Source organism: Arachis hypogaea, chromosome 9 (assembly GCF_003086295.3).
Source record: "Arachis hypogaea cultivar Tifrunner chromosome 9, arahy.Tifrunner.gnm2.J5K5, whole genome shotgun sequence".
Classification (NCBI taxonomy): Eukaryota; Viridiplantae; Streptophyta; class Magnoliopsida; order Fabales; family Fabaceae; genus Arachis; species Arachis hypogaea.
The window spans coordinates 81771932-81844020 of record NC_092044.1 but is presented as its reverse complement, the minus strand read 5'-3'; the positions used below and the strand labels follow the sequence as shown (position 1 = coordinate 81844020).

The following is a 72089-nucleotide window of genomic DNA, read 5'->3' as shown; positions in this document are numbered from 1 at the left end:
ACTGGGTCGTCCAAGTAATACCTTACGTGAGTAAGGGTCGATCCCACGGAGATTGTTGGCTTGAAGCAAGCTATGGTTACCTTGTAACTCTTAGTCAGGATATAATATCAATAATAATTCTTAGTTTGAATTGTAAAAAGAAAAAGGGCATAAATTAAATAATTGATACGCAATAAGGGAGAATATGTTGGAGTTTTGGAGATGCTTTGTCTTTTGAATCTCTGCAACATAATGCTTCCTTGCATTCAAAAGTGCAAAGTTCCTTCCATGGCAAGCTGTATGTAGGGCGTCACCATTGTCAATGGCTACTTCCCATTCTCTCAGTGAAAATGGTCCAAATGCTCTATCACAGCACGGCTAATCATCTGTTGGTTCTCGATCATGTCGGAATAGGATCCATTGGTCCTTTTGCGTTTGTCATCACGCCCAACAATCGCAAGTTTGAAGATCGTCGCAGTCATTCAATCCCATAATCCTACTCGAAATACCACAGACAAGGTTTAGACTTTCCGGATTCTCATGAATGCCGCCATCAATTCTAGCTTATACCACAAAGATTCTGATTAAGGAATCTAAGAGATACTCATTCAATCTGATGTAGAACGGAGGTGGTTGTCAGGCACACGTTCATGGATTGAGGAAGGTGATGAGTGTCACAGATCATCACCTTCTTAATGAACATCTTAGATAGGAACAAGCATGTTTGAATGGAAAACAGAAATAATTGCATTAATTCATCGAGATGCTGCAGAGCTCCTCACCCCCAACGATAGGGTTTAGAAACTCATGCTGCCAAAATGTACAAATTTCATATCTAAAAATGTCATGAAATACAAAATAAGTCTCTAAAAGTTGTTTAAATACTAAACTAGTAACCTAGGTTTACAGAAAATGAGTAAACTAAGATAATCGGTGCAGAAATCCACTTCTGGGGCCCACTTGGTGTGTGTTGGGGCTGAGACTTAAGCTTCTCACGTGCCTGGGCTGTTTCTGGCGTTGGACTCCACTTTGCAACCTATTTCTGGCGCCGAACGCCAGACTGCAACATGGAACTAGCGTTGAGTGCCAGTTTACGTCATTTATCTTCGCGCAAAGTATAGACTATTATATATTTCTGGAAAGCCCTGGATATCTACTTTCCAACCCAATTGAGAGCGCGCCAATTGGACTCCTGTAGCTCCAAAATATCCATTCCAAGTGCAGGGAGGTCAGAATCCAACATCATCAGCAGTCCTTTTTCAGCCTAAATCAGATTTTTGCTCAGCTCCCTCAATTTCAGCCAGAAAATACCTGAAATCATAGAAAAATACACAAACTCATAGTAAAGTCCAGAAATATAATTTTTGCCTAAAAACTAATAATATTCTACTAAAAACTAATTAAAACATACTAAAATCTACATGAAATTACCCCCAAAAGGCATATAAAATATCCGCTCATCACTACACACCATAGAGTCTTCCACGAGTATAGAGTCTTCAAGGAAGCCAAGCATAGGGATAGGGTCGAATATGATGTTAACACCCAGGCTCCTGTTGCGGTCATTGCACGGGCTCCCTAATGTGCTCCAAACCCTTCTTTGTGATTGACCTCTCCTCGTCGATCAGGGTATCTCCCTCTATGTGAGCTCCAGTTGCTGCACATAGGTGGTAAATGAGATGGGAGAAAGCCAGTCTTACAGAGGTGGAGGGCTTATCAGCTACTCTGTAAAACTTTTGAGGCATCACCTCACGCACCTCCACCTTATTGCCGAGCATAATACAGTGAATCATCACTACTCGCTCGATTGTAACCTCATAGCGATTACTCATATGAATAATAGAACATTGGATGAACTCCAACCATCCTCTAACTACTTGCCTAAGGTCAAGCCTGCTAAACTGGAAAGGCCGACCTTGAGCATCCCCCCTCCACTGAGCTCCAGGTACGCAGATGTCAGTAAGAACTTAGTCCAACTACTGGTAGTGTTGACCCTACGAATGAATGTGTGAGCGTCCTCTTGTGGCTCTGGCAATCACAGCGCCACACTCACACTCTCATAGCTGAAATCCATGATGTGTCCTCTGACCATGGTGTGCCAATTCTTCGGCTCCGGGTTCATGCTTCTATCATGCTTGCTCATCACCCAAGCATTAGCGTAGAACTCCCGTAGTATTAACACTCCAAACTCGGTTATGGGGTTGGCCAGAACTTTCTAACCTCTCTCAGAATTTTCTATAGGATCTCCAGGTACTCATCATTCTTTAGCTTGAAGGGGACCTTGGGAGTCACCTTCTTCTTCCTCATCACATCATAAAAATGGTCTTAATAGGTCTTGGAAAAGAATCGTGTAAAATCTCATGCCTTTGAAGTAGGGGTTTCTTCTTTCTTTTCCTTGAGGACTCTATTTTTTGGTGCCATAGGTGTAAGAGTGAAAAAACAAAAAGCGGAGCACCCAATACCAAACTTAAAAGCTTTGCTCGTTCCCAAGAAAATAGAAATATAAAATAGGAAAAGTTTTTTTAAAAGAAAATAGAAGAAGGAGATAGAGGAGTTAGGGTATAGGCTTTGACCATGTGTGAAGGAAGTGGAAAATGAAGAAAGGGAATGTGTATGGTGAAGAGTAAGTAAGAGGAGAAGAGTAGTGTGAGGTGTGGTGAAAATGGATGAAGTGAGGGTTATTTATAAGTGGGGGTGGTAAGGGGTTTCGGTTATAGTGAGGGAAGGGTGGGAAAATTGAATTTAAATATGGGTTGTTGGAAAGAGAGATGGATGTGATTGATGAGAGAGGGGATTGGGTGGAGTGAAAGGTGGGTTGAGAGAATCAAGGGAAGTGATGGATGATGGGATGGATGAATGTGGATGAAAATATGGGTGAGAGAGGAGAGAGAATGGATAAGAGTGAGTAAGTGGTGAAGTGGTTGGTGGTTGGTGTTTATCCATTGGCCAAAGAAGCTTGCAATTCAAATTCAGCATGCTATCTCCCCCCTGGGCGCTAAATGCTGGGTTGGCATTTGGCGCCACCAGAGGGATCTCCATTTTTTTCTAGCATTTAACGCCAAGAATAGGCGTTGAACGCCCTAAGGGGACCAAAAATTGGTCTTGAAATCCTCCCTCATGGACGTTAAACGTCCAACATCTTCCTCCCCCCTGGGCGCTGAACGCCAGCCTGGCATTTGGCGCCACCAGGGGGTCTCCTCCAGGGTGTGCTATTTTTCCTTCCACGCTTTTCTCTTCTTGTTCTGAGTGCTATACATGATCACAAAGGTTAGAAAAATGGGAAAAACTATGAAAATCAATATAAAATAAATTAATATAAAATCAAACTCAAATAAACTAAAAATAGAATAAAAGAAAGTAAAAGTAAACTATAGGATACATATGGTTGGGTTGTCTCCCAACAAGCGCTTCTTTGCCGTCATTAGCTTGATGGACACCTCCTTTATAGAGGGTTATAGGGGCTCAGATCTTCACCCCTCATTGTGAACTTCCTCCCTGTTCTCTCATAAATTAGTTCAACATGCTCCAGAGGCATGATTCTGTTCACCATGTGTAATATGACTGGACTTCTTGTGAAGACTACTCTCATGCCAGGTGAGAAGTCATCAGTAGGAATCTTCTTATTCCTCCAGCCTTTGGGTACTTTTTTTTGGGCCTCCTCCTTCAATGGTGGGTGGTAAATGCCCAACACCAAACTTAGGTTCGATGTCAGGAGGATCTGTATGGCATTCCACTGAATGAGAAGGCTTGAGCACTGAGCTCTGCATGCTAGTGCCACCTTTGTTTGAAAGAGGTCAAGGCTTGGGAATTTTGAATAGAAAATGGTCCTCATGCATCCTCAGGACAAGCTCTCCTTTATCTACATCAATCAAGGCTCTCCCAGTAGCTAGGAATGGCCTTCCTAGGATGATGGAGTCATCCTTTTCCTTGCCAGTATCAAGTATCACGAAGTTTGCAGGGAGGTAAAGGTCTTCAACCTTTACTAGGACATTCTCCACCAATCCATATGCCCGCTTCAGGTACTTGTCCGCCATCTCCAATGAGATCCTTGTGAGCTGCGCCTCTTGGATCCCTAGCATTTTCATCACAGAGAGAGACATCAAATTTATGCTTGATCCAAGGTCGCATAGTGCTCTCTCAAATGTGATGGTCTATATAGTGCAAGAAATCAGGAAGCTTTCGAGATCTGGCAGTTTTTGAAGTAGCTTCTTTTGCACCAGTGCACTGTACTCCTTGGTTATCACCACAGTTTCATCTCCCCTTAGGGACTTCTTCTCAGAGAATACACTTTTTAGACAGGCCATACAGGGAGGCTTCTTTTCCAATGACTCAGCAAAAAGAATATTAATCTATAACTTCTTAAAGACTTCCAAGAATTGATCAAGTTGCTCATCCTTGGTCTCTTCTTGTACATTCAGAAGGTGTTGTACTTTTGGCTCTTTTATCTTTGCTAGGGCATGTGCTAGTGTACTGCCAATCTCCTCTTGAGCCTTTTTCTCCTTTAAATCCTCAACAATATCCTTCTTTTTAGGCACGACCTCCTTGCCCATGGTGAGGACTTTTCACTCTTCCGTTGGATTGACCTCTGTGTTGCTTGGAAGAGTGTTGGGATGTCTCTCAGGTATCCTGCTGCTCAACTGACCCACTTGTATTTCCATGTTCTGAATTGAAGACTGAGTCTCTTGCATGAAGTTGTGGGTGCTCTTGAAAAGATCAGAGACTATTGTGGCTAAGTTAGAGAGGCTATGTTCTGCCTATTGTTGAACCTATTCTGATTGGTTCCACCCTGGTTATTGTTGAAGCCTTGTTTGAGGCCTCTGCTACTCTCTCCACCCAAAATTAGGATGATTCCTCCATCTTTGATTGAAAGTATTTGCATAGGGATCATTATTGGGATTTCTAGAGAAATTTTCTATGTAATTTACTTCCTCCATGGTGAGCTGAGCAATGTCACTCACGTCCCTTTGAGTGTAGCTCCCAATCATGCCATATGATACATCTTGAGTGCTGACAGCTAAAACCTGTATCCCGGTCAAGTGCTGAGAGATTATGCTTATCTGTTGGGACATGAGCTTTTTTTGAGTGAAAATAGTGTCCAATGTGTCCACCTCCATGACTCCTCTCTTTTGAGTAGTCCCAGTGTTCACAGGGTTCATCTCAGAAGTGTACACGTATTGGTTATTGGAAACCATCTCAATAAGCTCATCTGCCTATTCAGGCATCTTCTTCATGTGTAGAGAACCACCTATAGAGTGATCCAAAGATATCTTGGCTATCTCAAATAGGCCATCATAAAAGATCTGCAACCTGGTCCACTCTAAGACCATGTCTGAGGGGCATCTACTGATCATCTACTTGTATCTCTCTTATGCCTCATAAAAGGACTATCCATCTTTTTATCTGAAGGTCTGGACATCCACTCCAAGCTTACTCAGCTTTTGGGGTAGAAAAAATTTGCTCAGAAATCTAGTGACCACCTTGGCCCATGGGTCCAGGCTCTCCTTGGATAGAGAATAAAGACACAACTTTGCTCTGTACCTTATAGCAAAAGGAGAGAGCATGAGCTTATAAACTTTAGAGTTCACTCCATTCGTCTTGACCGTGTCACAGATTTGCAGAAAGCCAGATATGAATTGGTTGGGGTCCTCCTGCGGAAGTCCCTAAAACTGACAGCTCTGTTGCACCAGAGTGACCAGTTGAAGTTTAAGCTTGAAATTATTGGCCCCAATGGTAGGTAAAAATATATTTCGCCCAAAGAAGTCAGTTGTGGGTGCAGTGTATGATCCAAGCACCTTCTTGGCTTGCTCTTCAGCGTTCGAATTCTCTCCATTAGCTTCCATGGTGGACTCTTCAGCTTCCTTCTCAAAAGTTTCCTTGAGATTTTTCCCGGCTTTGTAAGCTTTGGCTTGTTGCAAATGCCGCCTCAAGGTTCTTTCAGGTTCAAAATCAAACTCGAGAAGGGTTCTTTGTCCCTGTTCCTGCTTATAAACAACAAAAAACAAGGAAAAAGTGGGAGTCTCTATGTCAGAGTATAGAGAACTCCCTATGAGATGTCCTATGTAAAAAGAGAAAATTAAAACAAAACAAGGTGAGCAATTAACAAGAAAAATTCGAAAATAAAAATGCAAGATTTAACCTAAAAATTTTCGAAAATTAGAAAGAAAAGGATTTTTAAAAAAAATTCGAAATTCCTAAAGGAAGTGAAAACACTAAAAGACACCAAACTTAAAATAAAAAATTAAAGAAAAATAAATAAGCTAAAAAGAAAATTGAAAATTAAGAAAAAGTAAACAAAATAGAAGTCAAAAATTAAAAAGAAAATAATTAAACAAAGACTAATAAAAATACCTAATCTAACTAACAAGACAACTGGTAGTTGTCAATCACAAACAATCCCCGACAACGGCGCCAAAAACTTGGTGCGCGAAATTAGAACTCGCACAACTTAACCGATAAGTGCACCGAGTCATCCAAGTAATACCTCAGGTGAGTGAGGGTCGATCTGACGAGGATTGTCGGACTGAGCAAGCAATGGTCGTCCTGTTGTACTTAGTCAAGAAAACAGTAAAAAGAGTTGTGTTGTTGTAACGCATAAAACAAATACCAAGAAAAGAAAGAAAGCAATTAAAGGTATGGTTTAAAAAAATAATGAGAAATCGATTAAGGTTTCGGAGTTGTTTACTTTTTCCGGATTAAAATGTCTTACTAACTATTTTAACAATGAATGATTCATTCTATTGCAAACCATAAGTGATTAAACCCTAATTTCTTAGCGATTTAATCTCCTCTAATCCTCATCAAATGCAACTCTCATGGCCAATCAATTCCGATTAGAGGGTTAAGTTTAGAAAACTAGTTTAACGCCACAAAAATCCTAATTACCAAAAGCTAACAGGATTTTATGTCACATATCCCAATTAGTTCATGCAATTAACAATTTAGGAGGAATTTATTTTCAAGCTATAATTCAAGCAAGATAACTCTCTCGGGAATCACAAGAACTCATGTAGAAAAGGGTCATACTCTCGTTCCACCCAGTTCATAAGATTAAGAACGAAAACAATCCTTAGAATTGAATCAAAACATTAATTAAAATAGAAGAATAATAGTTCTAATCCATAGAAATAAATAGAGCTCCTAACCTTAACCAGGAGGTTTAGTTGCTCATAATTTACAAAGAAAACAGGATTCTGAAAAAGTGCGAAATGAAGAAGATCCTAAAACTATGTGATCTTTTCCTTTAAATATGATGAGCGGATAATTTATATGCTTTTTGGCATTGTTTTTACATAGGTTTAGCATGTTTTATTCATTTTTTATTATATTTTTATTAGTTTTTATGCAAAAATCACAATTCTGGACTTTACTATGAGTTTGTGAGTTTTTTTGTAATTTCAGGTATTTTCTGGCTGAGATTGAGGGACCTGAGCAAAAATTTGATTCAGGGGCTGAGAAAGGACTGCAGATGTTGTTGGATTCTGACCTCCCTGCACTGAAACGAGTTTTCTGGAGCTACTGAGGTCCAATTGGCGCGTTCTTAATTGGGCTGGAAAGCTAACATCTTGGTCTTTCTAGCAATGTTTAATAGTCTATACTTTGCTCGAGATTTGATGGCCCAAACTGGCGTTAAAACGCCCACCAGAGACCCTTTTCTAGCGTAAAACGCTGAACTGGCACCAGAACGGGAGTTAAATGCCCAAACTGGCATCCAAGCTGGCATTTAACTCCAGAAAAAGAATATGCACGTGTAAAACTCAATGCTCAGCCCAAGCAAACACCAAGTGGGCCTTGGAAGTGGATTTCTGCACTATCTGCACTTAGTTACTTATTTTCTGTAATCCCTAGTAACTAGTTTAGTATAAATAGCACTTTTTCCTATTCTATTCATATCCTTTTTTCAGACTTTTAGGCAATTTTTCATATATAGGGAAGCTGGCCATTCGGCCATGCCTAGACCTTTTTCGCTTATGTATTTTCCAACGGTGGAGTTTCTACACCTCATAGATTAAGGTGCGGAGCTCTGCTGTTCTTCATGAATTAATGCAAGTACTATTGTTTCTCTTTCAATTCACGCTTACTTCTTCTCCAAGATATACTCTCGTACTTAATTCAGTTGAGTCAGAATGAAGGGGTGACCCGTGACAATCACCCACTATCTTTGTTACTCGTTTAGCCAAGATCCGCGTGCCTGACAACCACAAGCGGTCTACATGATATTCAATGTAGTCATTAGGCGATAGCTGGAGTATAGTCTCTTAGGTCTCTGATCCATGGATTTAACTTGCCTCTCCTGACAACAGAGCATTCGAATCCGTGATATTAGAACCTTCGTGGTATAGGCAATAACCAATTGGCAGCATTCCTGAGATCCGAAAAGTCTAAGCCTTGTCTGTGGTATTCCGAGTAGGATCTGGGACGGGATGACTGTGACGAGCTTCAAACTCACGAATGCTGGGCACAGTGACAGTGTGCAAAAGGATAGAGAGATCCTATTCTGACACAAGTGAGAACCGACAGATGATTAGCCGTGCGGTAGCTGTGCCTAGTATTTTTCATCCAAGACAAGAAATCCAACAGTTGATTAGCCGTATAGAAACTGTAGCTAGACCATTTTCACTAAAAGAACAGATGGTAGCCATTGACAACGGTGATCCACCAACATACAGATTGCCATGGAAGGGAACACGCATGATTGGATGAAGACAATAGGAAAACAGAGGTTCAGAAGCAACAAAGCATCTCCAAACGCTTATCTGAAATTTCCACCACTAAATTACATAAGTATCTTTATTTTAATTTGCATTTTATTTATCTTTCAATTATCAAAACTTATAACCAATTGAATCTGCCTGACTATAGCTTGCTTCAAGCCGGCAATCTCTGTGGGATCGACCCTTACTCGCGTAAAGTTTTATTACTTGGACGACCCAGTGCACTTGCTGTTTAGTTGTACCGGAGTTGTGAAAAGTGTGATAACAATTCCGTGCACCAAGTTTTTGGCGCCGTTGCCGGGGATTGTTCGAGTTTGGACAACTGACGGTTCATCTTGTTGCTTAGATTAGGTAACCTTCTTTCTTGTTTCAACCTTTATTTTCTTTTCAAAAAGTTTAAAATAAAATAAAATAAAATAATACGAAAATTTTTTTTAATAAAATCATAAAACCAAAAAATTGTGTTTCTTGTTTGAGTCTAGTGTCAAATTTTAAGTTTGGTGTCAACTGCATGTTTTTAATTTTTCTTAGATTTTCGAAAATTCATGCATTGTGTTGTTCTTTGATCTTCAAGTTGTTCTTGATGATTTTCCTTGTTTGATCTTTAATTTTTCTTGTTTTTCTTGTGCATTTTCGAATTGTTAGTGTCCCTAGTACAAAAGTTTTTAAGTTTGGTGTCTTGCATGTCTTTCTTTTCTTAAAAATTTTCAAAAATATGTTCTTGATGTTCATCATGATCTTCAAAGTGTTCTTGGTTTTCATCTTGACATTCAAAGTGTTCTTGCATGCATTTTTTGTTTTGATATTAAATTTTTATGTTTTGTTTCATTTTGTTATTTTTCTCTCTCCTCATTAAAAAATTCAAAAGTAAAAAACATATCTTTTCCTTATTCTTCTCATAATTTTTGAAATTTTGAGTTGACTTAGTCAAAAATTTGTAAAATTTGGTTGTTTCTTCTTAGTCAAGTCAAAATTTAAATTTAAAAACTTTATCTTTTCAAATCTTTTTCAAAATCAATTCTTTTTCATTTTTTTTATGATTTTCGAATTTCATTCTTAAAATTTTTCAAAATCTTTTTCATTTTTCTTTTAATGTTTTCAAAAATTTTAAAACTAATTTTTCAAAATCTTTTTTATTACTTTTATTTCATATTTTCAAAAATCCTTGCTAATAATTAATGTTTTGATTCAAAAATTTCAAGTTTGTTACTTTCTTGTTAAGAAAGGTTCAATCTTTGAATTCTAGAATCATATCTTTTAGTGTCTTGTTAGTCAAGTCATCAACTTTAATTTTAAAAATCAAATCTTTTTAACATCTTTTTCAATTCTTTTTCAAAATAAATTTCAATCATATTTTTTTAAATTTTAATTTCAAAATCTTTTTCTAACTTCTTATCTTTTCAAAATTTATTTTAAAATCTTTTTCAACTAACTACTTGACTTGTTTGTTTTAATTTTAAAAAGTTTACTATTTCTTATCTTTTTCAAAACCACCTAACTACTTTTCCACTTCTAATTTTCGAGAATCACTAACCACTTTTTCAAAAATCTTTTTTAATTAACTAATTATTTTAGTTTTTAATTTTCTTGTATTTCTTTTTCAAATTTTCGAAACTAACTTAGTTAATTAAATAAAAATAAAAATATTTTTCTTTTCCTCTTCTTAAAATTCGAATACACTTTCTCTCATCTCTTTCTATTTATTTTATTTATTTACTAATATTTCTCTTCTACTAATCTAATAATTCAAACCCTCTCCCTCTCTGTGTGTTCAAATTCTTCTCATTCTCTCTCTACCTCATTCTTATATTCTTCTTTTCCTCTGACACATAAAGGAATCTCTATACTGTGACATAGAGGATTTCACTACTCTCTTTGTTCTCTTCTTTTTCATATGAACAAAAACCGGGATAAAGACATTCTTATTGAAGCTGATCCTGAACTTTCTCTAATGCAGTAGAATTGCAAGTTTTATGGACTTCTATTGGAAGATCCTCATTAGTTCTTAGCTGAATTCTTGCAAATATGTGACACTGTTAAGACCAATGGGGTTGATCCCGAGGTCTACAGACTTATGCTTTTCCCCTTTGCTGTAAGAGACAGAGCTAGGATATGGTTGGACTCACAACCTAGGGAAAGCCTGAACTCTTGGGAAAAGTTGGTCAATGCTTTCTTGGCCAAATTCTTTTCACCTCAAAAGATGAGCAAGTTTAGAGTGGAAGTCCAAACCTTCAGATAGAAGGAAGGTGAATCCCTCTATGAAGCGTAGAAAAGATACAAGCAAATGATCAGAAGGTGTCCTTCTAACATGCTTCCAGAATGGAGCATCTAAGGTATATTCTATGATGGTCTGTCTGAATTGTCCAAGATGTAATTGGACCACTCTGCTGGTGGATATCTTCATCTGAAGAAAACCCCTGCAGAAGCCCAGGAACTCATTGAGATGGTTGCAAATAACCAGTTCATGTACACTTCTGAAAGAAATCCTGTGAATGATGGGATGACCCAGAAGAAAGGAGTTATTGAGATTGATACTTTGAATGCCATATTAGCTCAGAATAAAATATTGACTCAGCAAGTCAATATGATTTCTCAGAATCTGACTGGATTGCAAGCTGCATCCGGCGGAACTAAAGAAGCCTCATCTGAAGGAGAAGCTTATGACCCTGAGAATCCTACAATGGAAGAGGTGAATTACATTGGAGAATCCTATGAAAACACCTATAATCCTTCATGGAGAAATCATCCAAATTTCTCATGGAAGGATCAACAGAAGCCTCAACAAGGCTTCAATAATAACAATGGTGGGAGAAATAGGTTCGGCAATAGCAAGCCTTTTCCATCATCTTTTCAGCAATAGACAGAGAATTCTGAGCAAAGCCTCTCTGGCTTAGCAACCATAGTCTCTGATCTATCTAAAACCATGATACACCCCAATTTTGTGGTTTATTTTGTGCTTAATTTGGGAGATTTTGTCACCTTTTCTCACATTTATTCAATGAAATAGCATGGTTTTGCAATTCTCCCTTGATTTGTGCTTAAATGTGAAAACATGCTTTTTAGGCCTTAAAATAGCTAAATTTAATCCACTTTAATTTCATTCGATGCCTTGATATATTTGTTGAGTAATTTTAGGTTCATAAGGCAAGTATTGGATGGAAGAAATGAGGAAAGAAGCATGCAAAGTGGAGAATGCATGAGGAAACAAGAATTGGGAATCCATCGATGGGCGCGCACGCGTACAAGGCACGCATACGCAAAAGTGATTTTGCATAGAAACACGCACGTGTACATGACACGTCTGTGTGGAAGAAGAAATAGCCAATCGACGCGCATGCGCACATGGCGTGTACGCGCCGATTCTCGCACGTAACTCACTTAAAGGCAAAATGCTGGGGGTAATTTCTAAGCAGCCCAGGCCCAATTCCAACCTATTTCTGAGTGTATTTCATGCAGAATTGAAGCCCAAGCAAAGGGGGGGAGCAATTATTTGTAACTTAGCATCAGGTAGGTTAGTTTCTAGAGAGAAAAGCTCCCTCTTCTATCTAGAATTAGGGTTCTTAGGATATTTCCATCTTAGATCTAGGCTTAATTCCATGTTCTCATCTTATTTCTTTTATGATTTCTTGTTCCTACTACTTGATTCTCTTAGTTTTCATGTTAATTTCTCTTTTATGTTTCTTTTGTGATGATGAACTCATGTAGGATTTGATTTACATTTAATGTAATTTAATGTTTGATGTTCTTTTATTGATGATTTGAGTTGTTGATTTACTTTCCTTGCAATTGGTAGTTGGTAGATTTATTATTCTTGCATTTTTACTATGCTTTCCTGGTGCACGAAATTGTGATCATCAACAATGGCGCCAAAAACTTGGTAGCGCTCTCAAACGTGAATCACTCTTAGTCACAACTCCGCACAACTAACCAGCAAGTGCACTGGGTCGTCCAAGTAATACCTTACGTGAGTAAGGGTCGATCCCACAGAGATTGTTGGTATGAAGCAAGCTATGGTCATCTTGTAAATCTCAGTTAGGCGGATAGTAAATGTTATGGAGTTTTCGAATAATAAATAAAGCAGAAAATAAAGATAGAGTTACTCATGTAATTCAATGGTGGGAATTTCAAATAAGTGTATGGAGATGCTTATCCATGAATCGTGGATAATTTCTTGAAATTTATGTGACCGTAGTTGTTTGTTATTCTAATAGTGATACTAGTTTATTTATTTACTATGTTGAACAATAGGTATCTGACCACCACTGGCCGTGGTGTGTATGTCTGGTGGCTGGAGCGACTCTAGCCGTGGTACGATGGTTGGACCCAGAGGTTCGACCCCGGTCGTAGGATCACCGTGCATCATATGTTTGACACCAAGCCTACCAAAGAGTACTATGATTGGTGGCGAGGGGGCTTTTCGTGTGCGAGATCTATTGGGGCAGGAGGTTTTAGAGGACCCGAGGCTGGTAGAGTTGCCCCCTGACATCCAACCCATTGCCAGCCAGTTGAGAGACGATCCCACCCTCCCGAGGGGCATGCCGGATCGGAGGAGACGTGCGAGGGAGGTAAGAGAGGACACTCGATGACCAACTAGGAGGGAGAGGGGCCATAGAGAGTGTCGACCAGGTGAGCCGGTCAAGAGGGAGAGGACCACGCCTCAACGGGCTAGAAGTGATGTAGAGTTTGAGGAGGAGGCGGAGTACGACCACCAAGAGGATGACGGTGACATCCCACATCACAGTGTGGCTTCACCTACGGGACCGACTCCTCCACCTCCTCCCCCTCCCCCGGGTACAGAGCGTGGCATTCATCTGGTTCCGATGGGCAGCTGTCTCGGCAAGCTTGGGATACATCACCACCAGGTTAGTATGAGGGAGGTCCATCCGGGACCTAGTAGGAAGAGGAGCTCCTCCTTGATGAGATCCTCATTCACGATGCCTTCCAACTTCACACCGTCCTGCTCGTCACCATGGATCGGTTAGCCGAGTCATTCCGCACAGGTAGGGAGGATGGCATCGGTGATTCCCAGCACCCATTAGCTCTTGCCCAGACCTCCTCCTGGATGCCTCAGATATCATCGACTTCTGGCTCGTCATACGAGATGGGTCTTTGACCACGTAGCCAGTACGCGACACCCCCTCCCACGACTATGGTATGTACCTGACCCAGTCCTAGCCTTAGGTGACTCCATCGGCAGCTCCACATTCCCAGCCCCAGCTTCATTTACCTCAGTATGCCACAGCTCCACCGTCCGGAGGGCTCCAGCCGTATCATGCTGATATTCACCAGGATCCGGCTGCCCCGGTCGGAGATCCTCGACCATCTCGACCTCAGTGCCAGGCTCAGCCTCTACCATGTGGCACCGGGCACAGGCGCCACAAACAGGATCCCCACCAGCGATGATGATTGCGTATGTGGATTGGAGTTATTTTTATTGTATTGTACTTTAGTTGGATTAAGGTTATGTATGTACGTTTGTATTTTAGTTGGATTGTACTTTAGTTGGATTGTAATTATGTATACTGTTACTAGAACGTAAAATATTGCATTTGAAGTTAAAATATTACATATCCAAAGTTACAAGAACATAAGATATCACATTACTAAAAAAAACACCAACACATGCTAACTACGGTAAACCTAGAAGCATTATATTGTACGACCTAAGCATTTCTGTAGCGAACCTCAGTTTTAAAAATATAAATATAAATAAGTGATAATTTATTTTATAAAATTAGAGTTCCTTATTTTTAAAAAATTATTTTTATTATCAGTAATTGAACTAATTTTATAATAATTTGAATTTAATTAAATCCACATTATTATTATTATTATTATTATTATTATTATTATTATTATTATTATTATTATTATTGGATATAATTGTCATGAGTATTATATGTATTATAAATTTATATAGTTTTGCTTCTTATTATTATATATTCATTGTTGTTATTATATTCACTACGTTATTATTATTATTACTATTATTACGTTTATTATTATTATTATTACATGATTATCATTACTATTGCTAGTATTATTATTACTATTATTAATCATAAAACACGAAAACAAAAGGCGGTTTTGATATGCATTACAATTGCATATATTATTATCATTATTATGCACATATATATATATATATATATATATATATATATATATATATATATATATATATATATCCACCTTTTACTTGATGAAAAGCCATTGTATAGGTATACACATATATGGAATATCTAGTTATGATTATCATTAGCTTTATATATAATAATATCATCTGAAGAAATAAGTAACATTTACTTTATTATTATTATACTTGTGCCGCTATATATATATATATATATATATATATATATATATATATATATATACCGAGAGAGAGAAGCGTGGGAGCGTAATCCTCTTCCAACCTTTCGTTTTTAATTTTTTGCAATTCGTAACTCCAATAAAAAATCTAATTCGATAAAAGTATTCGTATCTTCTTCCTCTACATGTTGGCACCATTTTTAATCGATAAAAGTTGACGGTGACATAGCTTTTCTGTCTCTTGAGATCGGCCAGCGGAAGTGTTAGAAGGCACAGACGATTCTGTACATTTTCTTCTTCGATAGCTCGGTCAGAAAGCTTCTCTGGAGTTTTGAATATTTTGATTCCGTACGAAAGTATGGTTTTGCTTTCTCGTAGTTAATGTTTAATGTCACGTGAAAACTTAGGCTAGAAGACCTTAAAATAGGAATGAACTGAATGAATAATTGATGGATTGTGTATATGGTATAAAATGTGTGGTTTAGTTGTTGTTAATAATTTGCTGTTAGAGTTGGTGGGTTTTGGAAAAAAGACTTAATATTGGTATTTGTTTGGTTTTGAAATAATTTGTTACTGGAAGTGAATTGAATGATTGAGATATGTTTGGTTTCATAGTTGGGACCTTTAAAGGGTGGCAGAAATTCGAGTTTTAGAAGAGGTACTGCCAAAGTTTCTGTAAGAGCTGGAGTTTTCGATTTAAAGTGATATTTTAAAAAAAAGAGATTATCATGTAGCTTGTGTATTTGAGACTATTTGTTGACCCTCTGTCGCAAGATGTGACCGGGCACTTTAACTCCCCAGATTCTCCCATGGGCATGCATATATATATATATATGAATATTGAATATTATATTTGAGCTTGGAGTCGATCCATGGAATATTATTGAGCTTGGAGTTCAATTCCATGGAATACTATATTATTGAGCTTGGAGTGTGACTCCATGGAATATTATATTTGAGCTTGGAGTTTAACTCCATGGAATATTATTGAGCTTGGGGATGCGCGCACAGAGGGACTGTTGATAAACCACTATTTTATGGTTTACAATGTGTTTAATTGTGTGGTTTTATCATGGTCTTTACCCACTTATTCATATAATTAGCATGCATTTATATTTCCTTCCTAAAATTATTACATGATTGAAAACATGCTTCTTTGGTCTTAATTTAGCTAATCTTAATCCTCTCTTATTACCATTCGATGCCTTGATCTGTGTGTTAAGTGTTTCAGGCTTTAACTGTCCAATGGTTAACTATCAGGACATGTCGGGTTGGCTGTATAACCGACAGATGAGACTCATCAGCCATAGGACAGGCATACATCATATGCATTTGTTTACTTTGTTTGAGTATGCATTGTTTTAGTTTGCTTAGCTATTTAATTCTGCTTAACTGCTACTTGTTCTAGTTGCTGTAAATGCTTCTCTATCTATGTTTTCCTTGCTTGAATTGTATGTATATGTTTCTGAGAAACTCCTCTTGGCAAAGGTGTGGAGGGGGTTGTTCCACCAGTGATTTAGAGGATTTGAGGAAACAGAGCGTGAAGTATTAGGTTAAAGATAGATTCAAAACTAGAATACCTTAGACAACTTACCTAATTTCTGGTTTAGTTGAATTCTTAAGCTGAAATCTGAGTGTCGAAGTTCTAGGAATGCCTCTGGCTCTCCCGAGACCTTTTATATTAACTATGCGGGCACCTTTACCATACTGAGAACCTCCGGTTCTCATTCCATACTATGTTGTTGTTTTTCAGATGCAGGTCGAGAGGTATCTCATTAGGCGTCTGGACACCTGAAGCAAAGTGGTTACTAGGTTATTTTGTTATGCAGTGATGTATATACATGTACTTAGCTTTCTCTCCGTATAACTTATTCTTTTTGATCCTCTTAGAGGTTTATGGAGAGGCAGGATTTTGTTTATGTACATTTTGGGTTTTGGATATATATATATATATATATATATATATATATATATATATATATATATATTCTTCGGCCAGCCTTGGCTTCGCAGACTGAGTTAGGAGCTTGTTATTTTGTACCTTTGGCTTTCTATTCCTATTTTTATTATCTTACGTTTGATAGTTATAGTTTTCCTCACACGCAAGTTGTTCCGTTTTCGGAGCGTGGCGCTTTTCATTTTGCGATTTTGTTTTACCCATTTTTCAAGGCTCCTAGTCTATTATATTCTTTCTACTATCATAGGTATGTGTTATAATTTTTAGAAGTCGTAATACCTTGCCACCTCTTTTTTACGAAATTTTTGGGTGGTAGGGTGTTACAATCTCCCGTGGGCTGATTAAGACATCCCCTTCTTGAATGACCGACTTGTCTACAGAGGCCACACCACTTCTCATATCGCTCGGTCTCGTCCATATCATTTCGGAATCTGGTAGACACGGGCCTTCCAGTCGCCTTCCGACGCATGACTGGGTTAGGACGCAGCATCATCCTATGCCACTTCGCCCACATTGATTCGTTAGGGATAGATGGAAACTCCGTCTCGTACACCTTAAATATAGCTTCCTGTTCGTACACAGGATGCAATACGGGACCCACTCAATACTATCTGCGGCGCACCCGGCAAGTGCGCGGCGGCACGGATAATGGAGAGATTAGAATAAACCACAATCACACATACCGTCCGAACAAGATACATGAATTGTCATCTCGTTTACACGATAAACAAGATATGACTTAAGAATGTAAAACGGTAAATATTTTTTAAATTATTTATTTCGATAATTATTTTATTTATTGTATTTATTTAAATAAAAAATCCTGTTCTATATATATACATAAAACATGATATAAATAGTTAAATTGATTACTATCTTTTAGTCTACATGAAGCGCCATATAATATTATATCATGGTAAAAGATTATGATTTGATAAAATATTTTAATTAATAATATTTGAATTAAGTTACACCAATTCAAAAATAGCAGTTCATGTTACTTTTCCGGCTTAATCCTATAAGAAATTATCAACTTCAGCCAATATTTTCTGAAACTGTACTGTTATTTATCTTTATATTTTCTTTCAACCAATATCATCAGTTTCATTTTTTTCTCCTTTCTAACGCACTATAACTTTACCCCCATGCTATCAGTCATATACTTCCATCCCTGATTACCTTTGTTGGCCAATCATTATTAGCCACCCTAAACCTTAATACAAACTGTCATAAAATATTTTTTCTAAAAATTTAAATTAATAAAAAAATTATATATATATATATATATATATTTTAAGGGCTTTTTTTTAATTGATTTTTTGCATAATTTTTTTATTAACCTTATAACGAAGTAATTATTATTTTTTAAAATTAAAAAAATTATTAACTCTAAAAATTTATGTCACAAAAATTCTGATATTATATTATAAAATTATTTTTTTTAATAATTTAAATTAATAAAAAAATATATAAATAATTATATCTCTAATACCAATTATATATGAAATGAATTTCAAAGATTATATATATACTAACATTTACAAGAAATCAATAACAAATGCTCAGGCACCATCTACACGTCCTTATTATATAGATCACAATAGCACTCTGGTTTTATTAAGGATCCATGAAGACTAAAATTAATTAAAGATTATGATTTTTGAAATAGAATCAGAGGTGAAATCAAAAGAGGCATAAAAAATGAAAGGTTTAATTATTCTGCAGGTCCTATAGTTTCACCAAATTTTTAATTAGATCTCTATACTTTTTTTTTAAAATTGGGTTCTTATACATTTTTTTTAATTTAGTCCTTGTTAACGTTAAACGTCAAAAAAAATGTTAGTAAATTGTGAAATTACTTGTATACCCCTAGGGACCTAATTGAAAAGAAAAAAATATAGAAACTTAATTGAAAATTTGATAAAATATTAAATATTCAATGAAAGATATTCCTATAATCCCTATTTAATGATTCTACGACATGAAATATACTCATATACTCCTTTTTATTTTGTCGCTATCATTCTTTTTCTTATTTATATACAAATTGTTCCAAAAATACCTTCTCTTTATTTTTTTGACTTTCAAAATACCTTATCTTAAGAATATAAAAAAAATATTGGATAACATAAAACAGACATAATAGTAATAAATATATATAAAATTCAGTTTCATTACTCAAGTATTGATTATGATCAACATAATGAAAGAATTTGCATATGGCATATAGTAATAAGAACTTTTGATAGAGTAATAACTAAAATTATTTACAAAAATTGATTTTTATATAGTTCCTTAAACAAGAGAACCAATTTATCCGACAAAAACCCAAAAGCAAGTATATTAAAAGCATGAATTTTTCCTATGTTCAAGCTAGAACAAGAAATACATATTTTTTCAAGTATCAATAAAAGACAAGACATATAAGGCAACAATCCAATATTTTTTCTGCACATTCTTGGATTAAACCATGTCAAACAGTATCAACCGTCATCGACCAGCAATTTTTTGAGGTTCACTCTTCTTTCCGTTAGAAAAAAATCCCTTGCTTGCTTTAGCATAAACTGATATTTCATCTCCCTTGAATATGATTTTTGCCATTGCAACTGATGCCAAGTGACACATAGGCCGTCGAGCATCAAAAGTGAGCAGAGAATACAATGCATCCTCACACCGTCTTTGCCACAATGAAATATTTTCTAGAAAATATGATAACTTTTAACATAAAAAATACACTAAGATTTTTAATAAAAACACAAGAAGCCAACACAAATACAAGAAAACAAATGCAAATTCCTATAGCCCCAATTGATATGCATCCTGAATAAAAGCATTCCATAACCAATACCACATAAGAGATATAATGGAACCAATTGTAGCCCCAACAACCACCTGGTTCATTGTATGAAATTGTTGTGATACCCTTAGATATGACTGGAAACACACAAGAGCATGCATCAGAAACTCAAGCTACCAAAAATATTAGTTGCCATCATTACAGTAAAACTCGGATATTTCAATGCTAATTCATATGAATAGCTTATATTAGATAAATTCATATTTTAAAAAGTTCTTACCAAGTTTCAATGGATAAATATGTTTGTGCATTCTGAATATAAATGCAAATAATGCAATGTTTGAATACATATACTGAAGGTTTCAAGCTTATATGCTTTCCTTCGTTGAGATCGTTGCAATATGGAAACAATAACATGACTTAAGTCATAAACTAGATAAAAGGCAGACCTCAGTGTCATGAACAATTATATCAAGTCATCTACTTGATGCACCTAATAGAAAGAGTTAATGAAGATGGTAATAAGTGTAATCATTATGAACAGAAAAAAGGGGCACCAATAATCAGAGTATGAACTATATTGCCAAACGAAAATACAATATACTTACAAAATAAGAACCATATGTCAAGTACAGTCCATTGAGGACAATGCTATAAACATTTAGCCTAAGCAATTCTATAGCTGCAGCATGATAAGAGAAACAATCGCATGTATATAGTGAATTAGTATATACTAAAATAAGAACCATTTTATTATATGATGATGAAAATATAACTAAAAATAAAGGATCAATTCACATAAGCATGAGTTCAGCAGTATATACCTCAACTTCAATGGTATTAAATCAAAATCCAGAATCCCCTTTAACTGCAACAAGAAGTCGATCCGGACAAGCCACTGTAGCCGAAATGCAATACCTAAGGCCAACCCCCTAAGTCCCTGCATCCAACCTAGTCCTGGGCTCTGTCTGAAATGGAAGCCACGGGAGTAGGCGCGAGGTAGCGAAACCAGCGCAAGGGATGGAGGGCAGGTGCAAGTGAGGGAGGGACGAAAGCACGGCGCGGCGAGGCGAGGGAAGCATGGAAACACGGAGGCACGGAGGCGAGACGCGGCGAGGGAGAGAGGGACAGAGGCGCAGCGAAATACAAGGGATGAGGCATGACAGGGATGTCGAGAGGAAGAAGCGCGGCGAGAGGGCACCGTGCGGCAGATCCGGAGAGAGCTCGATGAGAGGTTAGGGCTAAGGATATGGGAGTGTGGGGGGTCACTGGGCTAAGGATGGGAGTGTGGGAGTCAAGGGAGAAGGGGTTTTTCGGAATTTTAAAATATAAGAGTGTCCTGTTATCTTCAAAAAGAGAATATTCATTTTTAAGAGAATATTCTGTTATTTTAGACGTTTTTGTCACGGTAGGGATTTAATTAAAAAAAATTAACATATAGGGCCCAATTGAAAAGAAGAAAAGTATAAGGACCTAATTGAAAATTTCATGAAACTATAGAGACCAACAGAGTAATTAAACCAAAATGAAATTACCATCCCAATTATCATGAATAACTGTGGCCTTAGAGTTCTGACTAGCAGCCCGACCCACAGCCACATGCAATGGATCAGGCCAAGGATGAGCCAATTTTCATATAGAGCCTTCTCTTCAAAATGATTTAATTCTTCATATCTGTAACCATATATCATGTATGAATAGTGTTATATCTTGAATCAACAGTTAAAATAACAACAATATTACTCTCAAAATAATTAATAAGTTATTATACCATGATAAAAGAAACAAGAGAAATAACTACATTAGCTACTTATTCTATTTTTACAAACGGTCTAACCGTCAATAAATTATTAAAAGGAAAAGTTTAGGGGACAAGCAAATTTATTAAATTCTGGTCAATATGTAATCAGCAAAAGAAAAAATGTGTAATCCCACACCATTGGATAAAATTTCACACCATTAAAAACATTATTGATGACTACATGATGGCTACAAATCACAAAATTACCAATGACTCATTAAAAAAGTTACCAACGACTTCAATAAAGTATTTAAATATATTTTTTAATTCAAGTTATAGACTGTTTGGTCTTTGATACTTTATTATTATTCAAATTATACATCTATTGTTTTCACTCAAAGTTTTAAAAACTGGTTTGAATCAGTCGATTGAATCGATCAAACCGAAAACCAGCAAAAAAAGCAGTTTGACTAACACGCATAACCGTCTATTTTAAAAATTGTTTTTGAATCATTGAACTGGTTGAGAACCGTCTTTTTGTTGAACTCAATCGGGATTCAGACGATTTTTGCTTTTAACAAAGAAACAGTGTTGTTTTGATCAATTAAAAAAAAGAAAACAGTAACCTTAGGCACTTAGCTACTCTCAGTAGCAGCATCTCCTTCCACTTGAGCCCCTTCCTCACTCCCTCAAAAGCGCCTCGCTTGCTTCGTCCACCCACCGCCATGGCACTGCCATCATCGCGACTGCTCAAAACCACCGTCCCACTACGATCATCTCTGCCACTGCACTACAAGAAAAAAGACCTATCGGTATACTTTTTTCTTGTCACGCTGTATAAGCGTGGCCAAAAGTGGTCAATGGCCATGCTTTTATGAGGGTAGACACTGATTTGTGATTTGGTCATGCTTTTTTTTGCTATGCATGGCTATAGAAGGATTTTGGCATGCTTTTATGAGAGTGGCCACTGATTTATGATTTGGCCACCGTTTTTTTTGCCACGCTTCAAAAGCGTGGCCATAGAGGGAAACAAGTACGCTTTTAAAGCGTGGCTAGTTTGTCAGGATACGGGCATATTTTTAAAGCGTGCCTATATCCTCTAATTATTTGGGACCCTAAAAAAACGTGACAATAGAGTTCCCACTTGAAATTTAATTTCTCATTCAAACACTTAATTTCTTCTTCAAAACATCCATCACTTAAAACAGCTATCACTTAGAAGTGAGAACCCAAACCCACGAATCCACTTCATAACTCAACCAAGAACCCTAAACCTTCGCAGTCCTCTCTCAGCTCGCAGCCCTCTTATCTCGCAACCCTCTTCGTCACTGAGATTCGATCTTCTTCTTTCAGCTCGTAGCCCTCTCTCAACTTGCAACCTTCTATCCTTCTTTTGCAACCCTTTATCCCTCTTTCGCAACTCTTGGAAACTTTGATCGGTGATGCCTCCGTCGGCGCACCCTCCCAAAAAATAAGAACGTTTAATTACCCAAGAAAAAAGAATAAGAACGTTTAGGATTTTCGCATTTTTCTCTATGGCTCACTGGAAACTCATTCGGCACCTATTAATCGTCCTCCAAGTATTCCTTCTCTCTCCCTTTTGCCGATTCGTTCATGTTCTGTTATTTCATCGTTTATTTTTTCAAATATATTCTCTTATTGTACCGTAGCTTTTTCTCATGCGATGATTTTCTTGTCAAGTCCTTAATGAGTAGCTGGTACTATCATATGTTTGTATTGCAATGTTTATTCTATGGAAATTACGAAAATATTTGCTATAAAGCTTTGTAGCACAAGATCTGATTTTTTGGTATATTATTGTTGTTTTGTTTCCCTTGACAGTAAAGAGGAGAATGCTCTTTTTTCCTATCAACAGGGATGTCTGGGTATGTTCCATTTTATTTATCTCATGTCTTATTTATTCATATTATGCTTTGCATACTGGTTGCAATCTAATTGACTTGAAAACTGAACACGATAAACTAATTTTTAGTATTCAATCAGATTTTTCTTGGTCAATACATGAAAAAATTGGGACATAATGGAGTAGCATTTTTTTCTTCAAATTAAGAGTGACACTCTTGACGGGGAATATAGGATTTTTTTCCCTCTATTCATAATCATGAACAAATAGTTCTGTCAATTTAATTTCATCCCTTGTGGAATTAGCTTTAAAAATAAAGTCCCACATGATTTGATTAGTCTTTTGCATTGCATTTTTTTAATTCTCTATGTGCTAAGTTAGCTATTTTAGGTTGTTGTAGTTATCATGATTCTTCTAGACTAAATTGTCATTTTGATCCCTGAAATTCACGTAATTATTCATTTTGGTCCCCAAAATTTAAAATTACCTATACTGGTCCTCCAGATTCAAGTTTGGGCACCAATATGGTCCCTCGACTCTTTCCAGTGATGATTAGGCAAATGGAGTGCTGAGATGACACCCTTCTTGTCACGTTGGACACTGTAACGGCTAGGTGATGACACCCTTAACTGAGGCTTTAACGCCTTGCTCCCTAGGTCGACTAACATTAACAGTAGGATTCTTTTCATCATTTGGGCTGGCACCATCGTGTGGGACAGCTGCGGCTTTTTTCTTTGCTTGCGTTCCAAGGTCCCTTACTTGATCATCAACGTATACCATAACCTCCTTCCCTTGAATCATTTCAGGTGACGAAACCTCATGTTCAATATTGATATCAACAAGCCCTTGATTCTGTGAACCTATCTGACACATCTCTCTTAGGTCTGCATCACTGAAGAACTGAAGATTGATGGTTTAGAAGTTATAGTAAACTCTCGTTGTAAGTATAGTTACTAAACCAAGCAATCAACCTTTCTTACAAACGTTGTGGTTGTCACAAGTAATAAACCCCTTTAAAATTGATAACCGAGTATTTAAACCTCGGGTCGTCTTCTCAAGGAATTGCAGGGAGGTATGTTCTTATTATTGGTTATGGGTTTTGTAAATTGGGGTTTTGAAAGTGAGGAACAAGTAAATTAAATGACAAATAAAATAAATAATTAACTATAAAATAAACTCTTGGCAAGATATGAAAATTCGGAAGTCCTATCCCAGTTACTCCTATGAGAATGGAAGTTAATCCCACTTAGTTAACCTTTGCGTAAGCAAGGGAAAGTCAAGTGAACCAATTGGTTAGATTTCCCAAGTCCTAGCCAACTCCTAAGGAAAGACTAGAGTTAGTGGAATTCCAGTTAATTAGCCGACATAACAATCAATCATGAATAGTTGATAACTCAAGAGCTTCCAATTAATCAATTAAAGCCAATAATATAAAAAGCTAAATTAAAATCATAAATATCTGGAATACCTCAAATAACATACATTCAAAGCAGTCAAATCTAACATGGAAAATATTCATAAGCCAATTGGGCAACATAAATCAAACATAAATAAAAGCATTAAAGTATCTCAAAGTAGAAGAGAAATATAAAGTAAAAGGAATATTGAACCTGTGATGAAGAAGAAATAAATCCTAATTTCTAAAAATCCTAATCCTAAATCCTAAGAGAGAGGACAGAGCCTCTCTCTCGCTAAAACGACATCTAAAATTATGGAAAGTGAATTCTGAGTCTCTTCTTCATTCCTCCACTTTGCAGCCTTTAATATGTGCTTTCTGGGCCAAAAAATGGATCAAAAACAGCCCAGAAATCGCTGATTTCAAAGTTTGGTACATACAGGTTGCGGAAAAGTGACGCGGAGGCGTCGTCCACGTGTTTGCGTAGATTGAGGTTCGCAGATGCGATGTGTCCGCGTGGAGTGCGCGTTTGTGTTACCTACCTGTACGGAAATTATGATGAATTATATATCAAATCGAAGCCCTGGATGTTAGCTTTCCAACGCAAGTGGAACCGCGTCATTTGGACCTCTATAGCTCAAGTTATGACCGTTTGAGTGCAAAGAGGTCAAGCTGGACAGCTTAGCAATTTCTTCAACTTCTTGTGTTTCTTCCACTTTTGCATGCTTCCTTTCCATCCTCTAAGTCATTCATGCCCTGTAATCTCTGAAATCACTTAACATACATATCAAGGCATCTAATGGTAATAAGCGAGGATTTAAATAAAAGAAAATAAAAGCCAAAGAAGCATGTTTTTAATCATAGCACGAAATCAGGAAGGAATTGTAAAACCATGCAAATCATATGAATAAGTGGGTAAAGAGTTGATAAAAACCACTCAATTGAGCACAAGATAAACCATAAAATAGTGGTTTATCAATCACTGTTTAACTTTCTCAATCCCTCCCCTATGCTCTTTCTAGGTACAAGCCACCAAACTTCCTTCATTTTATCATAACCTAGCTCCTTATAATATTTTCTCAGGTAAAATACATCCAGCCTGTCCACCTCAACATCACCTAGGCAGTTTCTATTGTCAGGGTAGTACCAAATCTTTCCATCAACACCCGTTTCAAAAGTTCCTCCATGATGAAACATAATATCTATTACTTCATCTATCTACAAGATACATAAACAAACAAATTAAACACATGCAATACTAACTTCTGGCCATAACTAAAGAATTGTATCATTAGAGGAAAGATCCCCTGTTTGACACATCAAAAAAAATAGAGCAACCCAAACCCATGCTAATATCGTAACCACAAAAAATCTACAACATAGAAATCTCAACAAAACACCAATTAAACGAAGATGAAATCACCTTAATCAACAACTCAAATGAAGAGCCATCAATGAAAACCCCAAAAAAATTAAACTTCAACTCCTCACTGTATTGCTAACCTTGTTGATGCTCACAATGAAGATATCCTCCGGTCACTACAAAAAAAATGGTTTAAAATGGCATTGATATTATGGCGGTTTTTTAAAACCGCCGTAATATTCGGGTATTATGGCATTTTTTGTTGTTGCCATAATTGGCTTTGTATTTGTTGGCGGTTCTGGTGATTAGGGCGGTTTTGAACCGCCGTTTATCACACATATAAAATGAAAATTTACAATAACCCTAGCTTATTGAAACAGATGACGGCTCGCTCTCCCTTCTATCTCTGATCTCCCTCTTCTCTGATCTTTCTCGTCTCGTCCTCCGATCCTCTCTCTCCGTAGCTACCTCGTCCACCGTTGCTTCCTCTTCAATGGAATCGAAGGTAAGCTGCACTCATCTCAGATCTCAGTTCTCGAAGGTAAACTGCTCTCACCTATAGTCTTCTTTCGGATCTCAGTTCTGCTGTCAATTTCTTAGGTTAACAATATATTCTAATCCAAAATCAACAAGCTGTGATTAATTTAGCTTATCTGATTAATTTTTCCACATGATTCCTTCCCGTCTACATGCATCACTCTTCCTAATTTTTATATTTTTAACTAAAAAATATGGAGCTATGACCTATTACTTTCCTAAAAACTTCAATCACTCTTCCTAATCGTTTTGTGTCTTAGATTTTCCGTTCTGTGTAGCTAATAATGAACCTCATTTTAGTTATGGTTTCCCAATAATTGGTACATGTCTTGAGATTGGTGCAGTACAGATATTGGTAGTGGTTGTTTTTCCTCTTGTAAGTTGTTAAGTTCATCTTGAATTTTTATATCATTATTTTATTATTGGTTCAGAATCCCTGTGTGTATGTTCATTGTATTGTTTGTGCATTTTGCTAACACATTGGGTCTCCAATCATGTTTCTTATTGGCACTTTAATATTGATTTTTGTGTTCAAAATTTTAGATGCTTTGTATTTAATTTTGCTATCAAATTTAATTTTGTTAAGAAAATTGCTTATCCTGTATCTGATTTTAGATTGCTACCATCAGAATGTTCATAGGGGAACCATCAATCAATCAATCAGGCAATGAATTTATTAAGCCATGCCTAGCTTCAATGCATATAGGGGATCAATGTACTATTTCTGAATTCACTTGTACTATAAGCTTGATAACTATATAAATTCAGTTTCTTTATTTAATGAAAACCTGAATGGCCTTCAATTGAGCCTGGCTATTTCTCAAATAAAGTAACTAAGTATGAATTACAGAGGCTTCTCTGCCATCTAAGCTATATTGGAATATCTTCTCTGCCAGCTAAGGTAACTGATAAGCTATTAATGAATTCTTTATGCCCTTGCTCCTCTCAAATTTGAGTGAATTACCATAACATTGATTAGCTGCTGTATTCTTACTTCTGCCTTCTTTTTCTTAATAGGATTGAGATTTTATGCCACGATATTAATGTCCATATTTCGCACCACATATCCCCGAGAATACCAAGCTATAAATGGTTGCTTACAGACAACTTTGAATGCATGAGCAAATTTAGGAAAAGAAAAATTGAATAGATGATTAGTAGGCTTCTTGGGTCTCTACATTTTTTATGAGGTGTTTGAACCTGTTATATCTCAACTTCTTAGTTTACTTGTTTAATAATATTTCCCACTTAGCCTTACTTTTCCATTACACCTCTTGATTTCCCTTCTTGAAATGAACTGTGATCAATTTATCACTTTTTCTTATTTGAAAGACCCTTGACTTTTATGGTACTTTTTGAAACTCACTTTGCAGACACAATTAATTAAAGCTAGGGAGCAACAGCAGCAGCAACAAAAACGGCAGGGTGATTTTCTTAAACCCTTGAAAATTAACACACACACACACACACATTCTGTTGGCATTTAATTATGTTTTCTATAGTGTGTCATGGTATTCTCTATAGCAGTTGATGTTGACTTTATTTGCATTGAAATTTTTCGAATTTAGGCAAGTTTTGCATGGTGCTGTTGGTGCGATATCTCCACAAGTTCCAAGGTCGTAGTCAACAATTACCAGGGTCTACTTTGGTATGCTATTGTTATTAGAGTGTTCTCTGGTTACTTCTTACATTGGTTGATAATTGCTTTCCTTTAACTTGTCATCTGGAAACAGGACATTAAGAGTGAGATTAATCCTGTTTTAAATCCCAGAGCTGCGGGGCCTGAAGGATCACTAATAGGAATGCCTGGTATTACTGATCATGTTCTTTTTCTAATGTAACTAGTTTCTATTATTCCATTGAACTGGTATTTGGTACCTGTCTTGTATGTTCTTTACAGTTTATTATTATTAACCCTGTCTATTGAGAATATTTTGGTATTTAATGATGAAAGTTTTATGATGTTTTGCACAATTCTCGTGCACAGATTTAGTTAACGGGAGTTTTTCTTCTGTCAGGATCAAATCAAGGCAGCAACAATTTGACTTTGAAGGGGTGGCCACTCACAGTGAGTAATTGTTTATAGTTTAACTTAGTCTTCATTTAATTGCATGTAATTGTTTGTACATAAAATCATGTTTTTGCTCTTGCTAATCTTTGTCATTTTTTTTTCTGAATAAATAACTCTTTTCTTTGAAAAGATTTAATATCCTGGAGTGTCTTTGCAGAGTGAGATTTGTAGGCTTCTTTCCTTTTGAGTGTGTTTGGAATCAATAAAAATTGGAAATTAATCGAATTATAAATCTAATTCAGAGTTTGGCATCTAATAAAAATGGAAGTCAATTAAATTATAATCCATTGGAATTAGATAATTTGAATTGTTGTATGTGTATATAAAAGTGACTGATTGAATTGAATTCTCTTTTTTTCTTCCTTTTCATATGACACCATGTCATTGAGTCTCTGTGAAAGTATTAATATTCTTACAAGGCTACACTTGAATTTGAAAGTCTTGAAGAGGGGTAATTTTCTTATCCTTCTTTTCATATTTCCCGTATGAGTTATGGAAGACTTGTACTAATGCTTAAATTAGAGTTTGTTATCATCTCAAAAATCAATGTGTGTTCCGTTTCTTTTGGGGGCACTAGTAACAAATTAGAAGCATTATTGGCAACTGAGCTTTTACCCTAGAGCTTAGATCATGAGACATGCAAATTTGTATACATAGAAAACTTGGCAGTAATTGTATGATGCCCGCAGATTTCTTGCTAAGATATTGGTACTTGATGGTTCAAAGGATGTGCCAGTTGGACAACCAATTGCAATAACAGTGAGTAATCTTTTAAGTTCAAATCATTGCAAATTATACATCTCTAAAGTGAATTCATTCTGTATTCTGAGAAAGGTTAATTTTAATTGTTTCGTTCATACCTTTTTGTCCGAATAAAAAATTCCTTTTATGTTTCATTTTGAATGATGATAATATAAGAACTTTTGAAGTTACTATTTGCCTCACATGATCTGAACCATGATTTTCTTGTATTTGAATTCCAATTTACTCCATCATTACACACACCATTAGATGTCTTAAATAGCACCTTTTTTTCTTTCTTTTTTCCCCTGAAGTAAGCTTGCAAATTGGGCTTGGGCATAGGTGTATTCTCTTTCTATACAACTATACTCACTTGTCATAAAGTTGCTTATTTTAGTATAAGTCCAAAGGTTATGAATGCTCGGTAATATTCATATATTCTTTTACCTGCTGTGCATTTACATATAATTCATCTAACAGATTGAAGTGGGTGACATATTATGTGAGATAGAGACAGACAAAACTACCCTTGAATTTGAAAGTATGGAAGAAGGGTAATAAATATTCTTTCCATATCCTGAAAACGGTTAACGTAAATATTCTTTTTTTTATGTTATGGTTGTGTGCATTGCAAAATGCTAAATTATTTTACACAAGTTTCTTGGCCAAGATGCTTCTAAATAATTTTCTAAAATAGTAAAGATTTGAGCAGTGTAATATGCTTAGCAAATCAGACATTGTACCTTTTACGGACATGCCTGATACTAATTAGTTTTCATCAATCAGTAAGATACAGTTCCATAAAAGTGAGTCCTGGGAATTGTCTCTAGTCTCGTTCATTTATGCAATTTGTGGTAGATTACATTACAATCCCTTCCATATGTATATCTTTTTATTTTTATTTTTATTTATTATTATTATTATTATTATTATCTGTTTTCTGTTTACAGACCAAACTTCTAGCACAAATTTTACAAACATTTATTTATTTATTTATTTTGATCTATCAAACATGCTTTATTTTTACTCATGCCTATTAGCTGGGTTCTAGATACTTGGCTAAGATACTTGCACCAGAAGGTTCAAAAGAAGTGGCAGTTGGACAACCTATTGCAATAACAGTAAGTCTGGAAATTCTTTTTTGTAACTTAAATTCAACATAAAGTATATTTGTGTAAGAGTAGGATCTTAACATTTTGTTCCTGTTCCCATGAAAGGAAGCTTCTAACAATATTTTATCTACGTGTTGGTTCGTTTGTCCTTTCTCTTTTTTCATGACATGCACTGGATTATAAAAATACTTAATGGTACTTGGTGTAATGCAAGGTTGAAGATGCAGGTGATATTGAAGTTGTAAAGAATTCTAGTGGTAGCAGATCTGCAAGCAAAAATGAGCAGATCACCAAACATGAAACTAAAACTGAGGTGAAACCACAGAAAACTAGTTCAAAAAGAATTAGCCCATCTGCAAAGTTGCTAATTTCGGAATATGGATTGGATGCATCGACAATAAATGTCTCTGGTCCACATGGCACTTTACTGAAAGGGAATGTTCTGTCTGCAATTAAATCAGGAAAATTGATTCCAAAACCTTATTCAGCTAAAAAGAAGGCATCACCATCTCAAAGTCATCAACAATCTGCAGCATCACCAGAGTCAAAGTCTGCTTCTGCCTCAAAGCAGTCAGATGCATATGAAGATCTTCCCAATAGTCAAATTCGCAAGGTTGGTCTGATGAATTTTCTGTTAAACAAGAGAAAGGCTCCTCAAATCTTTTTAGAGGCATGTTGTATTTTAGTGAGAAGTATCCTTGCTAGTTTATTTGTATAGGAGTTATTACTTTTGATTTTCAATACTAAAATATTATATATTTTGTTTAATATTTTATGAGTTACATAATATTTTATTTATGGATTATGATATTTTGTTATTGTAACATTTTAAACAAAATATTGTTTGTTTAACATAGTAAAAAAGATGGTTGAAACTGCATTTTAAACGATAAAAAAATGTCATTGTTAGAGTTAAAACGGCATTTCAAAAATGACATTGTAAGCAAACAAAAGTCACTCTGTAAGGGTAAAAATGACGGTTCAAAAATGCCATTTTATCCGATCAAAATGCCACTCTGTGAGGAAAATAATGGCGGTTTAAACCGCCATTTTAACCGAATAAAATGCCACTCTGTGAGGGTAATAACGGTGGTTTAAACCGCCATTTTAACCCACCTTTAAACCGCCGTTTTAACCTGGAAATAACGGCGGTTTGAACCACCGTTTTAACCCAGCAGAAAACTGCCATTTTAACCACAGGAAATTGTGGCAGTTTTCAAAATACCGCCGTAATAACCAAAATGGCGCTCTTAATTATGGCGTTTTTCGAAATCGCCATACATGGTAATAATGGCGGTTCAAACTGCCGTTTTTACCATATTTTTTTGTAGTGGGTTCACTAACTTCCTACGGTTGGCGTCCTTCCTTCTCCTGCCAATGAACTCAGAAAATCGCTTACGAAGACGTGCCCTACTGTGACCACATTCTCTGGACGAAAGGGAGAAGAAACGTTTGAAGAGAAGTAGAAGAAAGACTAACGAATGATCAACCCTTCCCCAAGAAACATTTTACTTCCCCTCCATCACAATACGACACCATTCTAATTCATTCACACCCTACAAGCACAATGATGTTGTTTGGGCATCCTACGTGAAAGTGGTACTGCCAGCTCAGTGCTCTGACTGCTGAATCATGTCAGAATTGGATAGAAGGATCAGGATTTTACATGAAACTCAAACTGGAGTGTACATTTAGAACAATTGAAAACTGAAAAAAAGCATTAGTGTTCGAACCCAATCTAAAAGACCACTTTTAGAATTTACTCCCGCCCCCTCTCTCACACATATACACACTCACACACACATTAACCACTACCAAATTAAAATGTCTAAAATATGAGCTTGTACTAGATTATCATGTCTAATATACTTATAAAAAAAATTTTCCCTCTCTCTCCCCACTACTTAATTAAAATGCCTAAAATATAAGTTTGTATATACTAGATTATCATGTCTAATATATAACTATAAAAAAATCTCCGAAGTAATACCAATTTTGACATAATAATTAAATATAAATAGAATCTAAATAATCCATCTGCTTGTGCCCGCCACATTGCATACACGTATAAATAATCAAAATTATAATTAAAATTTTATGACAAGTTGATTTTCTTTTCTTTCTTTTTTATTTCATGTTGTGCTTTATATCCTAATTTGGGAAATACTTGTTTGCTATTAACTAATGATTTGTGATTAATTTTCATATAAATAATATATTTGGTTTAAAGATTATTTCTCTAAACATGATTTAAAAGAAAATAAATTCATGATTTTATTTCGGTAATTTAAAAGTACAAAATATTTTATATCAAAATAAATTTTAAAACAAGACATGTTTTTTTATGTTGCATTAAATAATATTCAATGTTCAAAATAACTTTTAAGAGAAATAATAATAATAACCAAAGAAATGAACAACCAAGTTAAATAATCCCGTGATATTATTATGAATATAAATTAAATACTAGTTATGAAATTTGTTTTTATCATTTCTTATTAATTATCTTCTCTCGTCATGCAGCCACCCAAAACAAAAAATCTTCTCTCGTCATGCAACATATAAATGCTCATATAGACTTAGATGAAGAAGGGATAAATTAAAGAAAAATTCCACGCGGAGGATGGTTGGAACCCATAGGATTAATATATGTTGCTAATTTATTAGAAATGATTAATAATAAAAAAATTAGTCAAAAACTGTCAGAAGTTGTTTATTTAGTATTTATTAATTATACAATAATTAATGAGTGTTAAATAAGATAAATTTTAACTTTTTTTTTATTTCTCTAAAATTATTTGCAATAAATATATTCATATAACGTGTGTCATCATGAATGCAAGTCACAGTGAAAATAATAAAAATAATTTGTAATGTAGAAAATTTTCATGTGTTATGTACTATGTAGCTACATAAATAAAATTGGAGACTATATTAGGACGGTCTTATTATAATAAATCTAGTTTAAGGGCTCTTAGAATGTAATCGTTTATAATTTGACACCTACGTTGCAGTATATAAAAAATAAATTATTGAGTTTGAATAACGTGTATTTTATGTAGAAGCATTATTTATGGTAGGTGATGAGGCTAAAGGATGACACCATATATGATACCGTATGGACGTGACGTAGTGTTAATGGTTGTTAGAGGCCATGCATATGAAACTATAAATACCGAGCTGCTACGGTAGGCTGGCATCCCAACCCAAACTCACATTTATCACTCACATCTCATTTCATTTCCAAAAACCACAAAGCCATAGCCATGGGTGTCTCCTTTAACTTGAACAAATTTGTCCCTAATAACTCCAAGGATATCATATTCCAAGGAGATGCAACCATTACCGATCATAATGTCATTCGATTCACCAACTTGGACAGCGATGGCAATCCACTAGGAAATAGAGTTGGCCGAATTTTATTCTCCAACACTATGCACCTCTACGACCACAGTGGCTTCCGAGCAGGCTTTGAAACCACTTTCATCTTTCGCATCTCAAAACCCTACAATAGCGAATTTGCTCCCGGACCTGGTGACGGTCTTGCCTTCTTCATTACTAATGCCGGCACTGAAATTCCACCTGAATCTTCTGGAAAGTTTCTCGGCCTCTTTAACGATGCATCTGACAAGATTGTTGCTATTGAATTTGATACCTTTTCCAATTTCGAGATTGGAGATCCCAATTATCCCCATATCGGAGTTAACATCAACTCTATCAGGTCATCAGCTATTGGTTACTGGAACTGGCATGATGGAGCCGTAACGACTGCAAAGATAACATATAACTCTGCCCTTAAGAGGATAACTGTCAGTATTTCTACATATCTCGACAACCAACCCGACACTCTTACTTACGACATCGACTTGAGCACTATACTTCCTGAAAAGGTTGTGGTAGGGCTATCTGCTTCTACTGGGCAATTCTCGCAAAATACCGAGATTTTATCTTGGACCTTCAAGTCCAACTGAAGAGGAACAATGATGAATATTGAATAAGGCGACCCTCTTCCTATCTTGTCGTCAGATCGTATTGTGTTTTTTATTTTAATTTGAGTCAATAAGGACAAACCTACTAGTCTTCACTTCATCTGAGTAAGTGATATGCCACTACGAATATGGCAGGGGTAGTCCACTGTTGTTATTGGTCTCTTCAGTGTGCGTTTCATCCATGTTTCTTTGTTTGTGTTTAGTTTGTTGTCTTCAATGATATATGCTTGCTTTTCTTTGCATTTGCTTTTACATCTCCAATTTAGTTTACAATCCCGGCCCGTTAGATAATCAACAAGGATCTAGCCAACTCCTATCAACTCTTATTGGACTGGACCCAAAAATCCACTGCAACAAAAAATATTTCACTAGAATAACTCAAACCTAAACCTAATTTCATCTTTTACCCTAATTCAAAGTACATATTAAAAAAAAAGACGATCGCAATGCCCTCACTCTCCTTCTCCCCGACCCTCGTATCTGCATTGTCATTGTCGTCGTTATTTGGCTCAGCCTCTGCACTTTGTCAATTATGACTAATCCAACAACAATTTGACAAGAATAAATAAAAAAATCAGATAATTTTAGAAATATATATTTTTAATTATATTATTAAAATATAATTAAAAAATATTTGTTCTTATTTTTATTGATAACTCTACACATAGTCAATGAAAATAATTTTATTGGATGAAAAAACTCTCATTTTATTTTTTTATTAAATCAAAACTAATTTACGTAATAAAATTATATTTACTTATATTATTTATTTATAATATTTACTTATGGACCACACTACTAGAGAATTAATTATTACAGACGGATATTACCGACGAATTTTATCCCACAGAAATACAGGCTGAATTTGCGAGCAATTTTTTGTTGGAAATAAAAAAATGAATTAGCATAAATTACGGACGGAAAAGAGAATCCGTCAATAATTCTGTCGGAAAAATTAATTTTTTTTTTGTGGGAAATGGTTACTGACTGAAAATTCATCTATAATTAAATGAATAAAATGCTCCATTTTATTAAAATATTACAGACAGAAAATCTGTCTGTAATTTAAAATATTCTGTTAGAAAATATTAACTTAAACCTAATATACCCCCTCTCTCTCTCTAGCTCCATTCACAAATAAACACAGCTGCCAACTCCTACCTTTATGTGCTTCTTCCTCTATCCGTCGCACAGATGCTTCTTCTCTCCGTCGCATGAGATGCTTCTGCCGCTGCCGCTGCCGCCGTTGCTTGCATCGCACGATCTCTCCCTGTCATCCCTTGCGTCACATGAGCTCCCTCTGCCGCCGATCTCGTCGTGTCTACTCCCATCTTCACAGAGCTCTCTCCGTCGCCGCTCTCATCGCATCTGCTCCATCTAGCGCCTCTTCCATGTAATCTAAATAACTCGCTCTCTCAGTTCTTCTCGTAACCATCTCGAATTTCAGGTATATATATCCTGATTTTGTGATTCTATTCTTTGTGATAAACCTTAGGGTTCAATTTTTCTGTGCCAGTTTTAGCTAGGTTTATCATACTATGCTTTTGTGCTTTGAAATCTGTGGGTTTACTCTGATTTTGATGAACTTTTTTCTGCAATCGGAAGCTTTTTTTACCTAAATGCAATATTTTGTATGATTCATGTGATTCACGTGATACTAGTGTATAACTTATAATATAATTGTTGATTGACAGGGTTGTTGAATATCAAGTCAAATCTGCAACACATCATCTGATTAAGGAACCGTTGTCTATTGATCACGTTGAGCGAGCATTGGATTTAAGATAGGTGGTGTGCTGGGTTTGATTCTTGCAACTGAAATTTCCCAATATGCCAATGCTTTTCTTGCTAAGCTCCATGAATTTGGTGGAACAAGGCATATTAGATACAGAGATTTAGCTGGCTTTATCTATGGTATGTGAAAAATGTTTTTTCTGTACTTCATTTTTTTCCATGCTAGTAGCATAATTCTTATTTTCATTCATTCATTCATTAATTCAGGTAGAAAAGCATATTCTCTCACATAGGCCCTGTAGTATATCAACCTTTTCATGATAAATGCTGGCTATATCATCTTGGTTGGTTTTGCCTTAAAGGTACTATAATTATATTTGTTTTGTTTTGCTTCTCTCACTTACCTGCACAAATTTTTTTCACGAAATACTTGTAATTTTATCATAAAAAATGCTATATGCATACAAAAAATCAGTCACTATATATTTATGTATAAATACATGTGTTGTCACTATATATTTGATTAAATCATTGTTATATATATTGATTACTTCTGACTCATAATTAATCAAGAGTATTGATCAATTATACTTCTAACTAGCAGGAAGTGATGTGAATAATTATAAATGTAAATAGTAATTAATTACTAGGGGTTAAGCATTATTATTTACCTCTAATCACTCCTAGTGGTTAAGCATTATCAAGTTCCTATATATTTGTGTATAAATATGTCAACTTGGAATGTGGATGAATTTTGGAGCAGGTTCTGATGGCGTTAAGATCGAGATGACCTCTTTGGTGGGAAGGATGACATTGACAAATAGTTGTAAAGAACAAACTGCTGGCTAGTTTTGATTCATCAATTTCAGTTTTCAAATTCAACTCAATATCCTCAGCTACGGTACTGATTATTTTTTTGTTCCTTGTTTTGTTTTTTCAGTCATTGTATAGTATAATTTTTCTCGACTTAAGCATACATCAGCCAAAATGATGTAAATTTGGGTGAAATGACTGTCAAAGAAACTATTGATTTCTCGGCTAGATGCCAGGGGGCGGAACTTGATATGTTAACTCGAATCAACTTATCTTAAATCTTGGTTTAATGTTTGTATAGATCAGGATCAATGTGCTCATAATTTAGGCTTTCTTTTTCTAACAATGTTATTACAAACTTATTAGCCAAGCTTGCTAGAAGGGAAAATGATGCTGGCATATTTCCATGAGGTGCTTCTGGGTTGTTGCTCCTAATCTGAGACGCAATTTTCTTTGCAGAGAGCATGGCACCTTCATGGGCTTTGGCTATGGTGTCAAACACACCAATTTCAACAGTTGAATTCATTGCCAGTGGAACCACATTCAGACCCAGCATTTCCATGGCAAGACTCAAGCTGTCTTCTTCTTCCTTCTCTTCTTCTTTGGGTTTAAGATGATTGTTTACACTTGATTCCAATGGAGTTTTCATGTGCGTCGTCGCAGCTTAATTCAGTGGATGTATAGAGTATTGACCACAATGTAAGTGTAAAGAAGTTGCATATATAAAATGCAGGAGTGAGTTGTTTATTATCGACTAGTGTCTAGTGGAATGTCACTGTTTTAGCTTTAGAATACTATATAATATACTATTCTAATTAAGATGCTTTCAATGTCTATTATATATATTGATTAAAATCCAAAGTAGAAAAAACCGATCTTTAGCGTAGTATATTAGATTTCCATGTCTAGAAGAATGAATGTAGTGAGAGTGACCGCAGGTGACGAGTGAGCCGTCACTGTCACCATCTTCACAATAGAATTTCTTGATGTTTTCACTCCCAGATTCTTGATAACAATCAACTAACCAGTGAGATTTCAGATATAATTGGACTTGTTCAGAATCTAACTTTGATGTGAGTGATTATATACATCAAATTCTCAAACAAATTTATTTAATTTGGTATAATTTGCTCATATTTTTTTTGTCTTGTGGATACAGATGCTTCGAAAACAATACATTAAAAGGATTGGTGCCTCAGAGCCTCAACAACCTTATCAATGTTGCAGACTTGTAAGCACTCATACTTTTTGGTATCACTCTTGGAAATTCAATATTTCCTTGACAAGATTTTATTTTATTTTATTTTATGCTTTTCAGGATATTGTGCAACAATAAGCTAGAAGGTCCCTTGCCAAATCTTACTGGAATGAACTCCATGAAATACTTGTAAGTAGACAAGCATTTGGTTTTACATAACTGCATTATTATTGATCATGATAGTTTAGGTAAGTTAGTTTTAGTTTTAGGTTTGTAATATTTTATATGTACTTAAATTGATTCTTAACATATCAACATTGAGTTGGTCGAATGGTGAGCAAGTTTGTTCCTATCGAGTCCTACTAGGAACGGAGAAAACTCGTGTTGGGATGAATTGAATGTTTCTTGTAATACAATGCTGAAATTCTCTAAAATCTATGCTGAAGGGATCTAAGCATCAATGCCTTTGATAGCACAGATTTTACACAATGGCTTTTGACTATGAAGAATTCAAAAACATTGTAAGTCTTTCTTTTTGTTACTTATTTCACTCTTCTGTATCAATGTGCATTTTTTAACACTTGAATGCAGTTTTTGCTTGTGTTTTATGACAGATGGATGCAGGAGGAAAACCTGTATGGCCAAATACCTGCTGGTTTCTTTAGCCTTCCCTCTTTGCAATATGTGTGAGTTTCACTTTTAGAAATAAAAGAAATCTATCATTATCACTTCTATAATCAATATATTCATTGCTGTTGCTAATATTCCAGGTTCCTTAGTCCCCTCAGTATGGTGCCCTTTATACTAATTTATGTGTTTGCTAAAAGATTCTTTTCCCAATTGCTTCAACTTTTTTTTTGGAGTTCAAGTTAGTGCAATTCTTGTGTTGTAAAATCTGTAAAATTTTTATTTCGTGCTTTCTAATCTTTTGGCCTTGCATAATGATGCGACTTGTTCGGAATGTGTTGTAGGTCTCTGTTTTAGCCAAGTCATTCCCTTGTGCTGTGAAACTTAGTCTTAAGGATCTGAAAGCCCTTGAGTCAAAATCATTGGAATTGAGGTTTATTCTCTCTTTAGTGATAGTAATATATATTGACTTGTTTATAAGAGTTTATATTGACTAATTTTTTGGAATTGAAGTGCTGAAGGTGAAGGAGAAAAGGAGGAGTATTGGAAGTAAGAGTCACTGTTTCTCTTTTTATAATATGTTTATCTCCTGCATATGGATTATGATTTTTAATTTAAAATTGTTTGGCTTACGCGGTTGTTTCTATTTGTTTTTCTATGCTTTCTGCAGTGGTTATCACTCCTTCACTCCCCCAAAAATATTGTGGCATGCAGAAGAAATCCAGAGGTCTTAGCAAAACATGCCGCTAGGAGAAAGAGAAAACATTGAATGGATCTTAGAAGAATTGAACAACTAATGGCTCATGTAAGACTGTTCCTTTGGCAAGATTTCCTTATAAACCAATGTTGTTTGCAGATTATACTCTCTATATTTAGTTTAATTCTAATAGTGGATAGCTACAAGAGCAGATTGTTTTATATCACTTTTAGTGTATGCTACAGCACAGATTTTACAGGTTTTCTTTTTTTTTCAGTGGTATTTGTTTTGAATAATAGTTGATGTATAGTTGTTACTTACTATTATAGTTGATATATCAATTTTGTTTATGTTTTGAATTATATTGACTTGCTTGTTTATAGTAATTTTCTTTTAGTTTGATAATACGATGAACTTCTTTAAATTTATATTTATTTTGTAATGAAAAATCTAAAAAAATGTTATTTTACCTTACTGACAGATTTACAAATAAATTTTTCGTCTGTATTCAGAGTTGAGAATGCTTTCCCAGGTTTTAATTACCGATGGAAAATCTGTTGAAAAATCTAACGCTAGTTATCGACGGAAAATTTGTCAGAAAATTGGACGGGTAAAGCGAAATTGAAGTGATGATTATCGAGGGAAAATCTGTCAGCAACAAAAAAAATCTGTCGGTAATTTACCGACAGAAAATTTGTCGGAAAAGCAAACGGTTTTGTGGCTGGAGTGGGAGACTATTACCGAGGAAAATTCTGTCGGTAATGAAAAAAACTGTCGATAAGTAATTTCCGAGGAAGCTTTTACAGTGGGACAAAATCCGTGGGTAACTAAAAATCCGTCAATAAAAGAGACTAAATCTGTCTGTAAATCTATTTGTAATAAGCAATTTTCTGTTGTGCCAATCAACTTATTTTATTAACAGGTAAAATTATTTTATTTCATAACTCATATATTGAATTATATTTTAAATAATATAATTAAAAATATTTAAAATTATAAATATACTTTAAAATTAATTATTCTCTCTTTCTCTAGTTTCAAGGAGATTAATTACACATTCTCTCTCTAATTTTAAACACATTAATTACACACATTCTCTTTTTAATTTTTGTAACCTAATCCTAATCACTTATTTAAATTTAATATCTATAATTGAATTCTTTCATTTCAAATATAAGAATACTTTTTTCACTGGATACCACCAAATAAAAAAAGAATACTATAAAAATATTTTTTCCATTGTAAGAATACTTTTTCAATATATATATATATATATATATATATATATATATATATATATATATATATTCTTGGTTTCTACCTTCCACCTTTCCGTTTTCGTTTTTGCTTCTTTTTAAATGTGGTTCAAAATATAGTTTTGAACAATTAATTTTCTAGTTAACTGCATTGGCAAATGATCAAGGGCAACAAGATCTTTATAAAAATCTATATACGACAATGCTTGATAGTACTTTTTTTACGTAATTTTTATCCTCAATTTCGATTAAGTTCATCTTTAAACCATAATATTAAGGTATATGTTTATATCTTGGCCCATTGCGTAGCAATGGATAAAGTTCAATTTATAGACATCATATAGAACGGTACTTATCCGATCTCATGAGGATCGGTCGTAACAAAATAGACCCACCTCTACTTATCTAAATAAATAACCGATTTTTATTATTTCTCCTATTCTTCTAGAAATGGGATCTTAATAAACTCCCTATTGAAATGGAGTAACTAGCTACCATCAAAAGAGGAACAACTCTAAAAGGTAGCTATCAACTCTATATATACACTTATAAATACTCTAACATCCTCAGGTATTCTTCAAACTCAATCTACTAAAAAACTGCCTAAAATCCTTGCTAACTTAAGCATCGAAGTCCCTTGCAGGTACCACCCCTACCTTCCTCACGAGAAACTCGGACAGCTACACCTCAACACTAGTAGACGTCGAACTCTGCTCCAAAAAGAGTCTGGACCTCATGTTCAGGCCTAAAGCAATCCAGTTTCAGGTAACCCTCAAGACATTGGCACCATTGCTGGGGAGCTTGAGATCAAGATCATATGATGGTTGAAGATAATCCCGAGGATGGACATATAACTTCCAATTCAAAATCCCGAGAAGAAGAACAGCATAATGATGAACGGGCGTTAGTCATACCTCGCCAAGTTGATTGAGGGAGAGGTGCAGCCAGAAATGCACACACTTCAAACTTGAAAGTACATAGAATAAACTCAGAAATATTGGTGAGTTAAACTGAACTCCGCACAAACGAACTGACAAGTACATCGGGTCGTCCAAGTAATACCTCAGGTGAGTGAGGGTTGAATCCCACAGAGATTGTCGGATTGAGCAAGTAATGGCTATCTTGTAAATCTTAGTCAGGCTATTGGAAAAGATGGTTATTTGTTGAAAGCATAAACAAAAATAGTAAAGAATGAAATACCCTATTGGTGTGAAGATAGTGATAAAGATACAGTTAAAGCTTCACAGATGCGTATTCTTTCTGGATTAACTTTTCTTACTGTCTACTTCAATAACGAATGATTCTTTTAATGGCAGTCGTAAGTGATTATCTCATGTCCTCTCATCAAGTTAATCTCTTCTACACCATAGCAGTCTACCATATCCGAGCAACTCATGTCCTTTCATCAAGTTAACTCATGGCTCCTCACTATGGCCGAAGGTGAAGATCGAAGCATCCACTCCCCTTCGCGATCCTACACAAAACACCACAGATAAGGTCGGATCTTCTGATCAGAGAATGCTACTTCTTTGACTCTAGCCTTGACGCCATAGAGACTTAAGTAAACCATGGTCAACGGGAGTTTATATCACTTATCCAAAGTCGCCCAGGTACGCTCTTAGAATCCGCAGTGCACTCTCTAGCTGTGGTTCAATGCTATCCGGGTAAGGACTCACACGGAACCCATGTAGAACATGGATGAATGTCACAGTTCATCCTCAATTCATGAGATGAAGACCAAAAATGCACAAGAGAATGGAGTCAAATGTGTATTGAAATAGAAACAGTAATATTATTAATCCATGAGAATTAGCAGAGTTCCTAACCCTAACTTAGGAGGTTTAGTTACTCATTGCTTATAGAAAGTAAAAGTAAAACGTGAAAAGGGACAAAGATCCCTAACAGTGGTGATCTTTGTTCTATATATAATAACCTAATAACTAAGAAGTACAAAAGTATGATAGACTAGACTAAAGGTGTGAAAGTCCACTCTTGGGTCCACTTTGGTTGAGTACTTGTGCTGGGCTTGGCATCCAACTTGAGGAATGGGTGTTGAACGCCCATTGGGGGGTGATTGGTGCTTCCTTGTGCCTCTTAGTGGAATTGAACGCCAGGAATGGGGGTGGAATGTGGCGTTCAACACTGGCTTAGGTTCCTTAGGGGCGTTGACGCCAGAAAGGGGGTAGCTCTTTAGCGTTCAATGCCCAATATGGGCAGGTTACTTCGAACAAAGGTATAGACCATTATATATTGCTGGAAGGCTATGGAAGTTAGCTTTCCAACATCATTGAGAACGCGGCATTTGAATCTCTGTAGCTCTAGAAATGCTTGTTTGAGTGCATGGAGGTCAAAATCTGACAGCATCTGCTACGCTTTCCTTGCCTTTGAATCGGACTTTGCCAAAACTCCTCAATTTCAGCCAGAAATTACTTGAAATCATCAGAAAATACAACAACTCAAAGTAGAATCCAAAAATGTGAATTTTGCACTAAAACCTACGAAAATGTAATACAACTTAAACAAAACATAACTAAAACAATATAAAAATTATGCCAAAAAGCGTATAAAATATCTGCTCATCAGAACACCAAACTTAAATTGTTGCTTGTCCCCAAGCAACCAAAAACAAATTAGGATTAAAAAGAAGAGTAGGATACAAATAATCTCAGAGTTTTCAATGAAGCTCAGTTCCACTTGATGAGCGGGGCTAACAACCATTTACTTCTGAACTATTTTGGCATCTCACTATCCTTTGAACCTCAGAAGCATTGGCATCTTTAGAAACTCATAATCCGGATGATATTATTGAATCTCTTAGGTTAGTTCTTTATTATTCTTGAACACAGCTTCTTTTTTACCCTGGTCGTGACCTTAAGCATTTTTTTCCCGTATTACCACTGGATACATAAATGCCACAGAATGTAACTGGGTGAACCCCTTAGGATTGTAATTTAGCTTTCCTAGAATTCCCAGCCAGTGGTGTCCAGAGTTCTTAGGCACACTCTTTTGCTTTTGGGATCACGACTTTAACTGCTCAATCTCAAGCTTTTCACTTGACACCTTCACACCACAAGCATTTAGTTAGGGGAAGTAGCTCATTTGAACTTTTTAGGCTAAGATTTTGTTTCTTTTAGGCCCTCCTAACCATTTAAGCTCAAAGCCTTGGATCCTTGCTCTTGCCTTTTGGTTTAAAGAGCTATTGGATTTTTCTATTTCTTTCTTTTTCTTTTTCTCTCTTTTTTTTTGCAATTCCTTTCTCTTTTTCTTTCTTTTCTTTTTGTTGCTTTTTCTTTCTTAAAGAATCAATGTTTGGATTTTTTTAGATTGCCAATAATACTTCTCCTTTTCCATCATTCTTTCAAGAGCCAACACACTTAACTTCAACATCAAATATGCACTATTGATTCATGCATTCAGAAAGTAAAAGTAAGGCCACCACATCAAATAATTGGACTATTCTTACTATATAACTCAAGTTTCTTGAACTTTACTTCTTCTAAAAAAAATCAAAATTTTATTCAAGTTCAATAGAATGATAAGAGGGATATTTTATGCCTAATTGACAGAAGGAAAATAACTAAATAAAAATTTAAAATCCTAATAGTGATCATGCAATTCTCAAATTAAAAGATAAAAAAATAAAATACTAGAGTGAGACTTGGATAGGATGAAACTCAACCACCTTAGTTATGGTGGTCATTATTCTCTTCAGGGGATAATTTCTGACGCTTCATCTCTTCTAGTTCACGCCCCCACTTCTCTTGTTCCTTAACCAGTTTCCAAAGCATGCAAGATTGGTCCTTTTGCCCCTCTCTTAATTGATCCAGAGTAGATTGCAATTATGCAACAGAGTTGCCAGTTGAGTCCAATATTCAATTGGAGGGTTGTTCTGTTCTTGCAGAGGTTCAGGTGTCTTCCTTTTGGGATGATTGTCTGGTCTTCTGGAACTTTCCATCACTTCCTTGGTAATTAGGTTGTCTGTTGGGATACATGAGTCTCTATTAATCAGGACTCCAGCCTCATTACATAAGAGAGAGATGAGGTTTGGAAAGGCCAATTTGGCTTAAGTTGACATCCTGTTTGCAAATTTGCACAGTTCAATGGAAATCAATTGGTGAACTTCCACCTCATTTTCCATCATGATGCAGTAAATCATCACAACTCTTTTAATAGTGACTTCAGATCAATTGCTAGTGGGGAGTATGAAGTGCCATATGAAATCCAGCCAATCCTAGCAACTAGTTTGAGGTCCACTCTTCTCAGTTAGTTTGGTTTGCCTTTTGTGTGATTGATCCATTGAGCTCTAGGAAGACATACGTCCCCTAGGACCTGATCCAACTTTGGATTGGCTTATACCCTCCTATTAAAAGATTTTGGATTATCCCTTTATGGGGGTAATTGATGAGCGGATAATTTATACGCTTTTTGGCATTGTTTTAGTATGTTTTTAGTATATTTTAGTTAGTTTTTAGTATACTTTTATTAGTTTTTAGTTAAAATTCACTTTTCTAGACTTTACTATGAGTTTGTGTGTTTTTCTGTGATTTCAGGTATTTTCTGGCTGAAATTGAGGGTCTTGAGCAAAAATCTGATTCAGAGGCTGAAAAGGACTGCATATGCTGTTGGATTCTGACCTCCCTGCACTCGAAGTGCATTTTCTGGAGCTACAGAAGCCCAATTGGCGCGCTCTCAACGGCGTTGGAAAGTAGACATCCTGGGCTTTCCAGCAATGTATAATAGTCCATACTTTGCCCGAGATTTGATGGCCCAAACTGGCATTGCAAATCAACTTCAGAATTCCCAGCGTTTAACGCTGGAACTGGCATAAAAATTGGAGTTAAACGCCCAAACTGGCATAAAAGCTGGCGTTTAACTCCAGAAAAAGTCTCTACACATGAAAGCTTCAATGCTCAGCCCAAGCACACACTAAGTGGACCCAGAAGTGGATTTTTACGTCATTTACTCATTTCTGTATACCCTAGGTTACTAGTTCACTATTAATAGGATCTTTTGACATTGTATCTGTACCTCATGACACTTTAGATGTTTCTCATTGTATCTTCTACAGCATGAGTCTCTAAACCCCATGGTTGGGGGTGAGGAGCTCTGCTGTGTCTTGATGGATTAATGCAATTACTACTGTTTTTCATTCAATCATGCTTGCTTCCATTCTAAGATATCACTTGTTCTTAAACCTGATGAATGTGATGATCCGTGACACTCATCATCATTCTCAACTATGAACGTGTGCCTGACAACCACCTCTGTTCTACCTTAGATTGAGTAGATATCTCTTGGATTCCTTAATCAGAATCTTCGTGGTATAAGCTAGAATTGATGGCGGCATTCAAGAGAATCCGGAAGGTCTAAACCTTGTCTCTGGTATTCTGAGTAGGATTCAAGGATTGAATGACTGTGACGAGCTTCAAACTCCTGAAGGCTGGGCGTTAGTGACAGACGCAAAAGAATCACTGGATTCTATTCCAACCTGATTGAGAACCGACAGATGATTAGTTGTGCCGTGACAGGGCGCGTTGAACATTTTCACTGAGAGGATGGAAGGTAGCCATTGACAACGGTGAAACCCTACATACAGCTTGCCATGGAAGGAGTCTTGCGTGCTTGAAGAAGAAGACAGTAGGAAAGCAGAGATTCAGAAGATAGAGCATCTCCAAAACCTCAACCTGTTCTCTATTACTGCAAAACAAGTACTTATTTCATGTTCTTTTACTTTTTACAATCAATCCTGATAATTATTGATATCCTGACTAAGAGTTACAAGATAACCATAGCTTGCTTCAAGCCAACAATCTCCGTGGGATCGACCCTTACTCACGTAAGGTGTTACTTGGACGACCCAGTGCACTTGCTGGTTAGTTGTGCGGAATTGCAAAAGTGTGATTGCAATTTCGTGCACCAAGTTTTTGGCGCCGTTGCCGGGGATTGTTCGAGTTTGGACAACTGACGGCTTATCTTGTTGCTTAGATTAGGACTGTTTTATTTTAGTTGGTTTAGAGTCTTTTATTTGAGTTTAGTTTCATATTTTAAGTTTGGTGTCAATTGCATGCTTTTGTTTTCTTTTGATTTTTAGAATTTCCATGTCCCTAGTCCCTTTTTGATCTTTAAAAATTCTAAGTTTGGTGTCTTCTTTTTGTTTTCCTTTAAGTTTTCAAAAATTTGTGTCTGATTTTCTAAAAATTTTAAGTTTGGTGTCATTTTGTTGTTTTTCTCTTTTCTCATTTCAAAAAATCAAATCTTTTTCAAAATAATTTTCAATCATATCTTTTCAATTGCTAATTCCAAAATCTTCTTAATTAACTAATTGATTTAGTTTTCAATTTGCCTTGATCTTATTTTAGTTTTCAAAAATTTATTTTGTTTTCCTTTTGTTTTATTTTAATTTTTTCGGTCAAAAAAAAAAAATATTTTACTTTACTTGTGAATTCATATCATATTCCCTTTCTCCATCATGGACCTAAGTGGAATTGAACAGTCCACAAGGACTCTGGGGTCATATGCTAACCCCATTACAGCTGCATATGGGAGTAGCATCTGTATACCTCCCATTAAAGCAAGCAGCTTTGAGCTAAATCCTCAACTCATTATCATGGTGCAGCAAAATTGCCAGTATTCCGGTCTTCCACAGGAAGAACCTACTGAGTTTCTGGCACAATTCTTACAAATTGCTGACACAGTACGTGATAAAGAGGTGGATCAGGATGTCTACAGACTATTACTATTTCCATTTGCTGTAAAAGATCAAGCTAAGAGGTGGTTAAATAACCAACCTACAGCAAGCATAAAGACATGGAAACAGTTATCAGACAAATTCCTGAATCAGTTTTACCCTCCAAAAAGGATGACACAGCTAAGGCTGGACATCCAAGGCTTTAAACAAGAGGATAATGAATCCCTTTATAATGCCTGGGAGAGGTATAGAGGTATGCTAAGAAAATGCCCCTCTGAAATGTTTTCAGAGTGGGTACAGCTGGACATCTTTTACTATGGGCTTACAGAAAAAGCTCAGATGTCTTTAGACCACTCAGCTGGTGGATCTATACATATGAGGAAGACGATTGAAGAGGCTCAAGAGCTTATAGATACTGTTGCTAGAAATCAATATTTGTACTCTAGCAATGAGTTCTCTACAAAAGAAGAAGTTATGGCAGTAGCCACTGATCCTAATCCTCAAGAACAGATGGTTGAGCTTAATCAGCAATTACAACTGATGACAAAACAGTTAGCAGAATTTAAAGAAATGCTCCAAGAAACTAAAATTGCTAACAAGAACATAGAATCACAGTTGAATCAGGCAAAACAGCAGCTATCTAAACAGATAACAGAAGAATGCCAAGCAGTTCAACTGAGGAGTGGGAAGACATTGAATAACACTGCTCAAAGTAGCAAAAAGCCAAATAAGGAACAATTGACAGAGGATAACCAAACCACTGTCCAAAATCCCTCTGAGGATATTAAGAGCCTAGAGAGGAATACTTTTGGCGTTCAAACGCCAGAAAAGGGGGGAAAGCTGGCGTTAAACGCCCATTTCCTGCCCAGTTCTGGCGTTCAAACGCCAGAAAGGGGAGAAAAGTTGGCGTTAAACGCCCAATCTTCACCCAATCCTGGCGTTCAAACGCTAATGGGGAATCAGACACCTGAGAGTGCTGATAGTAACCCCTCTAAAAAGGCTTCTCCAACCACTTCTGTAAGGAATAAACCTGCAGCAACCAAGGTTGAAGAATATAAAGCCAAGATGCCTTATCCTTAGAAACTCTGCCAAGCGGAGCAGGATAAGCAATTTGGCCGCTTTGCAGACTACCTAAGGACTCTTGAAATAAAGATTCCGTTTGCAGAGGCACTTGAGCAAATACCTTCTTATGCTAAGTTCATGAAAGAGATCTTAAGTCATAAGAAGGATTGGAGAGAAACTGAAAAAGTATTTCTCACTGAAGAATGCAGTGCAGTCATTCTGAAAAGCTTACTAGAAAAGCTTCAAGATCCAGGAAGCTTTATGATACCATGCACATTAGAAGGTGCTTGCACCAAGACAGCCCTGTGTGACCTTGGAGCAAGCATCAATCTAATACCTGCATCCACTATCAGAAAGCTTGGTTTGACTGAAGAAGTCAAACCAACCCAGATATGCCTCCAACTTGCTGATGGCTCCATTAAATATCCATCAGGCATAATAGAGGACATGATTGTCAAGGTTGGGCCATTCGCCTTTCCAACTGACTTTGTGGTGCTGGAAATGGAGGAGCACAAGAGTGCAACTCTCATTCTAGGAAGACCTTTCCTAGCAACTGGACGAACTCTCATTGATGTACAAAAAGGGGAAGTAACCCTGAGAGTCAATGAGGATGAGTTCAAGTTGAATGCTGTAAAAGCTATGCAGCATCCAGACACACCAAATGACTGCATGGGCACTGACATTATTGACTCTTTGGTGGAAGAGGTCAATATGACTGAAAGTCTAGAATCAGAGCTAGAGGACATCTTCAAGGATGTTCAACCTGATCAGGAAGAACCAGAGGAAACAAAAGAATTTTTGAAAATTCCTCAGGAGGAGGATAAGCCTCCCAAACCTGAACTCAAACCACTACCACCATCCCTGAAGTATGCATTTCTGGGAGAAGGTGACACTTTTCCAGTGATTATAAGCTCTGCTTTAAATCCACAGGAAGAGGAAGCACTGATTCAAGTGCTAAGGACACACAAGACAGCTCTTGGGTGGTCCATAAGTGATCTTAAGGGCATTAGCCCAGCAAGATGCATGCACAAGATCCTATTGGAGGATAATGCCAAACCAGTGGTCCAACCACAAAGGCGGCTAAATCCAGCCATGAAGGAGGTGGTGCAGAAAGAGGTCACTAAATTACTAGAGGCTGGGATTATTTATCCTATTTCTGATAGCCCCTGGGTGAGCCCTGTCCAAGTTGTCCCCAAAAAAGGAGGCATGACAGTAGTTCATAATGAAAAAAATGAACTGGTTCCTACAAGAACAGTCACAGGGTGGCGTATGTGTATTGACTACAGAAGGCTCAATACAGCCACCAGAAAGGATCATTTTCCTTTACCATTCATAGATCAAATGCTAGAAAGATTAGCTGGTCATGATTATTACTGCTTTTTGGATGACTATTCAGGTTACAACCAAATTGCAGTAGATCCTCAAGACCAAGAGAAAACAGCATTTACTTGCCCTTCTGGCGTGTTTGCCTACAGAAGGATGCCTTTTGGTCTGTGTAATGCTCCTGCAACCTTTCAGAGATGCATGCTATCCATCTTCTCTGATATGGTGGAGAAATTCCTGGAAGTCTTCATGGATGACTTCTCAGTATATGGAGACTCATTCAGCTCCTGCCTTAGCCACCTAGCACTTGTCCTGAAAAGGTGCCAAGAGATAAACCTGGTTTTAAACTGGGAGAAATGTCACTTTATGGTGACTGAAGGAATTGTCCTTGGGCACAAAATTTCAAGCAAGGGAATAGAGGTGGATAAGGCAAAGGTAGAAGTAATTGAAAAATTACCACCACCTGCCAATGTTAAGGCAATCAGAAGCTTTCTGGGGCATGCAGGATTCTACAGAAGGTTTATAAAGGATTTTTCGAAAATTGCAAAACCTCTGAGCAACCTGCTAGCTGCTGACACACCATTTGTGTTTGACACACAGTGTCTGCAGGCATTTGAGACCCTGAAAGCCAAGTTGGTCACAACACCAGTCATCTCTGCACCAGACTGGACATTGCCATTCGAACTAATGTGTGATGCCAGTGACCATGCCATTGGTGCAGTGTTGGGACAGAGGCATAACAAGCTTCTGCACGTCATTTATTATGCCAGCCGTGTTCTAAATGATGCACAAAAGAATTACACAACCACAGAAAAAGAGTTACTTGCAGTGGTCTATGCCATTGACAAGTTTAGATCCTATCTAGTGGGATCAAAGGTGATTGTGTACACTGACCATGCTGCTCTTAAGTACTTACTCACAAAGCAGGATTCAAAACCCAGACTTATAAGATGGGTGTTGCTTCTGCAAGAGTTTGATATAGAAATAAGAGACAGAAAAGGGACAGAGAACCAAGTAGCTGATCATCTGTCCCGAATAGAACCAGTAGCTGGGGCATCCCTCCCTTCTACTGAGATCTCTGAGGCTTTCCCAGATGAGCAACTCTTTGCCATTCAGGAAGCTCAATGGTTTGCAGATATTGCAAATTATAAAGCTGTGAGGTTCATACCACAGGAGTACAGCAGAGTGCAAAGAAAGAAATTAATTTCAGATGCCAAGTACTACCTATGGGATGAGCCATATCTCTTTAAGAGATGTGCAGACGGAATGATCCGCAGATGTGTACCCAGAGAAGAAGCACAAAGGATCATGTGGCATTGCCATGGATCACAGTATGGGGGACATTTTGGAAGTGAGCGAACAGCCACTAAGGTCCTCCAATGTGGCTTCTACTGGCCTACTCTCTATAGAGATGCCCGAGAGTTTGTGTGTAACTGTGACAGCTGCCAAAGAGCTGGCAACTTGCCTCACGGATATGCCATGCCTCAACAAGGGATCTTAGAGATTGAGTTGTTTGATGTATGGGGAATTGACTTTATGGGTCCATTCCCACCATCATACTCAAACACTTACATTCTGGTGGCAGTGGACTATGTATCTAAATGGGTAGAAGCAATTGCTACACCCACCAATGATACTAAAACCGTGCTGAAATTCCTCCAGAAATACATCTTCAACAGATTTGGTGTTCCCAGAGTCATAATCAGTGATGGGGGTACTCATTTCTGCAATAAACAGCTTTACTCTGCTATGGTCCGATATGGAATTAACCACAAAGTGGCAACCCCATATCATCCACAGACAAATGGGCAAGCTGAAGTCTCTAACAGAGAGCTAAAAAGAATCCTAGAACGGACTGTAATAGCCCGAAGAAAGGATTGGGCAAAGAGCTTGGATGATGCTCTGTGGGCATACAGAACAGCATTCAAGACTCCAATAGGAACCTCACCATACCAACTTGTGTATGGCAAGGCCTGTCATTTGCCCGTGGAACTGGAACATAAAGCCTACTGGGCAACCAGATTCCTAAACCTGGATGCTAAGTTAGCTGGTGAAAAGAGATTACTCCAGCTAAATGAGCTAGATGAATTTAGACTCAGTGCCTTTGAAAATGCAAAGATTTATAAGGAAAAGGCAAAGAAGTGGCATGACAAGAAGTTGTCATCCAGAGTCTTTGAGCCAGGACAAAAAGTTCTGCTCTTCAACTCTAGGCTCAGATTGTTCCCAGGAAAACTTAAATCCCGCTGGAGGGGTCCGTATGTGATTACAGGAGTATCACCATATGGATATCTTGAGCTTCAAGATAATGATTCTGACAAGAAGTTCATTGTTAATGGACAAAGGATCAAGCATTATCTTGAAAGCAATTTTGAGCAAGAATGCTCAAAACTGAGACTTGAGTGATTCTTAGTGAAGGTCCAGCTAAAGACAATAAAGAAGCGCTTACTGGGAGGCAACCCAGTCCTTAGCAGGGTATCTGTTCTGTTTAATCAAGGTTGATACATATTCTAAAAGGGCAATTATCAAAATTGAATGAATTTACAGAGTTACAGAAGGATTCAGTGCAAAAAGCAGAGAAAAAGAGCTTGCTGGCGAAAAAACGCCAGTAAGGGGTACTTTGGGCATTAAATGCCAGAATGGGCACCATTCTGGGCGTTTAACGCCAGTAAAGGTGCCATTTTGGGCGTTAAATGCCAGAATGGTGCAGCATCCTGGGCGTTTAGCAAAACGCCCAGTGATAAAGGGATTTTTGGCGTTTAACGCCAGCCAGGGTACCTGGCTGGGCGTTAAACGCCCAAATTGGCCAACAAATGGGCGTTAAACGCCAGAAAGGCAGGGGGAGGAGATTTTGTTTCCCACTTCAATTTTTTTCAAACTTTCTTGTTTTGATCCATATTTTTCTGCATAAACACATTACAAACTTTCATCATTCACCTTCCAATTTCAAAAATTAAAATCTTCTTCAAATCTATTTTAAATCCTTTCCTAGGCTCTTTCAAAAACTCAATTATCTCCTCAAATTTTTTCCATATCTTCTCAAATCTCCCTTAAATTTTCGAAAATCTCTCCTCTTCTCCTATTTAAACACGTTCGGCCACCCTCTTTTCCCCACACCATTCGAATTTTCTCTCCTCCTCTCTCCCCTTTTTCCTTTCTTTTGCTTGAGGACAAGCAAACCTCTAAGTTTGGTGTGCTTTTCCGTGATCACTAAGCCAAGATTCATCAAGATCATGGCTCCTAAGGGAAAACAAACCAATTTAAGAGGAAAAAAAGAGAATAATCCAAAGAATCTTTTGAATCAAGAGAAGTTCTTAACCAAAGAACATGAAGACCATTATCACAAAATAATGGGTCTGAGGTCAGTGATCCCGGAAGTTAAATTCGATCTGAAAGAAGATGAATATCCGGGGATCCAAGAGCAAATTCGAAACAGAGGATGGGAAGTTCTAACAAATCCTGAGATAAAGGTTGGAAGAAATATGGTTCAGGAATTCTACTCAAATCTGTGGCTGACAGATAAGTAGAGAATGACTGGAACTGCTTTCCATACTTACAGAACCATGGTCAGAGGGAAAGTTATCTACTTCCATCTGGACAAAATAAGAGAGGTCTTCAAATTGCCTCAACTGCAAGATGATCCTGAATCCTTTAATAGGAGAATGGTGAGAGCAGATAAGGGGTTGGATCAAGTTCTAGAGGACATTTGCCTCCTTGGAACTAAGTGGATAACCAATTCAAAAGGTGTCCCAAACCAACTCAAGAGGGGAGACCTCAAACCAATTGCAAGAGGCTGGCTAGACTTTATTGGGCGTTCCATATTGCCCACTAGCAACCGTTCTGAGGTCACCATCAAGAGAGCAGTGATGATTCATTGCATTATGCTTGGAAAAGAAGTGGAGGTTCATCATCTGATTGCTTGTGAGATCTACACAATTGCAAATAAGAATTCCACTGAAGCCAAACTGGCTTACCCAAGCTTGATCTCGTTGCTCTGTAAAGAGGCTGGGGTGAAGATGGGAGTAGATGAATTCATACCCATTGAACATCCAATCACCAAGAAGTCAATGGAAGGACAAATGCAAGACAACTCTATCAAAAAGAAGGCGCAGGAGTTCCTGAATTTCCTGAAATTGACTACTGGGCCAGCCTAGAAGCATCTATCACCAAGTTGCAAGAAACTATGGAGCAACTTAAGGAAGAACAGCAGAATCAGAACTGCATGCTCTGCAAATTGCTGAAGGAACAAGAGAAGCAGGGGCGTGAACTTCAAGAATTGAAACGCCAAAAGTTCTCCCCTCAATTTGAGGGAGCATCCACTTCTCAAAATCAAGGTTGTTGAGTCCTAACTCTGTGATAACCTCTATCATTAGGAGCCTATTTAAATTTTTGTTTTCTATTCCTACTAGTCTCATCTTATATCTATTTTTGAGTCTTGTTCTTAATTCATAATTAATAAAATTTAAAGTTCATGTCTTAAAGCTATGAATGTCCTATGGATCCATCACCTCTCTTAAATGAAAAGTGCTTTAATCACAAAAGAACAAGAAGTACAGGATTTCGAATTTATCTTTGAAACTAGTTGAATTAGTTTGATGTGGTGACAATACTTTTTGTTTTCTGAATGAATGCTTGAACAGTGCATATGTATTTTGAATTTGTTGTTTTAAGAATGTTAAAATTGTTGGCTCTTGAAAGAATGAGGAAAAAGATAACTGTTATTGAGGATCTGAAAAATCATCACATTGATTCTTGAAGCAAGAAAAAGCAGTGATTCAAAAAAAAAAAACGAAAAAAAATAGAAGAAAAAGAAAGAAATAAAGTTGTGATCCAAGGCAAAAAGAGTGTGTTTAAGAACCCTGGACACCTCTAATTGGGGACTCTAGCAAAGCTGAGTCACAATCTGAAAAGGTTCACCCAATTATGTGTCTGTGACATGTATGTATCCAGTGGTAATACTGGAAGACAGAGTGCTTTGGGCCACATCCAAGACTCATAAAGTAGCTATGTTCAAGAATCATAATTCTTAACTAGGAGAATCAATAACACTATCTGAGTTCTGAGTTCCTATGGATGCCAATCATTCTAAACTTCAAAGGATAAAGTGAGATGCCGAAACTGTTCAGAAGCAAAAAGCTACTAGTCCCGCTCATCTAATTGGAGCTAAGTTTCTTTGATATTTTGGAGTCTATAGTATATTCTCTTCTTTTTATTCTATTTTGATTTTCAGTTGCTTGGGGACAAGCAACAATTTAAGTTTGGTGTTGTGATGAGCGGATAATTTATACGCTTTTTGGCATTGTTTTAGTATGTTTTTAGTATATTTTAGTTAGTTTTTAGTATACTTATATTAGTTTTTAGTTAAAATTCACTTTTCTGGACTTTACTATGCGTTTGTGTGTTTTTCTGTGATTTCAGGTATTTTCTGGCTGAAATTGAGGGTCCTAAGCAAAAATCTGATTCAGAGGCTGAAAAGGACTGCAGATGCTGTTGGATTCTGACCTCCCTGCACTCAAAGTAGATTTTCTGGAGCTACAGAAGTCCAATTGGCGTGCTCTCAACGGCGTTGGAAAGTAGACATCCCGGGCTTTCCAGCAATGTATAATAGTCCATACTTTGCCTGAGATTTGATGGCCCAAACCGGCGTTGCAAATCAGCTTCAAAATTCCCAGCGTTTAACGCTGGAACTGGCATAAAAATTGGAGTTAAACGCCCAAACTGGCATAAAAGCTGGCGTTTAACTCCAGAAAAAGTCTCTACACATGAAAGCTTCAATGCTCAGCCCAAGCACACACTAAGTGGACCCAGAAGTGGATTTTTACGTCATTTACTCATTTCTGTATACCCTAGGTTACTAGTTCACTATTAATAGGATCTTTTGACATTGTATCTGTACCTCATGACACTTTACACGTTTCTCATTGTATCTTCTACAGCATGAGTCTCTAAACCCCATGGTTGGGGGTGAGGAGCTCTGCTGTGTCTTGATGGATTAATGCAATTACTACTGTTTTTCATTCAATCATGCTTGCTTCCATTCTAAGATATCACTTGTTCTTAAACCTGATGAATGTGATGATCCGTGACACTCATCATCATTCTCAACTATGAATGTGTGCCTGACAACCACCTCCGTTCTACCTTAGATTGAGTAGATATCTCTTGGATTCCTTAATCAGAATCTTCGTGGTATAAGCTAGAATTGATGGCGGCATTCAAGAGAATCCGGAAGGTCTAAACCTTGTCTGTGGTATTCTGAGTATTCAAGGATTGAATGACTGTGACGAGTTTCAAACTCCTGAAGGCTGGGCGTTAGTGACAGACACAAAAGAATCACTGGATTATATTCCAACCTGATTGAGAACCGACAGATGATTAGCCGTGCCGTGACAGGGCGCATTGAACATTTTCACTGAGAGGATGGGAGGTAGCCATTGACAACAGTGAAACCCTACATACAGCTTGCCATGGAAGGAGTCTTGCGTGCTTGAAGAAGAAGACAGTAGGAAAGCAGAGATTCAGAAGATAGAGCATCTCCAAAACCTCAACCTGTTCTCTATTACTGCAAAACAAGTACTTATTTCATGTTCTTTTACTTTTTACAATCAATCCTGATAATTATTGATATCCTGACTAAGAGTTACAAGATAACCATAGCTTGCTTCAAGCCAACAATCTCCGTGGGATCGACCCTTACTCACGTAAGGTATTACTTGGACGACCCAGTACACTTGCTGGTTAGTTGTGCGGAATTGCAAAAGTGTGATTACAATTTCGTGCACCAGTAATTTAAAGATCTCTCTCACTTTGTTAAGATGAAAATAGAGAGTCTTTCCTCGGACCATGGTACGAAATGTATGAAATCCTTGTCTATCTTTCTTTTGCTTTTCTTCATCTACAGATTTGCATAGAATTCATGGATCATTACTATTCCAACATTGGTTATAGGGTTGGTCAAGGTTTCCCAACCTCTCCTTCGGATTTGCTCTTGGATCTCCGGGTACTCATCTTCTTTTAATTCGAATCTGGTTTTCGGGATCACTGTCCTCTTACACATTATTTTATAATAATGTTCTTCATGATGCTTGGTGTAGAATCTGTAAGGTTTGATGACAGCTATTGGTGTTGGTAGGTCGTCTTCTTTCTTACTTTTTGGAGTAGGTCTTCCCACTCTTTGGAGCAATGGATTTTGACTAAAGGAGAAAGCAAGGCTCTTTCCACATCAAACTTAAGAGTTTTGCTCGTCCTCGAGCAAAAAGAAGAAGAAGAGGGAGACAAAGAGAAGGATAAGAATTCAAATGGAGGATGGATGAGGGAGTTAGTGTGATACAAATGGTATATATAGGGAGGGTGGGGGTGGTTTTTGAAATTTAAATAGATAAAAGATAGTAAAGATATGGTTTAAACCTTGGTAAAAGATAAGAAAGATAAGATTTAAAATTGTTAAAGCATTAAAGATATGAAAAAGATTCAAAAGTTTAACAAAAGATTTGAAAAAGATCTGAAAAAGATTTGAATTTTTGAAAAAGATTTGAAAAGCAATTGAGAAAGATTTAAACAGATTTTAGAATTGAAAATAATTTGAATTTAAAAGATGATTTTTAAAAAGAATTGAATCAAAATTAGTTGACTTTGGAAAATATAAGATTTGGAAAAGATATGATTTGAAAAGGTCAAACCTCCATATCCTGATGGGGGCGTTGAACTTGCAGAATACCCCAATTCTGGTGTTCAACACCAAGATCGTGCACCTCATGGGCGTTGAATGCCCAACCATTGCTCCCTGGCTGGCATTCAATGCCAGCATTTCATCCCTTTTAGGGCGTTGAACACCCAACTAATGCACCCTGGCTAGCGTTCAACGCCAGCTTTCCATCCCCCTTTGGGTGTTGAACGCCCAGCCATTGCTCCCTGGCAGGCGTTCAAGACCAGATTCTTGTTCTAAATAGGGTGTGGGACGCCCCAAGGGGGTCCTTCCTTGGCGTTCAATGCTAGCAATGCTTCTCCCTCTTGGGCGTTGAACACCCATCCTTCCCCTTGTCTGGCGTTCAACGCCAGCAAGGGGCTTCCCCCAGGGTGATCTGTTTTTCATTCTGAATATTGCTGTCTTAGTTCTAAGAGGTATACATGATCACAAACGTTAGAAAGCAGAGTATCATGAAAATCAATTAAAACTTAAAGGGAAATGAAATTGAATGAGAATAAATAAAGGAATAGAAAATGATAATATTCTACTAATCATTGGGCTGCCTCCCAACAAACGCTTCTTTACTGTCATTAGTTGGACTTTACTGTACTCATTTCAGTAGCAGTGCAGAGCCTTCTTGCTCAGTGTTATTCCCAAGGTAATGCTTGACTCTCTGTCCATTTACAATAAAACTCATCCAACTCATTCAGCTGGAGTAACCTTTTTTCTCTTGTTGCCTTAGCATCGAGGTTAAGGAATCTAGTTGCCCAATAGACTTTGTGTTCTAGTTCCACCGGCATATGACATGCCTTTCCATAAACCAATTGATATGGCGATGTTCCTATAGGGGTTTTGAAAGCTATTCTATATGCCCAGAGAGCATCATCAAATTTCTTTGCCCAATCCTTTCTAGAGGTGCTCACGGTTCTTTCTAGGATTCTTTTTAGTTCTCTGCTGGAGACCTCAGCTTACCAATTTATCTATGGATGGTATGGCATTGCTACTCTATGGTAAACGCCATAACAGTACAGGATGGAGTCAAGCTATCTATTACAGAAGTGAGTGCCTTCATCACTACCTTGGCATCGTTGGTGGGTGATGCGACTGCCTCATCCCACTTGGACACATAGTTCACTGCCACCAGGATATAGGTGTTTGAAAATGAAGGTATAATGGGTCCCATGAAATCTATTCTCGACACGTTAAATAGCTCAATCTCCAGGATCCCTTGTTGAGGCAAGTTGTGACTATGAGGGAGATTGCCAGCCCGTTGGCAACTGTCATAGTTATGGACAAACTCTCAAGCGTCCTTAAAGATTGTTGGCCAGTAAAACCCACTCTGAAGAACCTTGGTGGCTGTTTGCTCACCTCTAAAATGACCTCCATATTCTAACCCATGGCAATGCCATAGGATTTTTTATCCTTCCTCTTCAGATACACATCGGCGGATTATACCGTCCAAGCATCTCTTGAAGAGATATGGTTTATCCCGCAAGTAGTACATTGCATCATGTATTAGTTTACAAGCTTGCTGTCTACTGTAGTCCTTGGGGATGAACCTTATGGCTTTGTAGTTCACAATATCTGAAAACTAAGGTGCTGTCCAAATTGCAAAGAGTTGCTCATCAGGGAAGGTTACGGATACCTCAGTAGAGGGAGGGGAAGTCCCTGCTACTGGTTCAATTCGAGATAAGTGGTCAGCCACTTGGTTCTTTGATCCTTTTCTGTCTATAATTTCAATATCTGACTCTTGTAGGAGTAGCACCCATCTTATCAGCCATGGCTTAGAATCCTGCTTGGTGAGGAGATATTTGAGAGCAGCATGGTTTGTGTTGATAATGACCTCAGACCCTATTAAATAAGATCTGAACTTGTCAATGGCATAAACCACTGCAAGTAATTTCTTCTTTGTGGTAGTATAGTTCTTATGTACATCATTTAGAACACGACTGGCGTAATAAATGATGTGTAGGAGCTTATCATGTCTCTGCCCCAGAATTGCACCAATTGCATAGTCACTGGCATCACACATCAGTTCGAATGGTAAGTTTCAGTTGGGTGCAGAATGATAGATGCAATGATAAGCTTTGCCATCAGAGTTTCAAAGGCATGCAGACACTCTTCGCCAAAAACAAATGGAGTGTTAGTGGCCAATAGGTTGCACAGGGGCTTTGCAATTTTTGAAAAATCTTTTATCAACCTCTTGTAAAATCCTGCATGTCGTAGGAAACTTCTGATGGCCTTAACATTATTAGGTGGTGGTAATCGCTCAATTACTTCCACCTTAGCTTGATCCACCTCTATCTCCTTGTTTGAAATCCGATGTCCAAGAACAATTCCTTCAGTTACCATAAAGTGGCATTTTTCCCAGTTTAAAACCAAGTTTGTTTCGCGGCATTGTTTCAGAACTAGGGCCAGATGCTCAAGGCAAGAGTTAAATGAATCTCTAAAGACAGAGAAGTCGTCCATGGATACTTCAAGGAACTTCTCTACCATATCAGAGAAAATTGAGAGCATACACCTTTGAAATGTTGCAGGTGCATTGCATAGGCCAAATAGCATTCTTTTGTGAGCAAACACTCCATATTGGCACGTGAATGCTATTTTTTCTTGGTCTTGAGGATCTACTGCAACTTTATTGTAACCTGAATAGCCATCCAGAAAGTAGTAGAATGTATGACCAGCCAGTCTCTCCAGCATTTGGTCTATGAATGACAAAGGAAAATGATCCTTTATTGTGGCTTTATAGAGTCTCCTATAGTCAATACACATACGCCACCATGTAACTGTTCTTATGGGAATCAGTTCATTTTTTTCATTATGAACCACTGTTATTCCTCCTTTCTTGGGTACAACTTGGACATAGCTCACCCAGGGCCTATTCGAAACAGGATAAATAATCCCAACCTTCCATAGTTTTGTGACTTCTTTTTGCACAACTTCTTTCATGGCTGGATTCAACTGCCTTCGTGGCTGCACCACTGGTTTGGTATCATCTTCCAGCCGGATCTTGTGCATGAATTGGGTTGAACTAATGCCCTTAAGGTCACTTATGGTCCACCTAAGAGCTGTCCTGTGTACCTTTAGCACTTGGATCAGTGCTTTTTCTTCCCGTGGTTCTAGAGCAGAGCTTATAATCACAAGATAAGTGTCTCCATCTCCTAGAAATGCATATTTTAAGGATGATGGAAACGGCTTGAGCTCAAGTTTAGGAGGCTCACCCTTTTCTTTTAGGAGCTTTTAAGGTCTCCTTCCTTTCTTCTGGCGTCTCCAAGTTAGGCTTGGCATCATAAAGATGTCATCCAAATTTTCTTCAAGTCTCTTAACTATGTTCACCTCTTCCACTAGGGAATCAATGATATTAATGCTCATACACTCCTTTGGGGTGTCTGGATGCTGCATAGCTTTAACAGCATTCAGTACGAAGTCATCCTCATTGACTCTCAGGGTTACTTCCCATTTCTGAACATCAATGAGGGTCCGTCCTATAGCTAGGAAGGGTCTTCCTAAAATGAGGGATGCACTCTTGTACTCGTCCATCTTTAACACCACAAATTCTATGGGAAAAGCAAATTGTCCAACCCTGATAATCATGTCTTCCACCACTCCTGATGGAAATTTGACAGAGCCATCAACAAGCTAAAGAAATATGTGGGTTGGCTTGACTTCTCGAGTCAACCAGAGCTTCTTTATCAATGATGCAGGCATCAAGTTAATGCTTGCTCCAAGATCACATAGGGCTATCCTTGTGCAGGCATCCCTTAAGGTGCATGGTATCATCAAGCTCCCAAGATCCTGAAGCTTCTCTGGTAAGCTCTTCTGGATTACTGCACTACATTCTTTAGTGAGGAAGACTCCTCTCTCCAATCTTTCTTACGACTTAAGATGTCCTTCATAAACTTAGCATAAGACAATATCTGTTCAAGAGCCTCTGCAAAGGGGATCTTGATCTCTAATGTCTCAAGATAGTCTGCAAAGCGGGCAAACTATTTATCTTTTTCTGCTTGATAGAGCTTCTGAGGAAATGACATCTTGGTCTTGTACTAATCAACTCTAGTTGATGTAGGCTGAGTGTTTATAGTGCTTGAAGAGGGGTTACTGGCTCGCTTAGAAGGGGTGTTCTTAGAACTTATACGTGTCTGATCACCCCTGCTTGGGCGTTCAACGCCCTTGCTGCCCCCTTCCTGGCGTTCACCGCTAGAAGTACTGCCCCTTTCTGGGTGTTGAACGCCAATGGCACTCCTCCCAGGGCGTTCAACGCCCTCAGAGTTGCCTGGGACTATAATCTGTTCATCTTCTGTCAACTTCTCTTCCCTTTCTATCCTATTGTTTTGAGGCTGGGTGTTCAGGGTCCTTCCGTTTCTCAGTTGGATAGCATGACACTCTTCCATTATCTGTTCAGATAAGTGTTCTCTAGCCTGACTCAGTTGTGCCTCTATATTCTTGTTGGAGGTTCGAGTTTCTTGCAGAGCCTCTTGATTTTCCAATAACTGTTGTGCAAGGGAGTACAGCTTCTGAGTTAATGGGCCATTTTGTTATAGAGGGTTAAATTCAATAGATACTGCCTTGGCCTCTCCTTTTATTGAAGTCTCACCGGCTAAGTACAGGTGCTAGTTGCTGGAAACTGTCTCAATAAGTTATTGAGCTTTCTCGATTGTCTTTCTCATGTGTATAGAACCACCAATAGAGTGATCTAGAGACATTCTAGCCACGTTTGTTAGCCCATAATAGAAGATGTCAAGTTGCACCCATTTTGAAAATATTTCAGTGGGGGCATTTTCGTAGCATCCCTTTGTACCTCCCCCTGGCATCATGAAGAGATTCATTAAGCTTTTGTCTGAAGCCTTGTATGTCCAGTTGGTGTGCGTGTACGTAAAACCCACACTCTTTCGTACAACAGTAGCAGTACCAGTAGGTGCACTGGGTCGTCCAAGTAATACCTAAGCGAGTCAGGGTTGATCCCATGAGGATTGTGGCTTGAAGCAAGTAATGGTTGTCTTGTAGGTCTTAGTCAGGCAGACTCAGAAGGTTATTGGATAGAGGAAACTATTCATAATTTGTATTTGTAAAACAAGTATTTCAGGGATAGGAATAGAGTTGAGAGTCTGAGTTGCTTTGTCTTTCTAAAGTAACTCTGGTACTATTGTCTTTTTTGCTTGTGAATGATCTTCTTCTATGGCAGGATGTAAGTGATTAAAGCCATTGCCCATGGTCATTGATCTCTTCTGCTACAGATTGAACACAGCCATCGCCTTTGGCCGTGTTTACTCAATCTGACAAAAAGTGAAGCGCATAACAGTCTATTCTCTTGGCGATCCTACTCAAAATGCCACAGACAAGGACGAATCTTCCGGATCAGAGAACGTTGCTTCTTTGGATTCTAGACTATACCACGGAGACCCTAATCTCCCCGGAGATCGGCTGAATTGGTGTCTCGAGAAGTCCCCAACGAAATCGTGGATTAACCGTCTGAGAGATGTATAACCATAGCTATTGGCTCATGCTTTTCTTCAAGGTACTCACACGAACCCAAGTAGACACGGGTGTTTATCAGGCACGTTTGTGTTAATGTGATGAAAAGAGCCAATTTAACCTATCGTCCTATACATCATGATGAAGATTGGGATATACATCTTAGAGATACATCAAACACGAATCGAAGAAGAAACAGTAATACTTTTATTGATTCATACGACTCAGCAAGGCTCCTCCCCATAACCTAGGAGGTTTAAAAACTCATACTTAAGTAAAAACAATGGAAAAACATGAATGATGCTCTCCTAAATCGAAGAGTGTGAAAAAAGGTCCAAGAGACTCTAAATTACATGAAGTTAATCCCTTAAATGCTAAACAGATGACTAGTAAAGGTAAAACCATCTATTTAGTGCTAAAATCTACTTCTAGGACCCACTTGGTGAGTGTTTGATATGAGCTTTGATGAGATCCACGTACATTGAGGTCTCTTGGGTGTGGAATGCCAGCTAGGGGGTCCTCTCTGGGCCTTTGGACAATGGGCTCTGCTCTTTGGGTGTTGGATGCCCGAAAGGGGGCAGGAAGCTGGCGTTGGACGCCAGTTTTGGGACTTTTAATTCGAAGCAAAGTATAGAATATTATATATTCCTGGACAGCTCTGAAAGTCAGCTTTCCATAGACATTGAGACCGCTCCATTTAGACTTCTGTAGCTCTAGAAAAGCTCTTCCAATTGTAGGAAGGTCAGATTTGGACAGCATCTGCAGTGCTCTCTCTATCTCTGAATTAGACTTCTACTCCAGCTTTCCAATTTCAGCCAGAAAATACCTGAAATTGTCCAAAAACATAAAATCTCATAGTAGAATCCAAAAATGTGAATTTAACACTAAAACCTATAAAAACTTAATAAAAACTAAATAAAAACTACTAAAAACTATATGAAAATGATGTCAAAAAGTGTATAAAATATCCGCTCATCACAACACCAAACTTAAATCGTTGCTTGTCCCCAAGCGACTAAAAACATAGTAGGATAGAAAAGAAAATTAAGATATAATAAATTTCTGAGTTTCAAATGAAGCTTAGTTAAAATCAGATGAGCGGGACTTTGTATCTTTTTGCTTCTGAATAGTTTTGGCATCTCACTATCCATTGAAACCCAGAGATGTTGGCATCCTTAGGAACTTGGAATCTAGATGATATTATTGACTTTCCTAGTTAAGCTTATTTTGATTCTTGAACAAAGCTTTCTGAGTCTTGGCCGTGACCCTAAGCACTTTTCCAGTATTACCACCGGATACATTCATGCCACAGACACTTTAACTGGGTGAACCTTTTTAGATTGTGACTCAGCTTTGCTAGAGTCCCTAGATAGAGGTGTCCAGAGTTCTTAAGCACACTCTTTTTATTTATTTTTTTGCCACTTTTTTTTAGCATGTAAGCTTTTTCTTTTTTCTTTTTGCTGCTTTCTCTTGCTTCAAGAATCAATTTTTAGATTTTCCAGATTATCAATAATATTTCACTATCATCATCATTCTTTCAAGAGCCAACATTCATAAATTTCAAGTTCAAATATACACTATTTAATCATACATTCAGAAACCAAAAGCAAATAACACCACATCAAACTAATTAAACTAATCTAATTTTAAACTTTAAATTCATGCATCTCTCAGTTCTTTTTAATAAAAAATTTCATTTAAGCAAGGTGAGAGATATATGGAACATTTTACAATTTCAAGACATCAAATGCAAATGATCATGCAACTAGAACAAAAGAACAGACAATTAAATAGACAAAACAAAAAAAAAATAACAAGAAAGGAGTAAAAGAGAACGAATCCACCTGAATGATGGTGGCTAGTGCTCCTCTTTGAGGATCCAATGTGATGCTTGATCTCTTCAACGTCACTCCTTTGTCTTTGTTAAGGCTGCTGCATAGGCTCATGTGCACGCTTTCTAGTTTGCTCCATCCTCTTCTTCTATACTTAAGAGTGGTAGAAGTCACAAACCAAAGCTTTTCTAATACCAAACTTAAGAGTTTTGTTCATCCTCGAGCAAATATATCAATGGGGAAGAAGAAAGTGGGGTAGGTGGAGCTTCCGTGGGACCTACTAGTCCTGAGAAGCTAGGAAATTTAGATTCCCTTCTTCTCTGCACTGGCATTTGAATGCCTAGAGTCTGCTACCTGGCAGGCATTCAACGCCAATAATGCTCCCCTCTTGGGGCGTTGAACGCCCAATAGAGATACCCTGGCTGGCGTTCAACTTTTAACACTCTTACCGGAGTGTTCCATTTTTACTGCTGTGAATTCTGTCTCGAGATTAGGGCATATGATCATGACTCTAACATCTGAAAGAAAAAACAAAATGAAAATAAATGGTTGAGTAAAGTTGGGTTGCCTCCCAACAAGCGCTCTTTTAAAGTCACTAGCTTGACCTTTAGTCTCCTTACGGAGGTGAGTAAGGGCTCAGATTTTACCTCTGGCAGTGAACTTTCTGCCTGTCCTCTCATGAATGAGCTCTACATGCTTTAGAGATAGGACACGACTCACTGTGTGTGGTAAGGCTGGCTTCTTAGTGAAGACAACTCTCATGCCAGGTGAGAGGCCTTCAGTAGGAACTTTATTGTCCCTCCAGCCTTTAGGTACTTTCTTTTTAGTACCTTTGTGCTTAGAGCTTGTTGAGGGCTGCCCAACACCAGACTTAGAATTGATATCTGGGGCTCTGCAGAGCTCTGCACAGAAAGAGAGGGTTGGCACACTAGGTTTTGCACAATTATCTCTTTCTTATTAGAGGGAAAATTAGGATTGGATATCTTGAATAAGATGTAGTCCTCTCTTAATTGGAAAACCATTTCTCCCTTAGCTACATTAATGAAGGCTTTTGCAGTAGCTAAGAATGATCTTCGAATGATGACATAGTCATCCTCATCCTCTCCAATGTCCAAGACTATGAAGTTTGCAAGGATGTAGTGGTTTTCAACCTTGACCAAAACATCCTCCACTAAGCCATATGGCTTCTTCATGGTCTTGTCTGCCATCTCTAATGAGATGTGTGCAACTTGTACCTCAAGGATTCCCAGATTCTCCATTACAGAAAGTGGTATGAGGGTAATACTTCACTCTAGGTCACACAAAGCCTTTTCAAAGGTCATAGTGCCTATTGTGCAAGGAATCAAAAAGTGTCCAGGGTCTGGAAGCTTCCGAGGTAGCTCTTACGGAACCAAAGCATGGAGTTCTTTGGTAAGCAGTGGAGGTTCTTCCTCCAGAGGCTTTATATCAAATAACTTGGCGTTCGGCTTCATTAGAGCTCCTAGGAAATGAGCAACTTGCTCTTCCCTAGTGTCTTCATCCTCACTTAAGGATGAGTAGTCATCAGAACCGATGCACTGCAGAAGTACATTCAAAGGAACCTCAATGGCCTTTATGGTTTTCTTTGGTTCTGGGCTAAAGGGTTCTTGAGTGGGCTTTAAGTTTTCAAGGGATGTGCTTTGACTGGCATTCAACTCCAGCTCTGTCAGCTTATTGGGCGTTGAACACCCTTGTTGTCCACCCTGATTGGCGTTAAACGCCATTCCCTCTAGCATTGTGGGCTGTTGAACGCCCAGTGAAGGCTTCTTCACTGGCGTTCAATGCCTTCCCATTCTCCTCTAATTTGGCCCCAGCCTCCATGGTTATGGCCTTGCACTCTTCTCTAAGATTAACCTCAGTATTACTGGGAAGAATGTCAGGAGGGATCTCATGGATCCTCTTGCTCAGTTGACCAACTTGTACATCCAAGTTTCTAATGGAGGACCTTGTTTTATTAATGAATCTGTGGGTGGTCTTTGTGAGGCTGGAGACTAGAGTGGCTAAGTCAGAAAGGCTCTACTTAGAGGTCTCCATATTCCCTTGAGAAGATGGGAATGGTGGCCTGTTGGTGAACATATTCTGGTTCCTACCACCTTGATTGAAACCTTGCTGAGGTTTCTGTTGATCCTTCCATGAGAGGTTAGGATGATTCCTCCATGAAGGATTGTAAGTGTTTCCATAGGATTCTCCCATGTAATTCACCTCCTCCATGGTGGGTTGATCAGGATCATAAGATTTTTCTGCAAAAGAAGCTTCCTGAGCACTGCCAGATGCAGTTTGCATCCCAGTGAGATATTGAGAGATCATGTTGACCTGTTGGGTCAGGATCTTGTTATGAGCTAGGATGGCACTCAAAGTCTCAACTTCATGAACTCCTTTCTTCTGAGAGGTACCATGATTTATAGGATTCCTCTCAGAGGTGTACATGAATTGGTTGTTTGCAACCATCTCAATGAGCTCTCTTGCTTTTGCAGGCATTTTCTTTAAGTGGAGAGATCCACTTACAGAGCTGTCCAATGAAATTTTAGACATCTCAGACAAGCCATTATAGAACACGCCTATGATGGACCACTCTGAGAGCATGTCAGGAGGACATCTCCTGATTAGTTGCTTGTATCTTTCCCAAGCTTCATAGATAGATTCACCTTCTCTTTGTCTGAAAGTTTGAAATTCCACTCTAATCTTGCTCATCTTTTGAGGAGGAAAGAACTTAGCTAGTGATGACCAGAATTCACTACCCATTTCAAAAATTAGTGAATTAGTTCTTTTGGCAAGCGCACCAAAATTATCGCCAAATAATAACCCACAGTAGAGTGGGATCATATCTACAGAGATTGGCAAATTCAAGCAGATTTAATTGATTGATGAATTAGTCAAGCGGATCAATAAGATTGTGAAGTGCAGAATTGTAAATGACATAAATGTAAATGACTAGAATATAAAGAAAGGCTATAAAGTGTAGAAACAGAAATTGCAAAAATGTAAAGTGCTGAATCATAAATGACTTGAATGTAAATAGGAGTGGGGATTTGCTGAATGTAAAATTAAGTAGTAAAGAAATTGATAGATAAGAATGGGGAAGTTCATTGAGATTGGGAGATGTTGTCTCTTTGGATTAAATCTAGTTTATATCCTCTTCAATCATGTAACTTATTGACCTATTGGCAATCATGATTGATTGAGCCCCAATCCCTTGGTGACTCAATCTCTCAGATCTTGATCAATAGCCAATTCCTTGGTCTAATTGCTCATGAAGAGAGACATGCTTGGTCCCTGATTATACCACACACCCTTATAGGTCTAGGTAGAGGGAGGATTATATGTCACGTATCCAAACACCAAAACCTAGATTCTACTCAAGTGTGAGAAGGGATTTCAAGCATGGTTTCATGTTTTCTTTCCCAAGGTTCCCATGAAACCCAATTGCATTCAATCTCTTTCCCAAGATAATTGAACACTAAGCATCAAGAACAAATTTCCTTCTAGAAAATCAAAGAGAAGATGAAGAGAAGAAGAATTTCAATATTATCAATCCATCAAGTACAACAGAGCTCCCTCTCTCAATGAGAGGGAAGTTAGCTACTCATAGCTCAAAAAGTACTCAAAAGTGAAGTGTAAAAGTGGATCTAAAACTGACTGCTTAACCCCTTCTTCAGTACTCTTTTGGGGTATTTATACTACTCCTAGTAAAATAAAAGAATTATACAAGTGAAAAGGGAAAATTACATTTTGGAGCGAAAAGAAAACTCAATAAGCGTGACTTCCCTGCTGGCGTGTGGCTGGCGCTTTGCTGGCGTGTCACGTGCCCTTCCTTTCTAGCTTGGCGTGCCATGCCCAATCCTTCAAGTGGCATGCTCAGCTCTCTATCAATATTGGCTTACCACGCCTTCGAACTCAAGTGGCACGCCATAGTGGAATTCTTGTGTTGGCGTGCCACGCCTTCGAAACTCAAGTGCCACGCCCTTGCCTATTTTCACTTTTCTTTGCCTCTGGAAACTTGAACTAGCATGGCACGCCCAGGGTCTGGCGTGCCACACCCTTGCTGTGTGCTTGGCTAAGCTCCTCTGGAAAGTTGCACTAGCGTGGCACGCCCAGGGTCTGGCGTGCCATGCCCCTTTGAAAGTGAGTGGTTCCTCTGTTTGGCGTGCCACGCCATGAACTCAAGTGGCATGCCTAAGTGAGGTTCTACCAAGTGGTTGCTCAAGTGGCACGCCTAAGTGAGGTTGAGAGGTTGGCGTGCCACGCCTTCGACTTCAAGTGGCACGCACAGTCTTCAATTACCTTCAGCCCCATTTTTGGATCATTGTACCAGCGTGCCACGCCATGCTGCTCAAGTGGCACGCCTATGCATTTGTGCACTCTTCAAGCTTGGCGTGCCACGCCCAAGTGACTTCTTGGAGCTGGCGTGCCACGCCTTTGACACCAAGTGGCACGCCATAGTGGAGGTTCTTCTTGAGATGGTGAGTTGGCATGCCACGCCCCTTTGCTCAAGTGGCACGCCCATAGTAGTTGATGGGTCAGGCATGCCACGCCCATCCTGGTGTGCCACGCTCCTTTTGTGTCCTCTATTTTGCTCTCTGGAATTTTGTACTAGCATGCCACACCCAGTCCCTGGCGTGCCACGCCCATACATTTGTGCTAGGACTTCTTCTCTGGACTTTAGTACTGGCGTGCCACGCCTAGCTCCTGGCGTGCCATGCCAATGCATTTTTGTGGCATTTGCTCCCAAGTGGCACGCCAGTTTCACACGCCTAGCTTCTTGTTTGTCTTCTTCCCATTTTTGTTGCCCTTTTTCACCTGAAATTCAGCACAACTCATCTCAAAGTAGTGTACCATAATATTCATCAAATAATGCATGAATTGTACTAATCAAATGAGATTTATGCTCCTTTATGGTCTTCTTTATGCAAGAAAGAAGGGTAGATGATTCAAGTCATCACAACACCAAACTTAAGCTTTTCTTGTCCCAAGCAAATTAATGTGAGTAAACCTTTATATCTTGAGGCCTTGGCTTTGAATGATTGCAATACAACTAAGAGTAAAACTAAGTGTCCAACACATGTATGAATGTTTTAATTGTCATGCAAAGCTCTTGGATCCTTGAGAGTTTCTTCAGGTATAGGCTTTAAGGGTCCTTTCTATTGATTGTTACCTTGAAGTAGCAAGGATTGTTTTACTTTCCTGACCACGACTCTAAGTGTTTTGTCTCAAGACAACCCTTTAATTAGGCTTTCAATTAGCACTCCCAAACCAGTTGGTTTTAGGGTACTGGGTGTTGAGACACCCCTAAGAATTTACTTGCCCATGTCTCTTCTTGACACATATTCACCACAAGCATCTACTAGGATCATTAATTCCCTTTTTTGAGCTTTTTAATGTTTCTTTTTCTATCCCAGTAGTTGATGCTTAAAGCTTTGGGCCTTTATTGCTTACTACCTCTTGGTTCTATGGATATTCAAGGAACACCCCTTAGTCTTCCTTTGTTATACCTTCTAGGACTAGTTGCTCCCCATGACTCATTTTCTTTTTAGTTCATCCAAGGTTCTACACTCAGTTTCTTGTTTCTTAGTTTGTTTAATGATTCCTCTTGGACTTGGTCTCTCTTATTATTTTTGCACAACTCACAGTAACTCTTATTGTGACAAGCTCTACTTTTATTTAAGTTGATGACGACTTGAAATACATGACATTTTCTTTCTTGTAAAAAATACTCATAAAGACTTCAAACAGGAATTAAAAACTAAGGATAAAACAGAAACTATCCTAGCATGATTATTTAAGAAGTAAATAAAGCAAAGGCTTAAACAGAATTCAGAAATTAGAAAGTGTCAACCAGGGGAATCAACAACCTTGAGCAGCTTCATCTTTAGTTCATTGGCCCCTTCCCTTTGTCCTTCTTCTTGGGAGGGGATGAGCCACCTTCATCCGGCTTGGAGGAACCTTCTTGAGCCTTGGTATCCTTGGACTTCCAAAATCCTAACCTCCTCATGTAATTTCTTTCATCTTCCTTATGTTTGGCTAGAATTTCTTCTTGTCTTGCACTTAGCTCTTCCATCCCTTGCATGAAGGTTGGGTATCCTGGGTTTAGAGCGGCTATAGCGTTACACAAGTGATTCAACTTGGCTTGTGTGTTGATGCCATACTGCCTCCTGGATATGGTCCTGGCATCATAGAGATTTCTGAATTCAACCAAGTTCCTCTGTTGCCACTTGCCTTGCTCTGTTATTTTGTCTAGTGCGCTTCGCACCTCTCCCCAGTCAAATTGTTCTTGCTGCTCCTTCCTCATATGCTCCCAACTCCCTTGGAGTTGCTGAATGTTTTGGTTGACTTGGCTCCATTGTTGTTGCTGAGTCTCCTTGAATTGATTAACATCTTCCCTCAAGTGGTGTAGGTCTCCCTTCATTTGGTGTATATCTCCTTACAATTGCTCCCAGTTGAGTCCCTCTGGAAATTGTTGATATTGGTAGTGTAGTGGTGGTTGAAGAGCCAGGAAGTGAGGTTGCTCTTTTGCCTCTTCATCTTCTTGTTGTTGTTGTGGTTCATGAGCATGAGCTCTTCGTTCTCTAGCCCTGTTGAGTGGGTGGACAGCCACCACTTTGGCCATCTTTTTGCCAGTTATGAACCTGTCTTGCTTCACAAGTACTTCATCAATGATCTTTTCAACTCCAGCCTCATCACATAGCCTCTATATAATGCTGGAGAATGCCAACCTTGTGTTGTCATTGGTGCTTTTCAGCACTTTGTTGATGTATTGGATGTGGGGATTAGGGACCTCCTCATAAACTCTAGCCACCCTCTAGCTTGAGGGCTCAAATCTCTTATCCTCAATTGGCTGGGTATCCCATCCTTGTCATTTATCCAACGCACATTCATCACGCAAATTTCACTTAGGATCTCCTCAAACCCAAGGTCTTGCTGTTTTATTCTCTCTTCATAGCTCCGAGTAGAGTTTGTCCTCTTCACCATTAGCATTCTCTCTATGCTAGAGGGGCTATAGTCAATGGACTTCCCCTATACATAGCTAATGTAGCCATATTGTTTCCCTGATTGAGGCACTGCGTTGGCATAGATTTCCCTCACCAAGCTTTCTACCACTTTTCTTGGTGGGTTGCATA

At 37.7% G+C, this 72089-nt stretch overlaps 3 protein-coding genes across 3 annotated transcripts; all 3 read left to right on the top strand.

Annotated features, from left to right (window-relative positions):
* The first annotated feature begins 26369 nt into the window (after window positions 1-26369).
* On the top strand, window positions 26370-31386 carry LOC112711102 (uncharacterized). The gene is made up of 11 exons (XM_072202079.1): window positions 26370-26421; window positions 26501-26625; window positions 27508-27558; window positions 28031-28082; window positions 28226-28305; window positions 28391-28466; window positions 28676-28725; window positions 29418-29487; window positions 29950-30023; window positions 30521-30590; window positions 30796-31386. Exons 1-8 carry the CDS (start codon window positions 26370-26372, stop codon window positions 29427-29429), a joined length of 498 nt encoding a protein of 165 aa, XP_072058180.1. The 3' UTR covers window positions 29430-29487; window positions 29950-30023; window positions 30521-30590; window positions 30796-31386.
* On the top strand, window positions 30013-31497 carry LOC140172958 (dihydrolipoyllysine-residue acetyltransferase component 1 of pyruvate dehydrogenase complex, mitochondrial-like). Its single transcript, XM_072202078.1, has 4 exons — window positions 30013-30023; window positions 30521-30590; window positions 30796-31194; window positions 31492-31497. Exons 1-4 carry the CDS (start codon window positions 30013-30015, stop codon window positions 31495-31497), a joined length of 486 nt encoding a protein of 161 aa, XP_072058179.1.
* Window positions 31498-33847: 2350 nt separating this feature from the next.
* On the top strand, window positions 33848-34552 carry LOC112709253 (lectin-like). The gene has a single exon (XM_025761148.1). The coding sequence runs from the start codon at window positions 33848-33850 to the stop codon at window positions 34550-34552; it is 705 nt and encodes a 234-aa protein (XP_025616933.1).
* The last annotated feature ends 37537 nt before the right edge of the window (window positions 34553-72089 follow it).

Bases quoted from the DNA above. Each gene is read 5' to 3' on its own strand.
- LOC112711102 (XM_072202079.1), top strand. From the start codon at position 26,370: ATGGCATTTTTTGTTGTTGCCATAATTGGCTTTGTATTTGTTGGCGGT. The intron at 26,626-27,507 runs GTAAGCTGCACT...TATGAATTACAG, and splicing joins CCTCTTCAATGGAATCGAAG to AGGCTTCTCTGCCATCTAAG. The intron at 27,559-28,030 runs GTAACTGATAAG...CTCACTTTGCAG, and splicing joins TATCTTCTCTGCCAGCTAAG to ACACAATTAATTAAAGCTAG.
- LOC140172958 (XM_072202078.1), top strand. The intron at 30,591-30,795 runs GTAAGTCTGGAA...GTGTAATGCAAG, and splicing joins GACAACCTATTGCAATAACA to GTTGAAGATGCAGGTGATAT.
- LOC112709253 (XM_025761148.1), top strand. From the start codon at position 33,848: ATGGGTGTCTCCTTTAACTTGAACAAATTTGTCCCTAATAACTCCAAG.